This window comes from Pelodiscus sinensis, chromosome 21 (assembly GCF_052426305.1).
Source record: "Pelodiscus sinensis isolate ZL-2025 chromosome 21, ASM5242630v1, whole genome shotgun sequence".
Taxonomy (NCBI): Eukaryota; Metazoa; Chordata; order Testudines; family Trionychidae; genus Pelodiscus; species Pelodiscus sinensis.
Genome location: NC_143072.1, coordinates 10,745,409 through 10,815,750, shown reverse-complemented (window position 1 = coordinate 10,815,750; position 70,342 = coordinate 10,745,409). Strand labels below are relative to the sequence as shown.

The window sequence follows — 70,342 nt, the reverse complement described above, 5'->3', positions numbered from 1 at the left end:
GTGAGGGCAGGGGACTGGACTTGATCATTCTCGAGGTCGATTCTATACCTAGCCAGTGACCCGACACCAGAGGCCTGTGGTTCCCTGCCCTGCCCATGCTCTGTCAGCCACAGCATTAAGCAGGAAAACAAGCACCCAGGCTCGGGGAAAAGTGTGTCTTAGCAAAAGAGGGGAGCGTGTGCCCAGATGGACAGGGCACAACAGACATCTGGGCAGACCGAGCATGTCTTGCCTGGTTATTGGACTCTACTCCCAAACCAGTTCCCATCAGCTGTAGCGGACACCAGAGATATTTGCAAATAGATCCAATACTTGGCATGGGGCTTACAGGGTTCAGGCAGCCTGTGGTGAACATTGGAGCCTGCATAACACTGAAGGCGATCTGGAGTCCTGCTCCAATTTAAGCTTCCTGGAGAGATGAGGACAGCCGTTCGCTCAGCTAGCATGGGGGGTTCCATCTGCTCCCTCATCTCTGAGCACTTCCATGCACACAGCTGGGGTTTTCCCTCATGCCGAGAAAACCCTGTGCCACCAGGCTCACTGTCTAGCCACTCTAGTGGCAAGGGCCTGTGGGATTAGAGAGAGAGAGAGAGAGAGAGGGGTACAAATCCATGTAAAGAGCCGTTCTTTTGCACTGAGCTATGAACGAGTCTTCAGAACACCCCCAAGGTTCCCATTTAATTACTGGTTGCGGCTGATTTCACAGAGCAATTTCTGCTGAGCTGCTAGCAAGGCCTTGTGGCTGCTTTTCATCTCTCACCAGCTTAGTGGGGAAACCTGTATTAAACGTCTGCTCCTGCCTCAACGGCTCTTCCTTTCGCTCACATGTCCACTTTATACATACGTGTGTGTGCATGAGTGTGCACACCCTGGAACTCCTTTAAATCACACCTGTCAGGCAGGAGGTGGCTGGTCAGGAGGATCTTGTAGCTGAAATGTAAATACCACGATAGCTAGTGGCCAGCAGGCCAGAAATACTGTAGAGCCCCTGTAGAGGTTCCATCAGAAATGGATAATTGTTGAACAGTGCATGGTCTTCCTGTGCTCTGACAGCCATCAAGCTTGGGGGGGGGGGGCATTCTTTCCATACCCTCGATAACTATAGTAATAGAAATGTAGCCGTATTAGTCTGGTGTAGCTGAAGCAAAATGCAGGACTATTTCTTGCCATTTCAACCAGAAAGGACACTGTCTCAACGACTTAACCACCTGCGTTCTTCTACAAAGACCTTTTACATCTGCACTTGAAAGGGAATCCTCTGAACTGTCATTCATGTTAAAATTTGACACTCTCCGGGGGGGGGGGGGGGGGCGGATTGAACAAAGACCCCAACTATCTTACCCATTACCAGAATAGCTTCCCCAGTTATCACCTCTAATACCATTAGCTCACAGACATCTAACTTTCCCCACCTCTAATATCATCAATTCACAGACACTTACCTTCCTTCCTTCCCACCCCTGCATTCCCCTCCTGTTCTGAAATGTGATTTGTCCTTTTCATGTGTGTTCATTTTTTTTTAATTGTATTCTTTGGTATATATGGTTGTGACTATTTTCTTCCACTGTTTGATCTGAGGAAGTGGGTCTGGCCCACGAAAGCTCATCATCTAATAAACCATCTTGTTAGTCTGTAAAGTGCTACGTAGTCCTGCATTTCGATAACTATAGATTTTGGAAGGAAGCGAGGAGAGAAGTTTGCCATCCAGGAGAGTCCGACCCGCCGAGCAATGCCCCGAGAGCTGAGCAGCGCCGGGGACGGTAAGAAGTAGCCCAGAGGGGAGGATTGTCCTCCGAGAGCTCGGCGCGTTTTGGCAGGATTCCCTGCCGCCCTGTGCTTGCAGAGCTGTTCTGCTTATTTTGGAAACTCGGGGTCCCATGTATGCACGACTCAATGCCTGGCCTGTCGTGTGCTGTCGGGGCATGTGGAAGTGATTTGCCTGAAGTCTCAAAGCAGATCAGCAGGACAGCCAGGAACAGCAGAACCCGAGGCTCCTGGCTCCTACGTCCATGCCCTCAGCACGAGACCGTGCCTCGTGCTGCCCCGTGACGGGATGCCCCAGCCCCACTCTGAAGCCAAGGAATGGCCTTGACCCAGCTGGCCCTGCCCCCACAGCTCTGCTGGGCATGCTCTCCCTGGAGGCAACTGTACAAGCCTCTGCAGCAGCTCAGCTGGGGTGGACTGTTGGAGGGGCCTGCGCTTTGAACGAGGCTGGAAGGCCGTATATACCCTGCTAGAGGGGCCTGCGCTTTGAACGAGGCCGGAAGGCCGTATATACCCTGCTAGAGGGGCCTGCGCTCTGAACGAGGCTGGAAGGCCGTATATACCCTGCTGGAGGGGCCTGCGCTTTGAACGAGGCCGGAAGGCCGTATATACCCTGCTGGAGGGGCCTGCGCTTTGAACGAGGCCGGAAGGCCGTATATACCCTGCCAGAGGGGCCTGTGCTTTGAACGAGGCCGGAAGGCCGTATATACCCCGCTAGAGGGGCCTGCGCTTTGAACGAGGCCGGAAGGCCATATATACCCTGCCGGAGGGGCCTGCGCTTTGAACGAGGCCGGAAGGCCGTATATACCCTATTAGAGGGAAATTAGCTACAGAGTTTACAGGCTGGGTTGGGCCTGGGAAAAGGGAGCCCTAACCCATTGGGGACTATTAGACTGTCGAGGGGGTTTGCCCCTCGACACCCCCCAAGAATGTGGCCCTCTTTGGAAAGGCAGAGGATTATTATAATTAATTATTTGTATTAGGGTCCCCCCTGGGGTATTAGGGTAGCCCCAAGAGGATACAGTCAGAGATCAGAGCCTCAGTGTCCTTACCGCTGACATACCTAAGAAGAGCAAGTATGCTGCTCCTCCAGCAGCATCTTTCTCTGCGAGCGTTTTCCTGTGGAAGGATCCCAGAACACTTCCGCCTATTTCATTGCCATGGAAAAGCAGCTGATTTTGGGGTGGCACAGGACCAAATCCTGCCTTGCAGCTTTCAGGGGCCAGGTTTCCAAAAAGTGGCATGGGTTTGCAGCTCCCGCCATTGCACATGCAAGTGAGGCTGCCCACGCAGGTCATCCTGTCTGTCCTGGGTCTCTGAGTGCTCGGCCCAGAGGACGCTGGCTCTGCCCCCACCATTTCGAACAAAGCAGGCCCTCGACAACGAGGAGCAGCAGTCTCCCTGGCGTGGAGCAAGACAGCATTATGCAGCCAGGCTTCAATAACTAGACGCAGTCGGCAAGGTGGGTTCAACTCCTCCACGGGCAAGGTCAGAGGTGCTGGGGAGATCAATAAACAGAGGAATGTGCCGCTTTATGTAGGGGGTCCTGCTGGTGGGACCTTATCAATGGAGTCCCCATGGGGGCCGTGCAGACGCTAGGTTCCCAAGCAGCAGGTCTGGAAGTGCAGTAGCCAGCTACCGGCCCTCCTCCTGCCTCCTTTTGTGACGTGCTGGCCGCTGCTCCTTCCCCGGCCTACCGTTCCGGCTGGAAATGGCCCATGTATGCTGGAACGCCCAGGCAAAAAAGTAGCCTGTGTTCAGCAGATACTGGTGGGCCCCACCAGTTGGGGCTAGCTGTACAAGGAAAAGGCAGGATGGGGTCTTGGGGGAGGGAGTGGAGCGGGGGCAGGGCCTGGGGAGGAGCAGAGGGCAAGGCCTCTGCCTGTGTGCAGGGAAAGGGGTTGGAATTGCGTACCTGGGGCGTTAAAGGCCTGGTTGAGAGAACACGGTAGGGAAGGAGGCAGGTGAGACTGCAGCTCCGGCCAGTGCTGTGTCGCGAGAATCACAGGTCTGATGATGCATACCCAAGGGGGAAAGGACAGAACCAGGTGGACAGTTTTATCAAATAAAAAATATTTATTTATGACAGTGGTGAATTTATAGTATTTATTCTAAGATTTTTAATAGACCGTGTTAATAATGAATTTACAGTATTTATTATATTTATTCTACGATTTCTAGTTAAACATGTCAGAGATATAAGGATGGGAATGGCAAGGGGAATAGTCTCCATTCTAACAATATCCAGCTACCCTAATTAAATAACAGTGATAACTACAAACTCTATGTACTACCCAAAACAACTACAACACTAAGCTTACACAACAAGAAAAAAATCAAATCCTACATACCAACTTACACAGCACACGGAACATTTCACAGATATCGGTTCGGTTGCGAAGGCCTTGGTTACGCCCGAGAGTCGGGGGAGGTGGCTGGTTGGTTGATCAGGCCGGCAGCGCTTTGAAGTATACGGGAAGGAACACACACGGTGGTACGTGTGTTGTGAAGACCTCCTAGAGCGGACTGTGCGATGGGTATTTATCCCCAAATGTGCACATCGCTTTCCCGCGCTTGCATATTACCATATATGGCCCAATGGTCACCAAGTGAGGGGTCTGTGTCCCAGGGGTTGGGCTGAAACTGTGCAGGTTTCATGCAACCAGGTAAGCCCCGCAGTTCTCACGCCAAGGTGACGGGTGGGAGAGTCTGAGGCTATTTTCCCCTTTTCACACCTTCCCTTTTTCTAAAGGCAATGGTATGCAGGAAGGGTGCGGCCGGTTTCTCCCAAGGAGTACTGCAGCCCACTATAGCAAGAGTGGCCTGGCCAAACTTTTTTACTGGGGGAGGGGGGAGGGCAGTTTCTTTTCTCTAACATGCTGCTGCCCGTTGGCTGCCAGCAGCAGGTTTCATAATGCTGAAAGGCTGCATGGTGACTTCCCCCCCCCCCCCCCCGATCGAGCTCTACTGGTGGGCAGCGTCCCCTGGAAGCCGTGCATGTGTGCGGTTGCTCAGGAGAAATTCCAATGCTGCCCAGCTGATCAGAAGAGTGCCTCCAGCTAGGTTTTGTGCTAATATAGGTGGTGCACATTTGCACAGGCCTCAGTGCATAGAGCAAAATTAATTCTGCACATGGATGGAAAAGATTAAAGGGAATATTGCCAGTGTGTCTAACCTGCAATCAGAGAGGTGATTGCAGCCTGGCTAGGCATACCCGGCTAGGGTAGCTTTGATCTAGCACATTGATCTGAAACTCGAGGCAAGGGAGCCTGTATGTGCCCTGCTACTTTGGAAGGAGACTCATCTCCTGAGTCCCTTGTGTCATCCAAAGGCTCCATGTTTGCTGGACAGCCTGGCCCAGCGGCTGTTCCGAAAGCCCCCCCTCTCGGCAATCACTGCAGGGTTTGCACCAGGACTTCCAGAGCTAAAAGCAGGAGGTGCAGGCAAAGAAGAACCTATATACAGCTGGGCTGTGTGAGCCTGCGTCCCAGCCCCAGAAGGCAAGCCTGCATCGGAGCAAGCCCCCCTGGCCTGGAATAGACTCACGTTAGAGGCGCTTGAGCTAGGAAGCTAACAGGAGTGTTCCATTTGGCCTCCTTGGCTTGAGAACCTGACCACAAGGCCCACACCGCACTTTAAGTGCTCTACCTTGAGCCCTGCTGGTGTGAGCTGCTCCCTGGGCTAGGAGGCTCCCACACCCATACAGTCGCCAGGGGATGCACGAGCCCCTGGCAGCATGAGTCTTCCGGGCACGTGAGGGGGAGAAGAAGATGTAAAAATGACTCAAAACAGAGCAAAAGGGAGTAAACATGAGGAGAGACGCACCGGGGGCTATGACTACAATTGTCCAATTTGCTGCCAGAAGGGGGCAGTCTGCCAATAACAGTGGGGCAAACACAGGCAAGCGTCTCATTAAGAGAGAGAGGAGGCCAGCACTGTAATGGGACTCACAAGGACTCTGAACAAAGCAAACCACGTTCAAAAGTCTTGGCTGGAGGCTCCAGCTTTGGAAGGTCTGCCCGACCAGTGGGCCAGTGGTAGCCTAGGAGGAAGCATTTGTAATGTCTTAGCTGGACCACAACAGAACTATGGGCAGTTTTGTCCAGTCCCTGCTCGAGTTGGTCTGATTTATTTTGATGCAACATATTTTCCATCAGAAAATTTCATCAACACAGAAAAGTTCAGCAGGACCGAGCCCATTGCAGCCAAACTGTCAACAGAAAAGCCTCAACGAATCCCGTTTTCTCTATTTGTTCGATGATGCTACTCCCTTTCCTTTGGGCTTCCATTTAATTTCATTTTGCCTCATCGCTGCTATTCCAATTTGTGTTTGAAATATTTTTGATGTTTCCAAATAAAAATGTTTGGGAATTCTCATGCTGTGAGAAAGTTGGAAACGACGGGTTTTTGTTGTTCTGCTGCAGAATGGAAACAAATTTTCCGAAGTGTTGGAAATTCCAGCGATAGAGACGTGTTTTTCCAGCCACCTCTAATACCAGATAGAACACTGGGCTTGTTTACAGGCTCATTTAGTGTGCCACGCACGGGGGTAAATTCACAGCTATGTCACCTGCCGTGCACCAACAAATGTATGGCCACACTTTCAGCCTTTGGTGAGAATCCGAGCCGCCTAATGACCACTCAGAGCTATGCCCTGTGGCCCAAAAGGGGCAGGGAGGAACAGCAGCAGCAGAGTGTCATTTCTGAGTAGGGGGCAAAGAAGATCCAGGTGGCAAGACAAGAGCTTGGTGTGGGTAGAGGGTGGAAAGAGAAGACACCAGCAGGGCTCCTTCTGATGGGATTTATTATCCGCCCTGTCTTTTGTTAGATTTGTCTCTGCAGCGCCAGGAGAAGTGTCGGGTTTTTTTGAAGGGGGGGGGCTTGGAATGAAAGAGGCTTCAGCTCTGCAGCATGGTTACAGCCCCTCCCCTCAACAAGGCTTATAACCCCTCCCCCCGTCTATGCCAACATCTTGGCGTAGCAGGTTTATCTTCCCTAAGTTACTTGTGCTGCCACTTCGTTGCTTTGGTCAAGGTTCTTCTGTCTGCTGGCCCAGCACAAGCTCAGGCTGGTAAACTACAGCCAAGTGACATGTGATCCATTTTGATAACATTACTGTCTTCTTTTTCCTGAAAAGAGCTTGAAAAAGAAAAGAGGAAAACAAGCTGCAGTCTGTGGTAGCTGGCCCCTCCGTCAGGCCTGCAGATCCACACAGCCAGACCTTCGAGGACACAAAAATCAACCAATACTGGCGACTTAAAAAAAAAACAACCTTTATTATCAAAACAAAGCTACAGTTGCAAGCATAGTAAAGTGGCTGGATGGGAAGAGCCACCAATTGATCTAGACACTCAGTGGAAGCCCCTGGGCTAAAAGCTTAGTTACAAAAGAGAGAAAACACAATTAACAGCTCAGACATTATTTCCAAATCCCCAAACCAGAAAAACAATGAATCCTGATGGACTCTCTTTTCCCTCTCTACAAGAAGTCATCCATTTTTGGAGAGAGAAGTGTCTCCCCATCTCCCTCAGTCTTGGAAGAAACCGCTCTGCCTCTCTGACAAAGAACAGAGATAAAAACTCCTCTTTTCCAGTTTGAAATTCTTACCTGCATTGTTATTGGCTAACCACCTGATACCTGGCTAGCTACAGGGTTAACCCCTTAGTCAGCGGGTGCTGGTCAGCACTCCTGATTATGACAGAACTCCAGGGTCTCCGTCTGCCTCATCCGTGGCTGCAGGGGGTCTGGCTATGAAACAGGCCTCCATGGGCTTGCAGGGCTCTACATGGTGCCCTTATCCTACGTGAACACAGGTGTGTGGAAGAATCCTCTCTAAAGTAAAATACCGCAGTTCATGTTATAGCCCCAGTGCCCACACTCAGCTGGGTTCCCAGCATGTCGGAAGGCAAGACCGTCCTCTTGGCACCTCTTTTTGTTGGGTTACTCCAGCATAAAAGTGGTGAATCTGTAACACTTCACACATTTGGCTGTTGTAGGATCAGCTAAATTCCAGCTTCACAACATTTCGGATCTGACCCAAAGGAGGAGGCATTAGACATTTTATGAGATTCCGTTGTGAGATTTCTTAGGTGACAGACTGCTTATTTACAGCTGGCCCCCCAAAATATTGTCAAAGCAGTTTTCCCTCAGAAAATGCGGTTGGACTCAACTGTATTTTTGGGTCAAAATCCATTATATTGGGGGAAAAAATGGCACAATTGATTTTGAGACTGTTGAAATGTCCCAAATTGAGATTTGCGAAAAGGGAAAGTGTTGAGTTTTGTGTTTTGAAATGACTTTTCATTTAGAAATGGACTTTATTGCACATAGGGGAAAACAACAAACATGGTCATAACTGAAAGACAGATTGATCAAAATGTGATGCTTTGAGTGAACCAAAATTATTCTTTTACTAATTTTGTTGTGTGAACAATTCTGAAATGTTGGCTTTCGTGCCCAATTCAAGATGATTCCCCAACCCCAAAATCTAAGTTCTCTAGGATGGAAGAACCATTTGCCAACAAGTTATCGTCTGGATACATTCAGATATGCTTATAAATTGAATCTGGGAGCATTTAAACTGTGTTACTTTTATGTTGGTGAGTCGGCTGGTTTCCTGACAGCAGTAATCTGCCTGGTGGGCAAACCTTAATCTATTAACCATGCAGAGCGAGGGAAAGAAGTATTCTCAGGACAACCCTGGGTAGGATCTGCTACAGCATGAATTATTCAGGGTCAGTGGTGGAGACAGTGTCCCCATTACATTTACAAATATTCCACAAAGAGTTCAAGGCTGAACAGAAATAGATCAAACATCTAATGCCAAGCTTAGTGGCCTCTCATTGCAGATGCAATTTTGCATAGTAATTAATGCAGGATCTGAAATACAACTTTGAAAAGGCGATGGAACCTTTCCTCACAAACGTAATCATTGGCTGCCTTATCACATGATACAGGGGACTTGGAGCGTGGAACCTTTGGCATTAGTCCTCCGTGTGGTGGATGATTAAAGAGGGAATTGTTCCTGGAGGCTAGTTGGGACTGATGTTTTCTATTAAAAAAATGCATGCATTGGTGGTAAGGTTTTGTGAAATAGAGGGCGCTCCTTTGGTTGTGTGTAGCTTATTATGCAGATGCGATTAAGCTATCAAATAAACGATTGCCATAAACTGGCTGGGTAGCATAAACCAAGGGTAGATTTTTTTCCTCCTTCTAAGAGTCAGAGATACTGATTTACCAAGTCCACTGAGTGAGATGCCCAGACATTGTGAATCAAAGACTTTTCTGTCTGGAGTGGGCATGATGATGAAAGAGAAGAATACTGAATCTCATCAGAATCTCTCATTCCTATTACATTTTCTTGATTCTTTCCCTCTTTTACTGCCTTTTCTTCCGACTTCTGATCATACTGTTCCCTGAAACACTGCGCCCCGAGTCCGCCAGCCAGAGCCTGATGAAAATGTGTAAATAAATGCACACTGCAGTTTCTCCAATGAATCATAGAGCTGCAAGAGACCTCAGAAGGCCATCAAGTCCAGTCCCCTGCCCAAAGCAGGACCAATCCCAAATAAATCAACCCAGCCAGGGCCTTGTCAAGCCGAGACTTAAACACCTCTAGGGATGGAGACTCCACTACTTCCCTAGGGAACCCATTCCAGTGCTTCACTACCCTCCTAGGCTACGTCTACACTGGCACCCTTTTCCGGAAATGCTTAAAACGGAACAGTTTTCTGTTGAAAAAGTGTTTTTCTGGAAAAGCGTCCGTGCCAATGTAGACGCGCTTTTCCGCAAAAAAGCCCCGATCGTCATTTTCGCGATCGGGGCTTTTTTGCGGAAAAGAAATCTGTGCTGTCTACACTGGCCCTTTTCCAGAACAGTTTTCCGGAAAAGGGCTTTTGCCCGAACGGGAGCAGCATAGTTTTTCCGGAAAAGCACTGATGATTTTACAGTAGATCGTCAGTGCTTTTCCGGAAATTCAAGGGGCCAGTGTAGACAGCTGGCAAGTTATTCCGGAAAAGCGGCTGATTTTCCGGAATAAGTGGCCAGTATAGACAGCCCTAGTGAAATAGTTTTTCCTAATATCCAACCTGGACGTCTCCCACCACAAACTTGAGACCATTGCTCCTTGTTCTACCATCTGTCACTATTGAGAACAGCCTCTCTCCATCCTCTTTGGAACCTCCCTTCAGGAAGTAGAAGGCTGCTCTCAAATCCCCCCTCACTCTTCGCTTCTGCAGACTAAACAGACCCAAGTCCCTCAGCCTCTCCTCATAAGTCATATGCTCCAGCCCCCTAATCAATTTGGTTGCCCGCCGCTGGACCTTCTCCAATGCGTCCACATCCTTTTTGTAGTGGGGAGCCCAGAACTGGACACAATACTCCAGATGCGGCCTCACCAAAGCCGAATAAAGGGGAATAATCACATCTCTGGATCTGCTAGCAATGCTCCTCTTAATGCAACCTAATATGTCATTAGCCTTCTTGGCTACAAGGGCACATTGTTGACTCATATCCAGCTTCTCATCTTCTGTAACCCCCAGGTCCTTTTCTGCAGAACTACTACTTATCCACTGGGGAACTACTACTTGGTCCCCACCCTGTAACAATGCTTGGGATTCTTCCGTCCCAAGTGCAGGACTCTGCACTTGTCCTTGTTGAACCTCATCAGATTTCTTGCGGCCAAACCTCCAATTTGTCTAAGTCACTCTGGACCCTATCTCTGCCCTCAAGCGTATCTACCTCTCCCCCTAGCTTAGTGTCATTTGCAAACTTGCTGAGGGTGCAATCCATCCCCTCATCCAGGTCATTAATAAAGATGTTGAACAAAACCAGTCCTAGAACCGAACCTTGGGGCACTCTGCTAGAAACCGACCTCCATCCTGACATTGAGCCGTTGATCACTACCCGCTGGGCCCGGCCTTCTATCCATCTTTCTATCCATCTTACCATCCATTTATCCAATCTACATTCCCTTAACTTGCTGGCAAGAATATTGTGGGAGACCGTATCAAAAGCCTTGCTAAAGTCAAGGTATATCACATCCACTGACTTTCCCACGTCCACAGAGCCAGTTACCTCATCATAGAAGCTAATCAGATTGGTTAGGCATGACTTACCCTTCGTGAATCCATGCTGACTATTCCTAATCACTTTCCTCTCTTCCAAGTGCCTCAAAATGGATTCCTTAAGGATCCCTTCCATGATTTTTCAGGAACCAAGGTAAGACTGACCGGCCTATAGTTCCCTGGATTGTCCTTCTTTCTTTTTTTCAAGATGGACACTACTAGAGTGGATGAGAAGCTGGATATGAGTCAACAGTGTGCCCTTGTAGCCAAGAAGGCTAATGGCATATTAAGTTGCATTAAGAGGAACATTGGCAGCAGATCCAGAGATGTCATTATTCCCCTTTATTCGGCTTTGGTGAGGCCACATCTGGAGTATTGTGTCCTGTTCTGTGGTCCCCACTACAAAAAGGATGTGGATGCGTTGGAGAGGGTTCAGTGGAGGGCAACCAAAATGATTAGGGGTCTGGACTTATGAGGAGAGGCTGAGGGAGTTGAGTCTCTCTAGTCTGCAGAAGCGAAGAGTGAGGGGGGATTTGATAGCAGCCTTCAACTTCCTGAAGGGAGGTTCCAAAGAGGCTGGAAAAAGGATGTTCTCAGTAGTGACAGGTGGCAAAACAAGGAGCAATGGTCTCAAGTTGTGGTGGGAGAGGTCCAGGTTGGATATTAGGAAAAACTATTTCACTAGGAGGGTGGTGAAACACTGGAATGGGTTCCCTAGGGAAGTAGTGGAGTCTCCATCCCTAGAGGTGTTTAAGTCTCGGCTTGACAAAGCCCTGGCTGGGTAGATTTAGTTGGAATTGGTCCTGCCTAGAGCAGGGGACTGGACTTGATGACCTTCTGAACTCTCTTCCAGCTCTATGGTTCTATGATTCTAAGCCCCAGGTCCTTTTCTGCAGAACTGCTACTTAGCCAGTCGGTCCCCAGCCTGTAACAATGCTTGGGATTCTTCTGTCCCCAGTGCAGGATTCTACACTTGTTGTTATTGAACCTCAGATTTCTTGAGGCCCAATCCTCCAATTTGTCTAAGTCACTCTGGACTCTATCCTTGACCTTAACTCTGCCCTGCTAACAGTCAGGCAGTAGGAGACAGCCTCATCCATTCATCTCACAGTAGTCTAAAAAATGGCAATATTCCACTCACGCAATGGATGATCAGATTCCAGTCTTCTTTACAGCTCTACACACTCCACAGAGTTCAAAATAACCTGAGAGTTCTTGATTAACAAAAAATCATCCAAAGGGCAATCATTCCTCACCTCAATCATTTCCAGAGCTGGGCAACACAGCTAGTGTTTTGTTTGACACGTGCAAACTTCCTAAGCTGAAACTGTAACCCTTGCCTAATAAGAGCAAAGATTTAGTGAACAAAGCATAATGTTTATCAGTGAAGACTATAAAACCAGTGCTTCATATTTTTATTTCTTCATGCATAAAGGTTATAAGCACAGTATCTTTGCAGTTTGGAAGCAGAGGTGAGAGACGGGCAGAACTATGGGGGCAGAGTTAAGGTTATTTATATTATGTTACCTGTGCATTTGCTTGTTTTCAAATGTTTGGATTTTTTTGGAAAGTGGATCCTTTACACAGTATTTCCATACTTTCTAAAATTTGCAACTTTGAGTTTAGAAAACTTTCAAATTGATTTTGTTTTAATTGAAGTAAATCCTAAATTAAAACAGGATAACCCCCCCCTCCCATTCCCCAATTATTGCTAATTATTTCCATCATGACAACATTGAGAGAGCCCATTTTGCTAGGAGCTGCATACAAAAAAAAAAAAAAAGTTAATGGAGATTGCCTATCTCCTAGAACTGGAAGGGACCAGTCTCCTGCCTTCACCGCAGGACCAAGTAAGTTTTTGCCCCAAATCCCTTCTGCAAAGATTGAATTTACAACCCTGTGTTTAACAGGGCACTGCTCAAGCCACTGAGCTATCCCTCCCCCCATGAAACATGCAGTAAGAAATAGTCCTGCTGTGAAGATCTTATTGCCTAAATAGACAAGATAAGATGGAAGAATTTATTAGAGCTGGTTCAGATTCTGAAATTAGTGAGTTTCCTAAAAAACTAAATGAGAAGGGAAAACCTTGATTTTAGGGGGAGGGGAGGAGGGAATATAGTCCTTGTTTTACAACCAGTTTTAATAAATGATCTTCATTCAACAGACACAAAACTACTGAGTGACTTGTGTGATCTTGAGTTTTATAAAGGGGTTAATACTACCTCTTGTCCTCCTTACTCCCAGGGCTATTTTGTCTGGCCTAGAATTTTCCTTCAGAGCATGATCCTAAAGGAAATGCAGTTTCCACAAAATTGACATTTTTTGAGAATTTTGATTTCCCTGAAAACTTTTCACTTCTCATTGGGACAACTGAAATGAAACACTTCATTTCAGGTCCATTTGACCAGCAATGGACTAGTTTCGGTTTTTAATTGCCTCAAAATATTTTGTTGCTAATCAGTTTTTACAAAACATTAACTTTAGTTGCATTAAGCTATCACTTCATTGCCTCTTGGGAGTTTTTTCCCCAGCCCCTATTCTTTCACCTGGCTCACATTCCCCGAAGGACTACATTTCCCATAAGGCAATGTGTTCTCCTTCAACTAGAGCTGTGGTGGTGCATCATGGGAGCATCTGTAGTATGGCCATTCTGACTTTGCTTCAGCTTTGCCATTTAGATTGTAATCTCCTTGGTACAAGGTATTTTACTGTATGTTTGTACAGCGCCTTGAACAATGGGGCTTTGATCTCAGTTAGGGCCAACAGATACTACTCTGTAATCCTTCATTTCTATTATTACCATGGATTTAGAGTTAAAACAGTTTGTGCTCTGCCTGCAAATATATATTTTTTCTGGTCCCATTCTGCAAATAGTTCAGGATGCAATAGGAGGAGATCTGGGGATTTGAGCAAATTAACCTGACTCAGATAGCAGGACATAATTCCTTCCATGTACAAAGCACCTTTCGTCCTGACACATTAGTTCTACAGACAGTGGGAAAAACCCAACCAAACCCTCACTCAAGACTGAATAAAACACGGCAGTGACACTGCCCACTGTTATTGACTCCAGTGAAAAGTGCCATGGGATTTTTAATTATTGTAATCCTCAGTATGCGATATCAGCATGATCCGGAGCTAGCTGACGCTGAGGGATTATCACTTCAGATGAGGAATAAGCAACAGGTCCAGAGACATTCTGAAGCATTTAGGTGCTTTTCCTCACTCACGTGCCAATGCATTTAGAGCCATAACTGCTCTCCTTTCTCTGTCACTTGCCTCCATACAAAGTTTTCTGGGGCATCAGTTGCTTCCGAACCTTGCCAGCTAATGCTGAAGGACAAGGAAGGCTAGGCTGTCATGGAGGATATAAATATATTATGATTTATTTTTAATCTGTATTAACAGTGGTGAGATTACAAAGTCAAATCCAGTCATATCATAAGGCAGGGAGAACAAGAAATGATCAATGAAGTGTGAGCTGGGTTCTTACCTTTCTCTTTGTTTTTGTTCCTACAAAGCCTATAGATAATGTAATATAGATCATACAGACAAGATCCAAGAGAAAGATATTTGAGAAACTTCTGTTCAAAGAGTCTTGCTGGCATGCATAATCTTGGAAGGCAAGGAGGAGGTTGCCAACTGTTCCATCTGTTTGGAAGGGAGAACTTGGTTTTGTGTGTGGCTTTAAATCTGCTTTCATAGAAACATAATATGTGGGAACAACAAGGAGTCCTGTGGCACAATAAGGACTGACAGATTTATTGGGCATCAGCTTTTGGGGGCAAAGACCCACTTCTTTAAGGTGCCGCAGTACTGGATCGTGACCCATAATTTCGAAATCACTAAGATAGATGTCCTTGGTACTTGTGAAGACCCTGCCTCAGCGGATCTACACGGATTTCTTCTGTGAATGGCAAATTGTATTTCACATTATTCTTTTCGTACAAGTCAGTTTTTAAGGAACTGCAAGAATGCAAGATAGGTGTCCCACACAAAAAGGAAAATGGGTTTTAAGGATGTCAGTGAGCACTGTGCTACTATATTGGGTGTCTGCTTATTTCAGGGAAATTAGAAAGCCTCCATGTGTTCATAAGCACTCAACAGTGTGGCTAACTAACTCCACTTCTGGAAATTTGCTATTGCTTGTGTCAGTCATTTTTGTACCAGCTGGCAAGAGTCTATGTGGCAGACAAATTGTCTCAAGGGAATAGAAGTGCATGCACAGCATGATCATTCTGAAGAGCCAGTTGGACTCAAACTTGGATTTCTATCATGAAATCCCAAAGCACCCTGCCTACTACAGCACACTTCAGCTTGCGCCACATGAAATGCAGCTGCTTCAGGGTGGAGGATGGCGGCCAACTAGAACACAGCCCGCTGAATATTGTCATTCCATGCCTTTGTCCAAAGTGCCTTCCATGCAGGCAGGCAGCGCTCGTGAAAAATGCCACGAGCTCCGTACTGTCAATGCACGTGAGACAGGGCCTTTCCCTCGGGGTATGTCTACCCTGCAAGACTATTTCGAAATAACTAGCGCTATTAGTTAGTCCACATCTAAGCAACAGGCAGTTATTTTGAAATAATGTCAAAATACTATCAAGCTGGAGGACTTCTGACTCTGACTCCTGTAACCCTCAGTCGGAGGAAGAATGTTCTATTTTGAAATAAGTGCTGTATAGACACTCCCTATTTTGAAAAAAGATACTCAATTGACATAACTCAAAATAAGCTATGCAAATTGAACTAAGCCCTGCCGTGTAGACATACCCTAGAGTTCCTCAAATGGTACGTCTACACAGCAATGTTATTTCGGAATTACAGAGTGTGCATCGAGAAAGCCAATTATTTTGAAATAATTTTGAAATAATAGGCTTCTTGCTCCAACTTCTGTAACCCTCATTTTACGAGGAGTAAGGGAAGTGGAAGGAAGAACACTGTTCCTTCGATTTCCTGCTGGGTAGACAGCACCAAAAGTCACATTAAGCCATTTCAACTTCAGCAATGCAATTGACACAGCTGAAGTCACATGTCTTAATTTGACTTTTGCCCACAGTGTAGACATACCCCAAATGTGCACACCAAAAGCAGCATTCATCCATATTGGAAGGCTGAAGGCCAGAGTTGATGGTATTGGGATTTGAACCCATGCCTCTGAAATGAGGCTAGGTCTTTCTGAAAGACCACACCTTAAAGCAGTAATTCTACAGCCTGTCTGTGTGTCAAAGTTCCAGCCGCTCTTTATCCACTTCCTTCATGGGCCATGGGGGAACCCAATCACCTGCAGTTACTTCAGCCGCTTGCGTAAGGACAGTGATGACAATCAAGTCTGAGGGCTTCAGTTGGTCCCTCATAAGGTGTTAGGCAGGAATTCCTCTCCCCTGCCTTTTGAACAGCTATATTTTGGGTGGTTTGGCTTTTTCCCCTCTCATCTTCCTAAGAAGCATCCATGCTTGGGCGCAGCAGGAGACTGGACATGGGACAGGATGGGCACAGACTAAGGCTATGTCTACACTTGCGTCTTCTTGAGCAAGTATGGTCATTCTTGTGCAAGAATCTGCAGAGTGTCCACATTGTCCGCCCGCTCTTGCACAAGGAAATTTACAGTACAGCGTGGTAAGAGAGGTCTTCTTGCACAAGAGCTACGCTCTTTTTTAACAGGTGTAAGCCCTCTTGTGCAGGAGTTCTTGCGCAAGCGGGCAGTGTGGATGCTCGGCAGGGATTTCTTGTGCAAGAAAGCCCTATGTCTAAAGTGTCCACCTGAGCTTTCTTGCGCAAGAGAGTGTCCACACTGCCATGGGCGCTCTTGCACAAAAGCACAGTGCACACATGGCAGTGTGGGCATTTTCTTGCGCAAGACTTCTTGCACAAGAACCCTTGCACAAGATGTTCTTGCACAAGAAGCCGCGAGTGTAGACATAGCCTAAAAGCGGTGACAAGGAAGTCCTACAAGAACTCTCTGCCTCTCAGCTGGTACTTGTAAACAAATGTACAGCTTGGCTCAGCAGACAAAGCACCATAGATCTAGACTGCACGTGGAAGGGGAAAACAGGTGAGGCCCATCACCTGTGGCATTGGTGACTAAATGCCAAGACACCTATGCTTTAAAAGATATTGCTAGCTATGTTCCATTAGCAATGCTACATACTCACCCACATGCTGTCAGGCAACCGGCAACAGAAACACAGAACTTGACGGACACACTGAGGGATGACATTGCAGTGTTTGGTAACACTTGGAGGTCGCATAACCAGAGCCCTCCTGGCACCCGACAATGTCTCTACAGTTCCTGCTCTCCTGCAGCATCTCTTCTTCCAGCCACTCCTGACATACCACTAAACTGACTAAATGGGAGGCTTTTAAACAGGGCCAGTCAGTCCTTGACTGACGCCAGGTGTGGCCAATCAATCCTAACTGTCACAACTAGCTCTAGCAGGTTCTTGATTGACTCCAGGTGTCTTAATTAACCTGGGGTAGACCTTGGTTGGTTACCAGGGAAACAGGGACTTGTTTAACATGGGGCTAATCTACCTGATTTTGATTACTTTCTTGTGGACATCTGGCCCAACCCCGTCACACCACAAAAACAGATTTTCCATATTGTTAACAGCATGTTTGTGGAACTATGCCTGATGGCATGTCTACTGTCATCTGTGTTGTTCTTCTCATCCTGTGTCAATTGAGCCAGCGACTGTCTCTTGCCATACAGCACTTAGTAGCTTGCTTGAGGCCTCTGCACCACATCATCCCAGTAAGAGTTCATGGTTGAGCTGCATTTCCTGATGCTGGGTCTGAATTTGATTCCACGTTTCTGATGACGAGGAAAATGAGCTGAGTTATGAAGAATAAGCTTGGGGTGTTCTTCTGCCCCCCTCTAGTGTGGCCAACTAGGGCTCAATGAGCCCATGGGGAGGGGAGGGGGGGAGCGCAGCTAAGAGAAAAGTGTCTTTTTGCTCTGACAGTGGCAGCTTGTGCATTCAGATCCAGTGGTCTCCAGTTCAGTCCCTGCTGCTAACAACCCACCCAGGAGTGACCATGTTACCTGAGTTATAACAAGCATAGTCCCCAGGTTCCAAGGTCCTACTGATCTGTACAACACACCCATCACAAGGAAAGCACCTCAGTCTACAGGGCAGCTCCCCCTGGGGAGTTTTCCTTTGGAATAAGGGTGTTTTGTTTTTTACAGGGACAGAAAATTGGAGGCAGGGGGACTGGCTGCCACCAGAGAACTGGGCACTGGCAAGAGAGCCTCTCACCAAACCAGCCTAGGTCAACCAAGGAAATTCTTACTGTCCAGTGGTCAAGAGGCACTGCATGTGGTTTCCAGTGAACACCACAAAACCCGTCCCTGCAGCGGCTGTTAATTGACAATCTTAGCAGCTACTTCGTTACATGAGAGCTACTAGAACTCTTATGAGCTTCAGACTAGATGTGGAGAAAGCAGTGAAAGGAAGGACTGGCCATCGATCTTGCTCAACACAGGTATTCATCAAGCCCCCGCCTCATCCTGCCGTGGCTCACTGTGTCTGAGGGAGAAGGATTTTTAGAGTTTTTCACATGGGAGAAGGCATCTGAAATGGCAAATGCAGAAAGCGTCAGGCTAATCCCAGGTAATGAGGAATGAGCAACCTTTTCACAGTTCAACCCGAGGCTCTGGGCCAAATGCAGCGGTGATGTAAGGGGGAGTGTAAGCTTCATGCAGGGTGTAAACAGCATCGTCATGCCCTTTGGCATTTACCCGGTGTGTTCCAGATCAGGAATTTACCAGCCAAAGAGCAAAATGAGGAGGCTGGCTGAAAAGACCAGAGGTGTGCGGTGTAAGAAACTAACTAGACTAGACTAGACTAGAATGTATCAAGTTAAAAGGTGGATGAGGGAAGTGTATTGCACTACCTGTTGGTTAATTGCTTCTCATAGTATTGCCCTCCTCCCCGCCAAAACCCTATACCAACTGGGCACTCTGAGTGCGTCTACAGTGCACCAGGAGCTCAAAATAAGCTATGCAATGTGAGCTACACAAATTGCGTACTTATTTCGAGTCAATTTCGAAATAGCTTATTTTGAAATGTGGTGCTGTCTACACAGCACATTTCAAAACAGAGCACAGTTCTGAAATGTCCCTTACTCCTCTTGGAATGAGGTTTACAGGGATGTCAGAATAGCGTGCCCATTACATTTCAAAATAACAGGTGTGCTCAAAAGATGCAGAATAGCTATTTTGGATACCTCCAGTATCCTGAAATAGTGCTGCAGTGTAGACATAGCCTGTGTGGGTCATAGATGGTGGGGGAATCCTGACTTGCAAAGGCTAGCCCTCCAGCCCCCTTTCACTTGAAGCCCCACTCCTATGACCTCAGCTAGAGTGTGTGACAGGATCCCCAGCCTGCCTGGCCCAGCCTGTGACAGAGAACAGTAAGCAGGAGCATGCTTATCCAGAAATATAATTTATGCCATCATGTTCCGAAAGTGTCTGTCTGCTATGTACATTGGACAGACGTCTCAGACACTTCGCCAAAGAGTCAATGCCCACAAAACAGATATTAGACAGGATCACACAGAAAACACAGTTCCTTGCCATTTCAACCAGAAAGGACATTGTCTCAATGACTTGATTACCTGCATCCTGCTTCAAAGACCTTTTCAGACCACACTTGAAAGAGAATCCTCTGAACTGTCATTCATACTTAAATTCGGCACTTTACGCCTAAGTTTAAACAAAGACATTAATTATCTTACCCATTACAAAGATAGCTTCCTCAATTATCACCTCTAATATCATTAGCTCACAGACATTTACCTTCCCCCCCATCCCCCTTCTGTTCTGAAATTTGATTTGTCCTTTTCATATGTGTTCATTTTTTTTAATTGTATCCTTTGGTATATATGGTTGTGAAAAATTTTTTCCACTATTTGATTTGAGGAAGTGGGTCTGGTCCACAAAAGCTCATCATCTACTAAACCATCTTGTTAGTCTTTAAAGTGCTACATAGTCCTGTATTTTGTTTTTTACTAATACCAAGTCTGAATTTGGCCCCTTTTCTACCTGCAGTCCCAGGGTGATGGAGGCTGCTGAGGGTTTCAGTGTTTCCTTCACTGGGCTCCTTCCACTGAAATCCCATCAGAGTTATGGTGTGGAACACGTCAAACAGAAAACTCCTTCTGTGCGTGTCAGCAGCATCGAAGCGACGGGCTCTGCTGGCACAGCTAAGCCAACACAGGCTCTGGAGTGTAGACGTAGCCTCGGCTTTCATGAAAAAAGTGTTTCAGGTCCTCAGATTTGCAGAGAAAAGGCTGAAAACACAACCCAAGTGAGTCCCTAAAGCTCAGAAAGCAAAGGCCCATGAAAACCCCAAATGAATTATTTGTTTATTTCTCTTTAATCTCATTATTTTAAGCAGTCTCATGACTTTTTTATTTGGCTCCTGATGTAGGTCCTCCTGAGCTTGGCTGTGCTCCCAGGATGAAGAACTTTGCATTGACTTAGCATCTCTCGGAGGCCAAGTTTCCTTTTTGCTATTCCAGGAAAGTAAGGAGGAGGCAGTGTGCAGCAGGAGGCTACAGAGTTAGCAGAAGTTGTATCAATTCTGGCTCTTACAAGTGTCTGTAGACACAATATTTTTGTTCCTGGGTCAGTAACAGGTTTCTTTGTACAAGGAAGACCACTTAATGCCAGGAATGCTGATGTTTGACAGGCACACCGTGTGCCTGGGTTTTCCTGGCCAGGGCCTCCTTTTTAGTTCTCCAGTCTCCATCCAGACAGAGATTAGAAATATGAAAAGCTTCCCTGAGAATCTACAACCATTTCTGTGGAAGTTGTGGGAAGGGGTCTGCCAGGACCTGCTGGCTGCGTTGGATCTTGGGGAGGTAGAGGAATCTCCTAGTGCAGTGTTTTTCACACTGGGGGTCCCACCCCAAAAGCGAGTGCATGAGGGCCACTAATAGGGTCACCGTGGCTGTGTCTACACTGGCATGAATTTCCGGAACTGCTTAAAACGGAATACTATTCCGTTTTCAGTTTTTCCGGAAAAGGAGCGTCTACATTGGCAGGCTGCTTTTCCGGAAAAGCTGGCTTCATTTGCAAGTGCGGTATGCCTACATTACTCCACTAGTTCGAACTAGCGGGGTAATGTAGACATACCCTCTCTTACTATTCATGATTAGATAATGTTACTCTAAGACCTTGCTCCCAGTCAGCATTGCAAATTAAGTTGTACCTCATATCTGCATCACAAACTAAGCTGTGTCTTCTAGTAACTGTTGATCTTGTCTGAAGCTCTGTATAATTGTGTGGTGTGAGAGAATGCCATCACAGGTGTGAGGAGGTGTGAGGAGGTGTGAGTGAATGCCATCACAGGTGTGAGGAGGTGTGAGTGAACGCCATCACAGGTGTGAGGAGTTGTGAGGAGGTGTGAGTGAACACCATCACAGGTGTGAGGAGGTGTGAGTGAACGCCATCACAGGTGTGAGGAGGTGTGAGGAGGTGTGAGTGAACACCATCACAGGTGTGAGGAGGTGTGAGGAGGTGTGAGTGAACGCCATCACAGGTGTGAGGAGGTGTGAGTGAACGCCATCACAGGTGTGAGGAGGTGTGAGTGAACACCATCACAGATGCCCAGGTGATCAAGAAGAAGTGGAAACTTTGAAGATAAGGAGGAAACAGCCTTTGTGTCTTGAGGCTGAATTAAATTGGCAGCATTGACAACCTTGGAGACACTCTCCCCAAGAGTGAGAGACACCGATGGGCAGCCTGACAATCCCCATCAAAGGAGAACTCTGAAAACAGATTAACACCTCCTAAGGGTTGATGAGGGCAGCATGACACTGTCTCCACAGACACCAATGGGAACTGACATGTATAAGAAGGGGGGGCTCTGGCCATGGGACGCTGGGTTCAATCCTGCAAACCGAGCCTCAGAGGAGTCTCAGAGGAACCCGACACCTCGTTCAGTCAGCCAGGCCTGACCAGTGAGTCTGACTTGAGCCACCATGGACTGGTAACTATGCACCATCTGCAGGACCTGTGTGTGTGTGTGTGTGTGTGTGTGTGTGTGTGCAAGTGTCTTTATGAAGCGCATGCTAACTGCTTCTCTACTGTATTCTCAATAAACACAATGTATTGGCCTTTTCCCCTGAAAAAGAACACCGTCAGGGATTTGGTTTGTTGGCTTCTGCACCCCTTGCTGGGACTGTCCCTGGGAGACAGCCCATAGTCTCCTATAGACAACCACCTAACCTCAGGATGATTCTTAACTACAACCACAGGACATACCACACTAATACCAACCCTGGCACTTCCCTTGCAACAAACCCTGGTGCCAGCTTTGTCCACATATTTACTCTGCTGACACCATTATCGGACCTAACCATGCCTATTAGAAGATCAAGAACACATATTCCTGTTCATCCAGAAATATAATGTATGCCATCATGTGCCTAAAGTGTCCGTCTGTATGTACCTTGGACAAACTTCAGACACTTCGCCAAAGAATCAATGCCCACAAAACAGACATAAGACTCTCTCACAGAGAGAAAGCTGTTGCCTGCCATTTCAGCCAGACTGACCTTTCCCCCAATGACCTTAAAACATGCATATTGCTTCAGAGAGACTTTAACTCCAGACTTCAACGAGAAGCTTCAGAATTATCATTCATGCTTAAATGTGACACTTTATGTATGGGTCTCAACAAAGTGTGTGCGTGGGGTGCTGAGACGCTCTGATCGGGCATGGGCTCAGCCACCCGCGTATGTCCTCTCCCCGGTTGTTGCCTCAGTTTCTCGTCCCGCTCGCTGTTCCCCTTCCTGATGCCTGCGGCCCCGTTCCGTGCCTGACACCAGAGTGCGGGGTAGGGGGGCCCGGGCCCACCCTCTCTCACGGGCCCCAGCCCAGGACCCTAAGGACAGGTTCGGTCGCCCCTGTCCAGCCAGCGGGGCTAGCGCCCGAAACTTGCCGGCTCACTGGCTCCACGCCCTGTCCTGGGCTGCTTCCTACTCCGCAATCCTCACCCCGTTTGGTCGCAGCCCTGACTGGCTCGCTTCTCTGCCCCTCCTCCCCTCCGGCTGCTGCCGCCTCCCTTTCAAACGCCGCACTGGTGCTTTGCCAGCGTGACATCACTGGCCGCCCCGTCACGCCCTCCGGCGTTCGCTCTGCCCGCCCCTCCCACACCACTCAGCTGTGCGGCAGTAGCCGTACAGGGGCTGCACGCCGCTCGCGTCTCCTGGTGAGCTCCCAGGAGCGAGAGCACGACCGCTGGCTCGGCGCGGGGCAGATCTGTTCCCGCGGGGCGGGGGCAGTCTGCCCCGTCACACAAAGACTCTAAGTCTCTCACCCATTACAAAGATAGCTTCCCCAATTATCACCCCTCACAGACACTTCCCCTATTATCACCCCTATGTCATTACCTCACAGACACTAACCTTCCCCCCTCACCCCCACTCTGTTCTAAAATTTGATTTGTCAATTTCACATGCGTTCATTTTTTTGATTGTATCCCTTTGGTATATATGGTTGTGACAATTTTCTTCCACTATTTGATCTGAGGAAGTCGGACTGGCCCACGAAAGCTCATCATCTAATAAACCATCTTGTTAGTCTTTAAAGTGCTGCATAGTCCTGTCTTTTGTCTGGATGACACTCTACCAGTCTGCTGACCAGGGTTCCTTTCTCCTGCCTGGGAGCGGGATCATTTCTGCTCTTTGGTCACCTGCCAGGCTGCTACCCAGCCCTTGGATCCTCCCCACTGGAGCAGGTTCTGCAGGCGCCGTGGGGCGGGATCCCAGTGGCCCAAGCCGGATTTCTAACCCCTCCTGGCCCAGTGGGGGTTCTACATCCCATCAAAGGTGCAGCCCTGCTGAGCCTTGGGCACCTGGCGACAGGATCAGATGGAGTGGAGCTGGCGCGTGACCCTGACCATGATGTCCTCCTGCCTCAAGAGGACAAGGGTGTGTCAGAGACTTGGCTGCCTGCATGAATCAGGGGGTCTGTCTACACTGCCACCCTAGTTCGAACTAGGGTGGCTAATGTAGGCATATGAAGTTGCAAATGAAGCCCGGGATTTAAATATCCCAGGCTTCATTTGCATCTTGCCGGGCGCCACCATTTTTAAATCCCCATTAGTGCGGACTCCGTGCCCGCGGCTACATGCGGCACGGAGTAAGTAGTTCGAATTAGGCTCTCTAATTCGCACTACTGGTACACCTCATTCCACGAGGAATAACGGTAGTTCGAATTAGAGAGCCTAATTCAAACGACCTTCTCCGTATCGTGTGTAGCCGCGGGCACGGAGTCCGCACTAACAGGGATTTAAAAATGGCGGCGCCCGGAAAGATGCAAATGAAGCCCGGGATATTTAAATCCTGGGCTTCATTTGCAACTTCAAATGCCTACATTAGCCTCCCTAATTCGAACTAGGGTGGCAGTGTAGACAGACCCAGGGATGGTTAATGGCAACTGGCACCTTGCGGTGGATTCATCTTCCTCTCTAATGATTTCCAGTGTCAGACCCCTCCCATTATAGGAGGAGCTCCTACCTCCACCCCCTCCGCCTCCCTACGACAGCTGCTCCTTACCAGCTTCTCGTTTTCAGATTTCTCTATCTGGTTTGGAGGCCGTGTTTTTCCATTCCCAGTGGGTTGCATCTCTGGCACCATAGAATAGCTGGACTCCCTGTGGTGGGTGGAGTATCCTGGGAAGGGGGCGGGGGTTGACCCTAAATGGAGAAGTGAGATAAACTCATCCCCAGCTGGGGTCAGTCTCAGAGGCTTTGGCGAGTTTCGACAGGGCTCCCATTACCCCATGGGGGGACCATATCAGGTGGGAGGAGGATCATTTCTGCAGCGGTCCAGTTGCCTGGCTTCTGGCAGTATCACTTTTCTATTGGGTCCCGTTTCCCAGCTGGGTTTCCTTTTCTCTGGCATAGCGGCAGCTTGTGGAGATGGGAAATCCCCTCCCTGGCCAACCGGCTGATGCCCATGGCTGGGACACTGATGGACAGTTGCAGGGAAGCCCCCAAGTTCTCCAGTTTAAGGACTTGTGCTCTCCAGTGGAAGGAAGACGAGGGGGCTCCATTCTGCTGTCAGCTCCCAACTTTCCTGGGCTAGGAGTCTTTCTCCTTCATGTCCCTCTGCTGGAGACACTGGGGGACAGGAGCTAGAGCCAGCCCCTCAGACAAGGTCCCCTCTAAGCTGCGCGGCAGCACGGCCCTGCAGCTGCTTAATGAGCCCTGACCAGGTGCTCAAGGCTGCTGCACATGGAGCTGCCTGGCTGGGGAAGGGGGCACTTCTCCCTTAGCTACAGCAGCAGCTCCCTGCCGAGGACAGAGCAGCGAGGTAGGGACACGTCCCCTCCCTACTGGCTGGGAGAGGCTCGCTGCTCTCTCTTCAGCAGGTTGATGCTGCTACAGCTGAGAGAGAAGTGCCCCCTCCCCCAGCCAGGCAGCCCCATGCGTGGCAGCCCTGAGCCCCTGGGCAGGGCTCACTAAGCAGCTGAGGGTAGTGTCATTGTGCAGCTTAGAGGGAACCTTGCTTGCCCTTGGCTCCTTCTGCCCCAAAGGGATGTGAGCAGGGCCTTCCATGAGGACTTGCACCCCCAGCTGCTCCAGGAGAACAAGGAGGGACCCAAGGCCAAGCATGAACCTGGCTGGAGCAGGGGTTGGGACATGATCCCCTAAAAATCCCAGGATGGCCACTGAGCGAGGAAAGGAGGAACTTGACACAAGTCCATCTCATGCCCTGCTCTGACTCTGCCTTGCCAAGGGGGACACTCCCACCCCACAGCCCCTGGAGCTGCAGGTCCCACAGCCTGTTGGAGCCGGCCTGCCTATGCCTGGGGTCCGGGGTCACTTAACTATAAGGGGTGTGGGGGGGAGGGGGGAGAACGGGAGGGAAGGAATATGTGAAGTTGCCCCTGCCTGGCATCTCTGTCCTGACTGGCTGATGTCAGGGTCTCTCTGTGAGGTCACCACCTCCCCACCACTGTCCTCCAATAGGCTGTGATCCTGCAACAGGCCTTTGTGATGTCACTGCCATGCCCACCCCACACCTGCATGGATAATGCCCCTTGGGACAGGTTGACTGATCAGAATGCAGGGCTCTCAAGTGGGCTACAGACCAGCAATGGCTCATTGGCATCACTCAGCAATTATCTGAGAAGAACTGGCACACGAAAGAGAATCGGGAGCTGCACAGAGACAGTAACTGCAGAGAAGCAGCGCGATCCACCCAACGCAGGCTGGTTTGTGACTTGTTTGATCTTAAAAGAGAACAAAAGGACCTGAGTCTCCCAGCAGCTCGGCCAATCAGCATCAAGACTCTCAGAGCTGGGAGGCAGAGGAGTCTCAGCAGAAGTTCAAAAGGACGGCTCTCTTCCAGCCCCACCTCTCTGGGAGGGCCTCCCATAGTGACAGCCACCCCCGACTCCTTGGTGGAAGCAGGGCGGAATGAAAAAGGAGAAAAGAAGAGAAGAAAAGAAAGGGAAGGAGGGAAAGGGAAATCTAAAACGACAAACACTGACGGCCCCTGTGATTCTACGACAGGTACGTCCTTGGTAGGAAATCAAACCACCTTAACCTAACGATTTCTGAGCCTAGATTTCAGGGGGTACCAGGTGGATCAGACCGATCAGGTTCCAAGCCTTTCTGAGGCTCTTACTTTCTCAGCAGGGACTGCAAAATCAACAGTAGGGAAGGAGAAAACTCCCAGCAGGTTCCTCCTTGTGCCCACATACATTGATCCCAATTCTCTCTCGGTGCCCCAGGAGAGACCTTGAGAAGGAGCCATGCTGCTGCAGAGCCACAGGAGTCTCTGAGGTTGTCCCTACACTGACCCTCTGTCCTGATTGGCTGATGTCAGGGCCTCTCTGTGAGGTCACCACCTCCTCTCCGCCGTCCCCCAATAGGCTGAGGTCCTGCAACAGGCCTTTGTGAGGTCACTGCCACATCCACCCCATCCCCTGCACGGCCAGCCTCTTTGGATGTGTGAGGGGGTTCCCCTGGATCAGTAGTGATGGCTGAACCTGGGGACTGAGCTGGGTGCACGGTGACGCCCCAGAGGCTGCTCCCTCAGCTGCACTCAACTGTCATTAATTAGTAGACTTGACGCCCGGAAGGGACCATAAGAGCATCGAATCTGACCCCTGCATCTGACCATTGCAACACATTTGTTTAAACAACTTAATCATAGCCAGGCAGGCGATGAAATTTTTGGGTAGAAAAAGTACAAAAATAATAAAACACTGTAAAACTTAATTCAGTTTTCTCCAAATTTCAGTTGTGTTGACGTACCCCCCCCCACTTCTCTCAAGTACCCTTAAGGATACTCAGACCACTGGTTGAGAAACACTGATCTAGACGTCATCAGTCATCTAGAAATGGAGACGCCCTCACTTGCTTTGATAGTTTGTTCCCACGGTGAGTCATCCACACCGTGAAATATTTGTGCCTCATTTCTAATATAAATTTGTCTCTTTTCACCTTCCAGCCACTGGTCATCTTCTGCCTTTTTCTGTGGCATTAAATAGCCCTTTAATCCCGGACATTTTCTCTCCAGGAAGGCACTTAGACACTTCAATGAAGTCACCTCTCAGCTTTCCCTTGCAGAAGCTAAACACGTCGGGCTCCTTTCAATAGTTCATAAAAAGGTATTTTTCTCCAGCCCTCAGACACTCTGCAGATCCATCTCTGGTTTTCCAACATCTTTTTAAAATGTGGCCCCTACACCAGGCTGCCATCTCCAGCCTCAGTCTCAGGGATGCTGTGTCACCTGCTGGCCCTGCTCACTCCTCTGCTCATGTGTCCAGTGATGGTTGTAGCCATATTCACCTCACCCCTGCCCTGGGAGCCATGGTGAGCGGCTTGCCAGGCATGACCCCTAAATCCTTCTCAGAGTCCCTGCTTGCCTGGGCACAGTTCCCCATTCCAGGGGTGTGGCCTGCAAGCTTTGGGGCTAAGGTAGGATCTTGCATTTGGCTCTGTGAAAACCTGCTGTGTTTGCATGGGTCCAGCTTCCCAAGGGATCCAGATCTCTGTGTCACTGCCCCGGCCTCTGCCTTATTTACCTCTCGGTTCGTATTTTGTCACCCACCCACATTACCCACAGTGATTTCCTATTTTCCTCTGGCTCACTGATAACAATCATTTAAATAGCTTGTTCCTGAGAGCCTCTTTAGACCCTAGCAGAGTACCTGCCCTTCTCCGAATCTTCGCCGCCTGCTTCTTGCGGTGTGTCACTCCAAACTGGGCAGGGGTTTGGAGTGACTCACAGCAGGCTGAGTGACTCGGTGGGAGGAACACAGGTACACGCACTGGGCTAGCGGGAGATGAGTGCCACCCCATTACAAGTAAAAACCACACCCAATCCATTGGACAGGCTTAACGATCACAACCCTGAATTTGGCTTGGAAGCACGTGCCGTGATGCATACAGTTTCTTTACAGGAGCCGTCGAGAGCCCAGCGGAATACTATGAAAAGTTGAAACCGATTTATTAATTGTGTTTTTATTTGTTAATGTTGTTGTTTTGGATGTCATCTTGGCACATTGCATCCCATTAGTTAATCTTTCATTAGCGTTTGTTAGCGAGCGGTTCCCTTGCTAATGTTCAGCTCAGATTCACATCAGGTTACTGGCACTTAAAAAGAAAGGAAAATCCTGCAGGAAGCCTTCCTGTCTCTGTAATTATTTCCCTTGCTTCCACACTACTCCTGTTGATGCCTTTGGATTTAATTAGTTCAAAGAAGAATTAGAGACATTCCTGGAGGATGGATCCTCCAATGGTTAGAGCCAAGATGGTCAGGGCTGCCATCCCATTCACTTGGAGGTCTCTAATCATCTGACTGCCGGAGGCCAGGAGTGGAAGGCCAGGCTGGAGAGACCCATCCCTGTTGTGTACACTCTTCCTGAATCTCTGGTCCTGGGTTCTGTTGGATCAGGACATTGGGGTGGATGGACCAGAGGCCTGGCCCGGTATGGCAGCTCTGACATAATCTGTGCTGGTGGTTCCTGGGGTACAAGGTCCATACTGCAGTGACGCTGACTGTGTGATGAATACGTTTCATTTGATAGTTACACCTAAAGGCCCTGAGTTCTCAGCCCGATAGTTCTCAGCCCTATTGTGCTAGGTGCTGTACAAACAGGGCTGAGACACTGCAGTGTGATTGTGGCATGGGTTGCATGCCTCTCCAAGAGAGCAAAGTGAATATGGATCCAGGGGGATGGGATAGCCTGTACTGCTGCATCTTCACTGCTGTTCTTCGCTGGACTAGCTAGGTCATGCACACCTCTGATTGGTGTGTCTCCTTAACCGTCTCAGTGAGGGTGGGGAAAATGGGCCCAGAGAAGGTAAGTGACTTGTCCAGCAGGTCACAGCTGGGAACAGAACCTAGGTCTGCGGTGTCTCTGGGCCTCTGCGTTCCTTCACCTTGACACCTGGCTGTGCACTGTGGCCTTATGCACCCTGCCCCTAATTTCCCCTGGCTTTGCAGCTGGCTCAGCCATTTACTCCTGTGCAAAGTGTCTAGGAAACTCTACCCCCAGGGTGAGGGCCTGGAGATGTCTAGCTGGCAGCCTTTGCAAGCCCTTGGCACAAGTGTGAATGACACCATGGACAAAGCTGTGGGATTTTGCACTGCAGGGTAGAGCTGGGGGAGGCAGGGTTTGTGGCAGACTGTAAATGGGCTGGTGAAAACGTGCGTTTTTCAGAGCTCGGAAAGGTGGGGGTTGGCAAAGAGCTTTGGTGGAAAGAAAGAAAATCAGAAATGCCAAACTATTTCATTTAGCAGCTGTCGTTCCAATTGGCCATGAGCCAACGCTTCGGTCAGCCTGGACCGGTTAGTTTGGTTTGGTTTGGATTTTGCAAGGAAAACAAAATGAGCAGTTAATTGTAACTTAAAATGGGGGGTGAAGATCCATTTCCAATCACAACTCTTTCCCAAGGACTTGCTCAGCCCCACTACGTCAGGTCAGGCTGGGCTTGATCCGGGTTGACTCAGCTGCAGAGAGGCCGGGGATGGCCAGCTCCCTGGGAAGGAACGTGATGCCTTGTGGGGCTTGGCTGAAAACATGCCTTGTTCCAGGGTCACATGTGCACAGCCTTTGGTCTGGGTGTGAAATCCCTGGGCAGGTGAGTCTCCGAGCTCATGGGGGATCTTAACGCCTTGGGTGTCCCCCTTCCTGTTTGCAAAGGGCCATCAGAGTGTCTCCAGGCCAGTGGTTTTCAAATGGCAAGTCATGGCTCAGTACAGGTGGGAGAATGTCGGGCACTGGGTCTTGTGGCTGCAGGGGATCAGGTGAGCAGTGGGGGGCTAAGGCAGCTCCTGCCTGTCCTGGCACCACAGACTGCTGCGCCCAGAAGTGCCTGGCAGCAGGTGGTGCCAGGACAGGCAGGAGCTCTGATGGCCCTTTGCAAACGGAGAGGGGGCCACCCAAGGCGCTAAGATCCCCCCATGAGTATGTTTTCAGCTGAGCCCTACAAGGCATCATAGAATCATAGAGCTGGAAGAGACCTCAGAAGGCCATCGAGTCCAGCCCCCTGCCCAAGGCAGGACCAATCCCAACTAAATCCACCCGGCCAAGACTTACCAACAGGAGCTGATCCTCACTGGCCTCTCTTTCTAGCGCCACATGCCTAGATGTCCTGGTTTGCTGCCCCCAAGTGTGTCGGAAAAGCTAACTCAGAGGACATAGCGTAGGAGCTCAGGGTAGGAGCTCAGTTTTAACAGGCCATTTCAATCTCTCCCTTTTTGATCAGAAAGATGTGATGAACCAGGTCTAGGGCAAAGCCTCTGTGGGATTTCCCATGCTTTAACATTTTATTCCGTCTGGGGAACACGCTTTCATAGCATGGCTGGTGTTCCTTTCTGGAGTGGCTCTCAGAAGTTGAGCGAACCCTTTCCAAACTTGGAAATGCTTTGCTTCAAGTGCTGGGCAAAAGTTTGGGTCCGTTTTTATTTACTTATAACATTTTGTCAAGCTCCTTTTCTAAAGCCTCTGTGGCCAGATTTCCACAACAGCTCAGCACCCCTCTTCATCTGATGTGCTTAAGCTCTCGTGAAATCCGGCCTCGTTACAGGCGTAATTGGATATAAACCCCCGCCCTGGATTCTGCTGGAGGTCACACTTTGATAATTTAACCGGCCCCTCTGGCTGTGCACTCTCTGAATTAGTTGCTTACATGGGTGTTTCAGAGAGTGCCAGTTCCCTTCCCCCGTTCTGCATTTTACTGTAAATATCGAGAAGTTGAAGCAAATTTTAACGGCTGGTGGAACAACCGAAAACCTTTGGCGCACGCTCCAAGCAGCCTTGCAAAGAACAAGATTGGGGTTGATTAGAAGAGAAAGCCGAAGCAGTTTTAGGGGAAGGAAAACCAGTAAGGTTAGAAAAGAAAAAGTAATTATGGGCTTAAAAGGAATAAGAAGCGCCAATTAGTGCTGAGTATCTCAGTCAACAAAGAAAGGATTTTTCAAGTGCACACACGGCGGACCAGGGAGAGAAAACACAGCCCCGTCAATGAATTCCAGCAGGGACTCTGAGATAAAGGGGAGCAGAAGCAATGAAGATATTAAACAATTACTGAGCATCAGCTTTTAGCAATTAAAAGGAAGGCGGGTACCCGTCGTCGGGGAGATTTCCAAAGGGAGGCGACAAGGAGGAGGAAACGGATAATACTGAACACTTGGTTTTCTTCTTTCAGGCACTCCAACTTTGGCCAGACGCCAGCTTCCGACGTCCCAAAGCCAGGGAGCTAATGGTAGCGGGTCGTATGAGAGGAGATTGACAGAACTTCCACTCGGTACCAGGATGGTAACGGGACAGTCTCTCCCGTGAAGGACCAGAGACCAGTGTTCATGGATGGATCAGGCATAGCAGAGGAGAGGCAGGGGTTCCCTACAAGGTGCTGGACTGTCAGTAAGAAAGAGGGATCCCCAGTGATGGGGTGGGAGAGAGAAAGCCCTGGCAGATGAAGCTCAGCTGAAAGAGCAAGGACAAGTTGTGCTATAGGCAGGAGGGAGTGAGGGAGGCAAAGGGGAAATCCCCTGGAGGCTGTAGTCTCTGGTTGAGCTGAGGATTTGAAAATAAATCTATGCTTGCCAGGACGCTGGTATGGCAGAAGGGTCTCCGTGGGCTGGTGATCCAGAGCATGTGGCTGGTTTGAGCTCTGTAGCCAGAAGGTGGGCAATCCCAGCTTAGTTTAAATGGGGAAACTGAGGCACAGAGAAGCAACCTGCTCAAGGTCACCCTGTAGGCCTGTGGCCCAGCCAGGTATGGAACTCAGCTCTTCCCAGCACCCAGTCCTATGCGCTAACCACTAGGCAACACTGCTGTTCATGCCCCTTTATGCTCTACTCCACATGGCTAATCACGTCCGAGCCATAATGGGGCCATAATGATAAATGCGGAGTGGTGCTAGAGTCTGCTACCCTCTTGGCCTCACTTGATGAGCTGCAAAGAAGAGACCCCACCATAAGCCCAGCAACATTCCCAGCTTGGGATGAGGTTGGCTCAGTCAACTGCACATTTGGGCTGCATCTCGGGCTTGTTGTGTAGATAGTTCCTGAGTTGAGGGAAGGGGTTTTTTGTTGCTCTAGGCAGCCAGCTCTCCCCCATGTGGCAGCACTCTGGATGGAAGAATCCTTCTGTCAGGGTCTGTCTACACTACAAAGTTAATTCCAACTAACAGCCGTTAGTTCGAATTAACTTTGATAGGGGCTACACATACAAACCGCTAGATCGAACTTAATTCGAACTAGCGGAGCGCTTAATTCGAACTAGGTAAACCTCATTCTGCGAGGACTAAGCCTAGTTCGAATTAAGTAGTTCGAATTAAGGGCTGTGTAGCCACTTAATTCGAACTAGTGGGAGGCTAGCCCTCCCCAGCGTGCCCTGGTGGCCACTCTGGGCACCACCAGGGAAACTTCTGCCCCCCCTTCCGGCCCCGGAGCCCTTAAAGGGGCACGGGCTGGCTACGGTGCCCATGCCAGGTGCAAGCCTGCCAGCACCCAGCCAGCAGACCCTGCACCTGGCACCCAGCCAGCAGACCCTGCACCTCGCTGCCACCCAGCCCTCCACCTCTTCCCGGGACCAGGCTGGCAGCTCCCAGGAGCCTGCCTGGGGCCGCAAGAGGTGGGCTCCCGCCTGGTCTAGTGCGGACATCGTGGACCTCATTGAGGTTTGGGGGGAAGCCTCCAAGGTCCACAATCTCTGCATTAGGCAAAGGAATGCAGCCGTCTACAGCCACATGGCTGCCAGCCTGGCCGCCAGAGGGCACATGCGGACCCGGGAGCAGGTCCGCTGCAAGAACAAGGACCTGCGGCAGTCCTACTCCCAGGCCTCCCAGCCAGGGGCCTACCTGGAGGCCTGCCCCCACTTTGAGGCCCTGGACTGCATCCTGGGGGCTCACGCCATCCATGCCTCCCAGGTGGTGATTGACCCAGGAGCAGAGGGACCCGTCCTGGACATGGAGGAGGAGGAGGAGGATGCCGAGAGCCAGGAGCCTGCAGGGAGCCTGCCCAGGACCCAGGACCCCCAAGACACCCACAGAGCACATCGGCTGTGTTGTCCGAGGCCAGGGACGGCTCCACATGTGAGTGCCATCATGCTCCCCTTATGTGCATGGGGCGGGTGGGGGGAGAGGGAGCCCAGGGACCGTGTGCCTGGGCCTTGCCCACCATGGAGCAGCAGCTGGGTGTCATGCAGGGTCCCTGAACCATTCTCCACACACCGACCTCGCCTTGCAGAGGGGGGCTGGGTTTCACCCACCGTGTCCCCAGGGAGAACTGACCACTGCGCTTGTTTCACCACAGCCACAGCACCTGGTACTGTAGGGCGCACCACCCCACCTGCAACAGCCACCCGCACATGGGCCAGCAGGCGCACCAGGAACCTGGAGGACTACCAGCAGCGGCACCTGTGGCTACTGGAGCACCAGATCCACATCCAGGAGCACTGGGTCCGGGAGGACCTGTGGCTGCGGCAGTGGAGCTTGGAGGCGCTGGAGGAGCAGGGCCGTGCCCTCAGAGGTCACCTCCAGACCCTGGTTCAGGTTCCTGCCTCCTTCTGCTCCAGCCCCTGCGGCCGCCCCAGCTCTCACTCCTCCTCCCACCCCTGCTCCCCCTCCCGCTTCCTCCGCACCCCCGTCCCTCCTGCCCCACCCTCCACACCCACTCACACAGTGCTGCGAGACAGGAGAGCCAGAAGGACCCCCAACCCTGAGCTTTCCCTTCCCTTCCTCCCCTTCCACCCCCTTCCAGCTCCTTTCTCCCAGGTTTCCCCCTCCCCTCTCCCATCCCAGTTATATAAAATAAAAAGAGATTTTTGTTGTTAAAACAGGTGTCTTTATTTGACATTAGGAAGGGGGGCTAGGGACGAGAAAGGGGAAAGGGGGGAGGGTGGAAGAAGGCCCCAGTGCGGCATGCAGGGAGAGTTCAGTCCTCCTCCTCCACCTGGAAGCTCTCCCGCAGGGCTTCCCGGATCTGGACAGCCCCCTGCTGGGCCTCCCGGATGGTGGCGGTGCGGGGCTGAGCGTACTGGCCAGCCATGCGCTCAGCCTCAGCCGTCCAGGCTGGCAGGAAAGCCTCCCCCTTCCGCTCGGACAAATTGTGCAGCACACAACATGCTGCCACCATGGGAGGGATATTGTGTTCGGAGAGGTTGAGGCGGGTGAGGAGGCACCTAAATCTGGCTTTCAGGCATCTGAAGGCCCCCTCGACCACGATGTGGGCCCTGGTCAACCTGGCATTGAAGGCCTGGCGGGAGAGGTTGAGATGCCCCGTGTAGGGCTTCATGAGCCAGGGCTGCAGTGGGTAGGCCGCATCCCCCACCAGGCACACGGGCATGTCCACGTCCCCGACCCTGATGTGGGGTCAGGGAAGAAGGTCCCGGCCTGCAGCCGCTGGCACACGGAGGAGTTCCGGTACAGCCGTGCGTCATGTGCCTTGCCGGACCAGCCCACATTAATGTCCATGAACTGGCCCCGGTGGTCACACACGGCCTGCAGGAGGACGGAGAAGTAGCCCTTGCAGTTGATGTACTGGGAGGCTTGGTGTTCCGGGGCACGGATGAGGATGTGTGTCCCATCGGCCCCCCCCCCCTCGCAGTTGGGGAAGCCGAGGGCGCCAAACTACTGGATAATGGCGTCTGGGTCAGTTGCTGGCCTTGACCACCTGTAGAGGGACACAGCAAACAGCGAATCACTGGGGTGCCCGGGTGGCTGGGAGTGTTCGTGCCCTGGCAGTGCCCCGCGCCCCACTCCCAGAAGCAACCCCCACGGGTGGCGTGTAGTACGGCTGGGACAGACCGAACCCTCCTGTGCGGGGCACTTTCGCTTCCTCCTTCCCCCCTCCCATTTTCCCTGGGGCGGCCCATACCCTCCTTGCAGCTCCCCTTCCGCTCAGCCCAGTGCATGAGCACTGCTCCGACGGTGGATCTCCCCACGTCGAACTGGTTCCCGACGGATCGGTAGCTGTCCAGCGTGGAGATCTTCCACAGAGCGATGGCCACACGCTTCTGGAGGGGGATGGCAGGCCTCATGTGAGTGTCCCGTTGCTGCAGAGCAGGGGTGAGCCACTCGCAGAGCTCCAGGAAGGTGTCCTTCTTCATCCTGAAGTTCTGGGTCCACTGTCTGTCTCCCCAGCACTCCAGGACGATGCGGTCCCACCAGTCAATGCTGGTGTCCAGATGCCAGATGCGGCGGGGCACGCGGGCGTCCGGGCGCTGCTGCCGCTCCTCCATGACCCCCGGGGAGGCCAGGGGGAGAGGCAGGGGGCTGATGTGCACCAGGTGGTGCAAGGCAGCTTCCACCCATTGCTGACAGGCTTGCAGCAGCAAGTCCAAAAACTGGAGCATGCCCAGGGTGAGCTCTGGCTCCATGTTGCCAACTGCGGCGGCATCCCCAATGGGAAGCACCGACACAGGCAGGCGGAGAGAAAAATACTTTGCTGTCCCTCTGCGAGGTAGGCAAGCAAGCGGAAAAGCTGAGAACCGGCTGTGTAGGGGGGTCCCTTTAAGCATGAGCCTCAGATAGCCTCAGACAGCATCCACACAAAGCAACTACTAATCTGATGCCCTGCCGGAACCAGTTTCAGCTGCCCTTAAATGAGACCCAGCGTCCAATCAGTGTGGAAACGCTAGTTCGAATTAGCAAAACGCTAATTCGAATTAGTTTTTAAGTCTAGATGCCCTAATTCGAATTAGCTTAGTTCAAATTAACTAATTCAAATTAAGTTAGTTCGAATTAGTGCTGTAGTGTAGACATACCCTCACACTGGCCGCAATGTGAGGCAGGTTGACCTACCTATACCTCAGAGGGTGCAAATTATTTCGCAGCCCCAAGTTATGTAACGACATCAGACTAATTCTTAGGTGTAGACCAGGCCTGAGTTTCTCTCTCATTCATGACCCCACCTCCTCTTTCTTCAGTGTAGCCTGAAGCTGAAATACCCCTGGCTTGTCCTGTTGCGGAGCAGTCAGCATTTCAGGGCAGGCGAATGAATGGTGAGCAGTAACTGGATTAATACACTCGTTAATGCACTTTGATTTCCAAACAGCCATCTTCCCTCCAGAGAGTTCAGCAGCAGTGGCTGCCTTGCACGAATTCAGGGGAGCAAACTAAGCCATTCCGAGCCCTGTCTGCTTTTCGCCAGGCCTTCTAGGCAGCAGCAGAAAAAGCGAGAGGGTCAGATTCTGGCTTGTTTCCCTGGGTATGTCTACACTACAGAGTTTTGAGGAACTTGAGTTACGTGCACACTGCAAGCGCATCCTTTCACAAGGAAATGGAAAGCACAGAGGGCTTTCTCCGACTGCGGCAATCCTCATTCCACGAGGAAGACGCCTTTTTGCAAAAGCCCCGGGGACCTGAAGGCGTGCCAGGGTGCATGAGGACCTTATGCAGCAGCAAATCAGTGTCCTTCGCAACATCCACCAGATCCTGGCACACAAGGTCTGTGCAGACTGGGAGTGGCAGGACCGCGCCTGGGCCCAGTTGATGCAGCAGTGTGACAACGTGTGCTATCATGTCCCGTGTGACGGCACACCCGCCTGATGCTGCTGCTCCTGACTTCCACCCTCTTGCCCCCCCGTCATACCCCTTCCCCATCCGCCTGCCCCCCTGCTATGCCTCTGCTCCCTCCCCATGCCATACCTCTGCTCCCCCACCTTGCAATGCCCATGACCCCCCTAAAAATGCCCGAGCCCCTTCCCCAACGATGCCTATGCTCCCTCCCCCTACCCCACCTGCCAACCCTGACCCTGCTTCAGCCCCCCTCCTGTCCACCCCTCTGTGCTCCCCGGACCCACCCGACTGCAACTCCTTGAGGGGGCACTTCAAGCTGCCTCCTCCCTCTCCCAGTTAGGAGCCCTCCCCCCCTTTCCCACCTTTTCAGAATCTTTCATCCATACAGACTGGCATTTTTTGGAAAAGCAAATGGGTGTGTTTCTGGGGAGGTCAGGGAAAGGGCGAAGGGGGATTGTGGTGGGGAAGGACCGCAAGGCAGAGGCCCCTAGAGAGGAGGCCCTGGGGAGAGTGACTGGGGTCCCTGAGAGAACCTCTTCTTCAGGGCTTCCCAGATTTGCACTCTGGCCTGACGGGCCTGTCAGATGGCAGCTGTCTGTGGGTGCTGGAAGACTCACCCCTCTTGGTCAGCATCTGCCCCCCACCCTTGGGGGGAAGGCCTCCCCCTTTCTCTCCACAATGTTATGGAGGACACGGCATGCTGCCGCCACCTCAGGGATGTTGTGCTTCCCCATGTCCAGGTGGGTGAGGAGGCACCAAAAATGTGCCTTGAAGTGGCCAAAGGCGCACTCCTCCTGCATCCAGGTCCATTGAATTGGTCCCTGCTGGGATCCAGGTGGCCAGTGTACGGCTTCATAAGCCATGGCATCAGGAGATAGGCCACATCCCCCACAATGCATAGTGGCATCTGCACATCCCCAACAGTAAGTTCATGGTGGGGGAAGAATGCGCCCACCTCCAGCTCGTGGTACAGGCTTGAGTTCCTGAACACGCGGGCACCGTGTGCCCTGCCCGACCACCTGACACAAATGTCTGTGAAGTGTTCCCGGTGGTCGACCGGGGCCTGCAGCACCTTGGGGTATGTCTACACTAGCTCGTTAGGGTAATTAGGGCAAGCGGCTACACGCGGCACGGAGTAGGTAGTTCGAATTAAAGATCCTAATTCAAACTACCATCACTCCTCATTCCATTCCATGAGGAGTAACAGTAGTTTGAATTAGGATCTTTAATTCGAACTACCTATTCTGTGCCGCGTGTAGCCGCGTGGAGCCGCGGGCACGGAGTTCGGACTAAGGAGGATTTAAAAATGGCAGCGCCCGGGAACATGCAAATGAAGCCCGGGATAGTTAAATCCCAGGCTTCATTTGCAACTACGTTTGCCCTAATTACCCTACCTAGCTCGAACTAACGAGCTAGTGTAGACATAACCTTGGAGAAGTAGCCCTTCCTATTAATATACTGGGCCGCTTGATGGTGCAGTGTGCGGATGGGGATGTGGGTCCCATCGATTGCTCCCCCCGCAGCTCGGGAACCCCAGGGCAGCAAATCCAGCCATGGCTGCATCCAGGTCTCCCAGATGGACGACCCTCCGCAGCAGGAGGAGTCGATGGCCCTCACCACCTGCAGGAGGAGACAGAGAAACACACAACACAGAGAATGAGAGAGGGTGCCTGAGCCCTTGGGAGGTGGCCACCCTGCTCCCCTCCCCTGCTCCCCCAACACCCTACGAGCCACCTCGTATGAGGCTGCCTCCCCCCAGCAGCAGGGTTGTGTGAGGGTAGGCTGGCACAAACTCTTGGGCACAGGGCTTCCCTCCCACCACTCCACCCCCCACAGCCAACAGTCCCCCTTTCCCGAGGGTGCCCCTTATGCAACACTCTCCCCTCTTGCAGGGACTGCACCCAAGAGCTCCTTACCTCCATGAGGAGGGACCCGACGGTGGACTTCCCCACGCCAAACTGGTTGCCCCCCAACCGGGTAGCTGTGGGAGGTGTCCAGCTTCCAGAGGGCGATGGCGACTCGCTTCTCCAGGGGGATGGCGGCCGCAGGTGGGTGGCGCATTTCTGGAGGGCGGGGCCGGGCCAGGCACACAGCCCCAGCCAGGTGGCCTGCTGCATACGGACATTTTGGAGCCACTGCTGGTTGTCCCACCACTCCATGACCAGCCAGTCCCACCAGTTCAAACTGGTGTCAAGCCTCCAAAGACGCCTCTCCACAATGGGGTGTGGTTGCCAGAGTGGAGCAGCCGCAGCCCCGGAGAGGGTCCCCAGAAGGAGCTTGGGGTCCAGGTCCTGCAGGACCAGCAAGGCAGCTGGCACTAAGTGCTGCAGGAACTGCAGCATGGCCGTGTGGGACCGTCACATGCCCAGGGGCAGCTCTGCTCCATGGCACCAAGAACAAAGCTACAGTGTCCGAAAAGAACAGGGCAACCACAGCAGGCACTGTGAGAGCTTCGCTGCCCCTCGAAGAGGCAGCAGCAGCAGAGGAACGGCTGTCCGGGGGTCCCTTTAAGCGCCTGTCTCTGCAGGGCTCCGGCACCAGCCCTCGGAAGCAACTGGAGACCGAAAGCCCTGGCTGAAGTGGTTCCGGGTGGCCTTTCATGCATGAGAGCGTCCAATCCGTCTGGCCACTCTCTTGCGCAAACGCGCCCCCTGTGTGTGGACGCGCTCTGGAGCAAGAATCTCTTCCAAAAAGCTTCTTGCGCAGGAAGCCTGCAGTCTAGACGTAGCCCCTGTGGCGTAACGTGGAATAGCTCAGTCCAAGCCAATGGGGTTGCTCCAGCCTTGGACAGGGATGGGAATTTGGCCTTTATTTGGTCTGCAGCTCCTGGTGGTCAGTGCTGTGGATGTTTCAAGGGGGTGTTTGCGGTCGGGTGTTGCCCCTAGGGAGCCTTTCTGGGGTTCCTTGGTTGTCTGGCTTGCGGCTCTTTCCAGGGAGATACTTTTAATGGAGGAGTCTGCTCTTTGCAGGGGGAAGGAGGAGAGGTGAAAATCAAAGCACACTGCAGAATCTTAAAGGGGTATTTTTTTCACCCTCCAATAACTCAAAAAAGGATGGTGGGGATTTGTCTGAAACACTCAAGGATCACAGCAAATCCTCTAAAGACCAATCAGAGGAGATTTGATTCCTAAGGGAGAATTTCTCAGGAAGCCATGAAAAACGGGGCTTTTCATGACAGTCCTCAGACGATGCAAGAGTTTTGCAATCACTGGACAATTTGAGATGGGCTCAAGGTAAAACCCTGCTTCTCAATCCCGAGTCGCTGCTGGGGTCCAAGATCTCACACCTGCAAACCAAGCTGAGCTCATCGGGGCTTCATGCAGATGCAGGGCCTGATTATGGACCTGGGTGCTTGGGGTAGCCCCGGTGAAATCAATGAAATCACATCCGTTTGCATTCACTGAGGACTGACAATGGTAATGGGTGGCAGCCAAACAACAAATCAAATGCCATGGGTGAAATCTTGACCCCACTGGGGCATTTTGCCATTCACTTCAGTGGCTGTGGGATTCCACATCTCAGGGGAAGCTGAGAACTGATTTCCAGTTCCCCCTCTTTGCAATTCAGGAGACTTTGCTCACGACTGGGCTTTATAAAGAGACAAACATTCTGATGGAGGGTTTTAACAGGGGCCCATTTCTCATGATGTCAGAGAAGCTGTTTGTAACAGAGAAGAACTTAGGGTTGGTCTGCATGTGGAAACTGACCAGAATGGGTCCTGTGGAATACGCAGCCTGCTATATCAATGGCAGATTAATCAGGGAGGGTATGTCTACACTAGAAAGTTAGTTCGAACTAACGGACGTTAGTTCGAACTAACTTTCCTATGCGCTACACTAGCGCTCCGCTAGTTCGAATTTGAATCGAACTAGCGGAGCGCTTAGTTCGAACTAGGAAAACCTCATTTTACGAGGACTAACGCCTAGTTCGAACTAGCTAGTTCGAACTAAGGGCTGTGTAGCCCTTTAGTTCGAACTAGTGGGAGGCTAGCCCTCCCCAGGTTTCCCTGGTGGCCACTCTGGCCAACACCAGGGAAACTCTATGCCCCCCTCCCGGCCCCGGACCCCTTAAAGGGGCACGGGCTGGCTACGGTGCCCGTGCCAGGTGCAAGCCTGCCAGCACCCAGCTAGCAGACCCTGCACCTGGCACGGCACAGAGCCACCCACCCGATGCCCCCCAGCCCACCCCCTCTTGCCGGGACCAGGCTGGCGGCTCCCGGGAGCTTGCCCTGGACCGCAAGAGGCGGGCACCTTCCTGGGCTAGTGCGGACATCGTGGACCTCGTCCACGATCTCCTCACTAGGCACAGGAAAGTGGCCGTCTAGGGCAGGAGAGCTGCCAGCCTGGCCACCCAGGACCAGGTGTGCATGAAAATCAAGGGGGTCCACTGAGACCCCCGACCCTGAGCCCTGAGCTTACAATGGCCGTACTGGGTCAGACCAAAGGTCCATCTAGCCCAGTAGCCTGTCTGCCAACAGCGGCCAACCCTAGGGACCCTGGAGGGGATGGACCGAAGACAATGACCAAGCCATTTGTCTCGTGCCATCCCTCTCCAGCCTTCCACAAACTTTGGGCAGGGACACCACTCCTACCCTCTGGCTAATAGGACTCCATGGACCCAACCTCCATCACTTTATCTCACTTCCCTTTAAACTCTGTTCTAGTTGTAGCCTTCACAGCCTCCTGCAGCAAGGAGTTCCACAGGTTAACTATTTGCTTTGTCAACAACAACAACAACTTTCTCTTACTAGTTTCAAGCCTGCTACCCATTCCTTTCCTTTGGTGTCCTCTAGTCCTTCTTTATGGGAACTAATGAAGAGCTTTTCTGTATGCACCCTCTCCACCCAACTCCTGCTTTTAGAGCCCTCTATCCTGTCCCCCCTCCGTCTCCTCTTTTCTAAGCTGAGAAGTCCCAGTCTCTGTAGCCTCTCTTCATATGGGACCTGTTCCCAACCCCTGATCATGTTAGTTGCCCTCCCCTCTCCCAGCCTTTCTCTTCCCCTCTCCCACCTCCTTTTCCCAGTCTCCCCCAGTTTTTTTTCAATAAAGACAGAGTCAATGTTGGAAGAAACGTTATCTTTATTTTGTACATCAATAAGAAGGGGGGCTAAGGAAGGGTAAGTGGAAGGAGGTGAGGGAGGAATGGGGTACGAGCCCCCGATGGGGAGGACTGGGCTGGCTCTGCGGGCTTCTGGGGGTGGAAGCTCTCCTGCAGCCCCCCAATTACTCCCTCTCCGCAGATGGCAGCCTGCGGCAAGTGCAGCCGGGCTGATGGCCGAGTGGTGTGATGTGCCCAGTGTGGGCACTCAGGGCACTCCAAGCCAGAACTTCTTTGCAAGCGGGGCACCCCTTAGAACTGTGTGTCCGGGGTGGGGGTCGGGACCCTTTAAGCGCAGCCCTCGGCTAGCCTGAGACAGCATCTCCATGCTCTAAGTCCTCCTTTTATGCCCTGCCGGCACTGCTTCCGGCCATCCTTAAGCCCTGTTCAGAGTCCACTCAATGTGGACTTACTAGTTCGAACTAGCAAAACGCTAGTTCGAACTAGTTTTTAGTTCTAGATGCGTTAGTTCGAACTAGCTTAGTTCGAATTAACTAATTCGAACTAAGTTAGTTCGAACTAGCGCTGTAGTGTAGACGTACCCGGAGTTATTCCCGAATCACAGTAGCACTTTCAATTCACACCCTGTCTTGTTCCACATGAGCCTTTCTTTACCAGCTCTTGTTCAGAGCGTTAGATCCCCTGATGCCTCTTTGCAGTGAGAGTGTTGAATTAAGGAAACCCCAGTAATAAGTCAAATGCGGAATGCATCTTATTTCCTGATGCAAAGGTTTGCAAAACGCCCCCCCGCCCCCACACACGAAGGTTTGAAGGGATTCAGTTTGGGGTGGGGTTCTCGTTAGGGGCAGGGAAGTGGAAACATTTCCAGTGACCTAATTCAGGGCTGCTTTTTAATTACAAAAAGAGAGCGAGATAAAATTCAAAGACAAGGAAAATATGCTTAAGGCTGGGCAGGCTATCACGCCAATAAAGGATTGAAGTGGAAAATTGAAGAAATTAGCAGTCACAAGGAGAGGAATGGAAGAGTAGCCAGTGCAAAAAAAGTAAATCTCTGAGTCAGCTCAATAATGAGTTCAGGAGAGTTTTCTTTCTTTCTGGCCAAAAAAAAAAAAAAAAAAAAAAAAAAAAGACTTTAATTATAAATAATAAATGAAACAAGACCCAAAGCCATAAAACCCCTATCTGTTATTCTTTAAAGTGACTGAGTTATTAGAAGTATGTCTCCAAAAATATATTTGCAAAGGGTCTTTTAAATGGCACAATCCACACCTACTTTATGTCCATGTGTAAACCTCAGCATTTGCCGCAGCCACCTCTGGGGTGGAAGGTGACTGCCATTTAGCACACAAGGAGCAGGCATCTTTGGCACGCTGTGCTCCTTCAGAATGGTGCTGCTGGAAGGTAGCATTTTAAGGTGGACATTTCGAAAGCTCTCCCTGTTGTCCTGATTGCTGTACAATGTACATAGAGAGTAATGCAATACTGGGCTAGATGAGGAGATGATTTGGACAGGGACTTTTTGTTTTGTGTTTGTACAGCACCTAGCACCATGGGATTCGTCCCATGGAGCTGGTAGGTGCTACAGTAAAACAGCGAATAAATCTTAAGCACAGCTGCCCAACTGACCATGCCCAGAGTGCCACCCGCCCCATAACTGACCAGGTAGGACGGTGCACTCTGCAGTGTGCCTCACAGAACAGGTCTGGCCTTGACAGATCAAGGGAGTAGTCAGTCCCAGACATCAGAATGCCTCTTAGAGAACATCCTGCCATCAGCAGCCTTTCTACCAGGGATCTATCGGGGACAGAATCATAGAATCCTAGGGTGGGAAGAGACCTCGAGAGGTCATCAAGTCCAGCCCCTGCCCTAGGCAGGACCAATCCCAACTAATAATGAAGATGGTTCTTGGTCCTGCCGTGAGGGCAGGGGACTGGACTCGATGACTCTCGAGGTCCCTCCCAGTTCTAGTGTTCTAGGATTCTCTTTTAAAATAGGGGGCTATTTGCAGGGCTGATCCTCTGACCACAGCTGTGGGGGGCTGGGGCTTCTCGTCACGTGACGATCTTTGACAGACAGATCTTTGACCTTCACAATAAGTCTGTGGCAGGAGCTAACTATGAAAACAGCCATAATCCCCTGAGAAGCATCACTAAGAACCGTCCCCACTCAGCAGCTGAAAGTGTCTGGGAGCAGCCTCGCGTCCATGCAGCTCACTGTGCTGGCAGGAGCCCTGAAGCAAACAGCCCTGCCATCTGCCAGACCCTGCCTCTCCGCACTGCCTGGGCGTCTCTCCCGCCAGACCCGGGGAGGGAACTGGCAGTCTCCTGAGCTGGAAAGATGCGCTATGGAAGTGGGCCAGCTGGGGGCTGCAAGGGGCTCTCTGGAGGAGGTGCAGAGTGGAGATGTGTGGGACACACTTGCCTGTGGGTTGTGCTTGCAGCCGCCTTCACTACCCTCTCAGCACTTGATTTTGCAAAGTGTTGAGGGCTCCGTGATGGTTCTGCCCTGAGAGAATGGGAGCAAAAAGCACCCAGCATCTCCGGGAATTGTGCAGCACCCTTCACATGCATTCTGGGCACCCCTGGGTAGCACGTGTCTATGGGGATGCCATGACCACGTCTTAAGGCCAGACAAATGACAGGGAGAGCACACAGCGCAGTATTGTCCAGGGGTTAAGGCAGCAAGCTGGCAGGCAGGACTATGGGGCTGGACCCTCCTCTCTCTCTCTCTGCCTCAGTTTATCAGTCTGAATATTGGGTCTAGCATGTCTGTATCTTAATGGTGCCAGTGCCTGAATTGCTTGGCATGGCAGGGGATGCAGAAGGGAAGCGCTGACTTAGCAGAGTTAATATAATTCCCATACATAGACACAGAAGGGAGCATATGCTCCACCTCCAGGCAGGGGCATGGCTGGATCAGACAGGTTGGCTCTTTTGCGCTGCCCCCATCCCATGCACTAGTGGGAATCAAAACCCAGCTTTGGTAAAATGCACTTTGGGGGTTTTCTGATGAAAAAATTAACCCCTCCCAGAAAACGATTGGTTTTCAATGAAAAACCTAAACATCTTTGGTTTACCAAATCCCTACAGTTTTCCAGTGAAATGACACTCACTTTCCATTAAAAAAAACTGAAAAATGTTCATCAAGGTGAAGTATGAGTCACAGGGCAAAGCAAGTCCCACTGTGACTGGCCGTTTTCGACCTTCCCTCCTGACTTGGGTAACTTTGGGTATGTCTACACAGCAGCGTTATTTCAGAACTGACGTTATTCTACAATAACAAAGAGCATGTCGACACAGCAAGCCATTCTTTTGAAATAACGTCGAGCTGGAGGACTCGTGGTAACCCTCATTTCCCGAGGAGTAAGGGAAGTTGGGAGCTTGCTTTTCCGTTGACTTCCTGCTGTGTAGACAGTGCCAAACGTCGAAATGAGGTACGGTGATGGTTTGGTGTTTGAGGCAACACAGTGGTGTCATGACAGGGGTACATGGGACTTTGTCAGGTATTAAGGTAACATGGCTGTAGAAGTACTTTAGACAAATCTGATTTCCAGACTGGACCATTACATTGTCATCTCAAGGTGGTGAGCACAGATGAAATCCTGTCCCTCTTGAAGAGTGTTTTTCAGTCCTTAAGTGAGGTCAAGACTTCACCTCCCTCCCTCCATCTTAAAATCGCTATAAACAACCTCATTGCACTGGTGCTTTCTTTATATTCACTGCCAAGAGCAATAGAAAGTTATTATTTTTAATTCCACTGGAACTGCAAGCCTACTACAAGTAAGCAAGGAAGTTCCCCTTTGCAGACACTATAAAACTGGCCTCAGACCAATAGCCTACTACCAAATGACTTCACAGTTATTAGGCCATTTGGTTTTAGTGGTGTTAACCTCAGCATGAAAGTGTCTGTGTTGATAAAGCCCTGGGTGTTGTTTTGTGCAAGCCAAAGAGCAAAGACCAAGAACAGAAGCCACAGACAGAGAGGCAGGCACGGTGAAAGCTTAATGAAGCGAGCTGCAGTGTGAAAGGAAAGTGTGTCAGGTCAGAGACCCTGAAGGGAGAGACGGAGACGTTCCCTGCGAAGAATCAGCTAGTCAAGTCCAAGACCTGAGAATTCAGTAATCGAGCAAGTGAAGTTCAGAGCATCAGGAGAGGCAAGTGTGAATTTAGGACTAGAAATGACCCCTCCGCCCTCCCACACAGCAGGGGAAGGGGAAGAAATCAGGCTTGATGTTGAGTGGCTGCTGAGAGGACAGTACTGGCTGGAGCTGTAGCAAAGAGGAGATTTCTAGAGCTGTGGATTCCATTATGATCACTTACTCAGCTCTCTTGCATGCCTTGCCCAGGCTGTTGAATGCCAGCCAGCAATCCCTGCAGAAACTTTTGGCAGGAGACTCTCTGGAAGATGTTCCCATGGTTAGGCATTGATAGATGGTTGGCAACATGTGTGTGTGTAGGGTTAAGTAAGGGGTCTGAGTAACCGTGACCCTGGTAACTGCTCCTATTGGTTTACAGTTCGAACTAGCGGGGTAGTGTAGACATACCCAGACAGTGTTTGATACCCCCTTTCCTGCTTGTTTGGGATAGATAAGGATGTAGCTGTACCAAGGACGTAACAGCGAATGAATGCTCTGTGTGTTCAGCAATGGTACCTTCCTTCCCTTGGGTCCATTCCCATTCACTCTGACATAGACAGTCAGGGTCACATCTGCTTCCTCTCCTGTATACTGCTGATTCCAGAACTCGGTGATGTGAGAACTGCAGGCTTCAGCTAAAACTGCTGTGAACAAGGGCGGGAGGATCATATTCAACACATGGCTATGACTGTGCATTGTATGGGTGCTCACATTACACACACCCAAAAGGGAGTTCCAAGAAGGAGGGAGAGAAATTGTTCTCCTTGGCTTCTGAGGACAGGACAAGAAGCAATGGGCTTACATTGTAGCCAGGGAGGTTTAGGTTGGACAGTAGGAAAAACTTCCTACCTGTCAGGGTGGTCAAACACTGGAATAAATTGCCTAGGGAGGTTGTGGAATCTCCAGCAATGGAGATATTTAAGAGCAGGTTGGACAGACACCTGTCAGGGATGATCTAGATCAGTGTTTCATAGAATAATACATTCATAGAACCATAGAGCTGGAAGAGACCTCAGAAGGTCATCAAGTCCAGCCCCCTGCTCTAGGCAGGACCAATCCCAACTAAATCAACCCGGCCAGGGCTTTGTCAAGCCGAGACTTAAACACCTCTAGGGATGGAGACTCCACTACTTCCCTAGGGAACCCATTCCAGTACTTCAACACCCTCCTAGGGAACTAGTTTTTCCTAATATCCAACCTGGACCTCTCCCACCACAACTTGAGCCCATTGCTCCTTGTTCTGCCATCTGTCACTACTGAGAACAGCCTCTCTCCATCCTCTTTGGAACCTCTCTTCAGGAAGTTGAAGGCTGCTATCAAATCCCCCCTCACTCTTTGCATCTACAGACTAAACAGACCCAAGTCCCTCAGCCTCTCCTCATAAGTCAAATGCTCCAGCCCCCTAATCATTTTGGTTGCCCTCCGCTGGACCCTCTCCAATGCGTCCACATCCTTTTTGTAGTGGGGGACCCAGAGCTGGACACAACACTCCAGATGTGGACTCACCAAAGCCGAATAAAGGGAAATAATGACATCTCTGGATCTGCTGGCACTGCTCCTCTTAATGCAACTTAATATGCCATTAGCCTTCTTGGCTACAAGGACACACTGCTGACTCATATCCAGCGCCTCATCCACTGTAACCCCAAAGTCCTTTTCTGCAGAACTACTACTTAAACTAGTTGGTCCCCAGCTTGTAGCTATGCTTGGGATTCTTCCGTCCCAAGTGCAGGACTCTGCACTTGTCCTTGTTGAACTTCATCAGATTTCTTGTGGCCCAATCCTCCAATTTGTCTAAGTCACTCTGGACCCTATCTCTGCCCTCAAACGTATCTACCTCTCCTCCTAGCTTAGTGTTATTTGCAAAATTGCTGAGGGTGCAATCCATCCCCTCAGCCAGGTCATTAATAAAGATATTGAACAAAACCGGTCCTAGTACCAAACCTTGGGGCACTCCACTAGAAACCGACGGCCATCCTGTCATCGAGCTGTTGATCACTACCTGCTGGGCCCGGCCTTCTAGCCATCTTTCTATCCATCTTACTGTCCAATCCACATTCCCTTAACTTGCTGGCAAGAATATTGTGGGAGACCGTATCAAAAGCCTTGCTAAAGTCAAGGTATATCACATCCACTGACTTTCCCATGTCCACAGAGCCAGTTACCTCATCATAGAAGCTAATCAGATTGGTCAGGCACGACTTGCCCTTGGTGAATCTATGCTGAGTATTCTTGATCACTTTCCTCTCTTCCGAGTGCCTCAAAATGGATTCCTTAAGGATCCCTTCCATGATTTTTCCAGGGACCGAGGTAAGACTGAGCGGCCTATAGTTCCCTGGATCGTCCTTCTTCCCTTTTTTGAATATGGGCACTACATTTGCCTTTTTCCAATCATCCGGGATTTCTCCCGATCTCCACGACTTTTCAAAGATAATGGCCAAAGGCTCCTCAATGACATTTGCCAACTCCCTCAGTACCCTCGGATGCACTAAGTCCGGACCCATGGATTTATGTACGTTTAGCTTTTCTAAATAGTTCCTAACCTGTTCTTTACCCACCATGGGCTGTCCATCTTCATCCCATCTTGAGTCACTTAGCGCAGAAGTCCAGGAGCCGACCTTGTCCGTGAATACAGAGGCAAAGAAAGCATTGAGTACCTCAGCTTTCCCCACATCATCTGTCACTAGGGGTATGTCTACACTACAAAGTTAGTTCGAACTAACGGACGTTAGTTCGAATTAACTTTCATAGGTGCTACACTAGCGCTCCGTTAGTTCGAACGTAATTCGAACGAACGGAGCGCTTAGTTTGAACTAGGTAACCCTCATTCCACGAGGATTAAGCCTAGTTCGAACTAGCTAGTTCGAATTAAGGGATGTGTAGCCCCTTAATTCGAACTAGTAGGAGGCTAGCCCTCCCCAGGTTTCCCTGGTGGCCACTCTGGCCAACACCAGGGAAACTCTACTGCCCCGCTCCCGGCCCCGGACCCTTTAAAGGGGCACGGGCTGGCTACGGTGCCCGTGCCAGGTGCAAGCCTGCCACCACCCCGCCAGCAGACCCTGCACCTGGCACGGATCGAGCTACCCACCCGATGCCCCCCAGCCCTCCCCCTCTTCCCGGGATCAGGCTGGCGGCTCCCGGGAGCTTGCCCGGGACCGCAAGAGGCAGGCACCCGCCTGGGCTAGTGCGGACATCGTGGACCTCATCCACGATCTCCGCACTAGGCACAAGAAAGTGGCCAGCTTGGGCAGGAGAGCTGCCAGGCTGGCCACCCAGGAGCAGGTGTGCAAGAGAATCAAGGGGGTCCACTGAGACCCCCGACCCTGAGCCCTGAGCTTACAATGGCCGTACTGGGTCAGACCAAAGGTCCATGTAGCCCAGTAGCCTGTCTGCCGACAGCGGCCAATCCTAGGGACCCTGGAGGGTATGGACCGAAGACAGTGACCAAGCCATTTGTCTCGTGCCATCCCTCTCCAGCCTTCCACAAACCTTGGGCAGGGACACCACTCCTACCCCCTGGCTAATACCACTCCATGGACCCAACCTCCATGACTTGTTGTAGCCTTCACAGCCTCCTGCAGCAAGGAGTTCCGCAGGTTAACTATTTGCTTTGGGAAGAACAACTTTCTCTTACTAGTTTGAAGCCTGCTACCCATTCCTTTCCTTTGGTGTCCTCTAGTCCTTCTTTATGGGAACTCAGGAAGAACTTTTCTGTATGCACCCTCTCCACCCAACTCCTGCTTTTAGAGACCTCTATCCTGTCCCCCTCCGTCTCCTCTTTTCTAAGCTGAAAAGTCCCAGTCTCTTTAGCCTCTCTTCATATGGGACCTGTTCCCAACCCCTGATCATGTTAGTTGCCCTCCCCTCTCCCAGCCTCTCTCTTCCCCTCTCCCACCTCCTTTTCCCAGTCTCCCCTGGTTTTGTTCAATAAAGACAGATTCCATTTTGAAAGACACGTTATCTTTATTTTGTACATCAAGAAGAGGGGCTAGGGAAGGGTAAGTGGAAGGAGGTGAGGGAGGAATGGGGCACGAGCCCCCGATGGGGAGGACTGGGCTGGCTCTGCGGGCTTCTGGGGGTGGAAGCTCTCCTGCAGCCCCCCAATTGCCCCCTCTCCCCAGATGGCAGCCTGCGGCAAGTGCAGCCGGTCTGATGGCGGAGTGCTGTGATGTGCCCAGTGTGGGCACTCAGGGCACTCCAAGCCAGGACTGCTTTGCAAGTGGGGCACCCCTGAGAACTGTCTGTCCGGGGTGGGGGTCGGGACCCTTTAAGCACAGCCCTCGGCTAGCCTGAGACAGCATCTCCATGCTCTAAGTCCTCCTCTGATGCCCTGCCGGCACTGCTTCCGGCCATCCTTAAGCCCGGTTCAGGGTCCACTTAATGTGGACATGCCAGTTCGAATTAGCAAAACGCTAATTCAAACTAGTTTTTTAGTCTGGATCCGTTAGTTTGAATTAGCTTAGTTCGAATTAACTAATTCGAACTAAGTTAGTTCGAATTAACGTTGTAGTGTAGACGTACCCTAGGTTACCTCCTTCATCCATTAGGGGCCGCACACCCTCTCTGATCACCTTCTTCTTGTTAACATGCCTGTAGAAACCTTTCTTGTTATCCTTCACATCCTTAGCCAGTCGCAAGTCCATTTGCACTTTCGCCTTCCTGATAACCCCCCGGCATTCTTGCGCTATACATTTAAACCCCTCCCCGGTCATTTGTCCAAGTTTCCACTTTTTGTAAGCTTCCTTTTTGTGCTTAAGTTCACCAAAGATTGCCTCTGTAAGCCAATCTGGTTTCCTACCATGTTTGCCTCTCTTACTACATGTTGGGATGGTTTCTTTCTGTGCCTTCAATAAGGCTTCTTTAAAATACTGCCAGCTGTCCTGGACTCCTCTCCCCTTCATGTTAGCATCCCAGGGGATTCTGCCCATCAGATCTCTGAGGGAGTCAAAATCTACTTTTTTGAAGTCCAAGGTGTGTATTTTACTACTCTCTTTTCTTCCTTTGGTCAGGATCCTGAAATCTACCATCTTATGATCACTGCTTCCCAGGTTGTCACCCACCTCCACTTCCCCTATTAGTTCCTCCCTGTTTGTGAGCAGAAGGTCAAGCTGCGCATGGCCCCTAGTCGGATCCTTCAGCACAAGAAGTTATCCCCAACATTCTCCAAAAACTTCCTGGATTGCCTGTGTACTGCCGTATTGGTTTCCCAACAGATGTCAGGGTGATTAAAAGTCCCCTACGAGAACCAGGGCCTGTGATCTGGAAGCGTCTCTCAGCTGTCCGAAGAAAGCCTCATCTACCTCATCCACCTGATTTGGTGCCTGTAGCAGACACCAACCGCAACATCACTGCTGTTATTTGCTCCTTTAAACTTAACCCATAGACTCTCAACAGGTTTTTCTCCCTCTTTATACTGGAGTTCAGAGCAACTGTAGTGCTCTCTTACATATAGTGCAACTCCTCCTCCTTTTCTTCCCTGCCTGTTCTTCCTGAACAGTCTATACCCTTCCATGACAGCGCTCCAGTCATGTGAGTCATCCCACCAAGTCTCTGTTATCCCAATTAAATCATATTTCTTGGACTGGGCCAGGGTCTCCAGTTCTTCCTGTTTGTTTCCCAGGCTTCTTGCATTAGTGTACAAACACCTCAGGTAACCAGTTGATCGCCCTATCTTCTCCATTCGGAAAGGGGTCCTCCTTTCTTGCTCATTCCTCTCTGCATTTCTTCCCGGTATCCGACTTTCCCACTCCCCTCAGGGTTTTGGTCACTGCCCCCCGACGCACCTAGTTTAAAGCCCTCCTCACTTGGTTTGCAAGCCTGTCCGCAAAGATGCTCCTTCCTCTCTTCGTTAGGTGGATCCCATCTCTTCATAACAATCCTTGTACCCAGAACAGAGTCCCATGGTCAAAGAAACCAAAGCCCTCTCTGCGACACCATTTGCATTTACATCCTCAATTCAACGATCCCTGCCCAGTCCTTTCCCTTCAACAGGGAGGATGGACGAGAACACCACTTGCGCACCGAATTCTTGAATCCTTCTTTCCAATGCCACAATATCCGCAATATCCCGCTCGACGTCATTCTTGGCCGTATCGTTAGTTCCCACATGGAGAAGCAGGAAGGGGTAGCGATCTGAAGGTTTGATCAGCTTGGTAAGCCTCTCAGTCACATCAGTTTCTGTAAATGTACCACGGAAACACTTTCAGAAACTCTTTAACTGGCCATCCCAGTTTGTTTATATACTGGTGCCGCGGCCATGGAGCCTCGCAGCTCCCATTGGCTCCGGTTCATAGTTTGCAGGCAAGGGGAGCCGCGGGAAGCAGTGGCCCAGCCCCTTGGCTGCAAAGGATGAAAGCTTGGCTGCCCATGAAAGCTCATGATCCCATCTACATGTTTTGTTAGTCTCTAAGGTGCTGCTAGATTACGCATTGTTTTTTATGGTTTTCCAGTTACAGACTAACCCAGCTCCCCCACTGGAGCATCACACAGCGCACAGTCAATCTGTGGAACTCCTTGCCTGGGGAGATTGTGAAGGCTAGGATTATAAAAGGGTTTAGAAGAGAACTAGATAAATTCATGGGGGCTAAGTCCATTAATGGCTATTAGCCAGGGTGGGTAAGGAATGGTGTCCCTAGCCTCTGTTTGTCAGAGGGTGGAGATGGATGACAGGAGAGAGATCGCTTGATCATTACCTGTTCGGTTCACTCCCTCTGGGACACCTGGCATTGGCCACTGTTGGCAGACAGGGTACTGGGCTGGATGGACCTTTGGCCTGACCCAGTCTGGCCATTCTTATGTTCTTATGCTACATGAGGATTCCCAGGTTTTCCGGTCTCTCCTTAGTGCTCATTTGGAGCTGCAGCTGGGTTTGTTTACACGTGATTGCTTAACGGTGTTTTAATTGGCTTTGAAATGCTGGTTCACAGCTTTGGTTGAAAGCTAGGTAACGCGGTGTGGCTGGTGACCCTGCCCGGCATGGCGGCTCTGGGCCCTAGCCATTGAGCAGTACTATGGGTTGTGCTGAGTCGTGCCGTGGGTTTTACTACAGGTAAAGTCACAGGGAGTTTCCTTCTCACCAGAGTTCTTTTTGAGGGGCAGCAGTGAGAGCCAGGCAATTTGTCCCTGGGCTTAACCACCCTGAAGTTTTCCCTGGTGACTGTCCTAAGCCTCCCTTGCTGCAATGTAAGCCCAGTGCGCCTTGCCAGCTGCCCAGAACAATTCTCTCACTTCTCCTCGTAACAGCCTTTCACACCCTGGGAAGCGGTTAGCAGCTCCCATCTCAGGCCTTGGTGCATTTGCTGTTTTTAATAATTCAACCGACCTTTTACGTCATAGCTTCCAATTGGTCACCATTACTTTTTACTAGCTTTCCAGTAGGGTCTTGAGGCCGGATCGGGGCTTTCTAGGTGCTGAACAAAATACATCACTAAGGCCCTGCCCCTAACAATTCAACTGGATTATTTGCAACTTCTGGTATGTAACCGGTCACCTAAGTCACATGGTATTGTTATCTGCTTCCTGACGGGCTGACTGAAATGTTACGAACACAAGGAGTGCAAATAACAAACAGGTACGCACACACACGCGTGTACGCTTCTGAGTCGAAGATCAGTATTGGCCTGTAAATAACCACAGATAAATGCTGGTACAGATAGAAACCTGCTTGCACCAATGTTGGTGTAATGCTGGTGAAAAGTGTGCAAGCAAACCAAGCAGGCACTTGTGACAGGAAGCAATGGTCACTAACCCTGTTTACCTAACTCAGTATATGGCAGTACTATGGGGCAGGAGTGAGGAGTGACGTAAGCACTCAAGAGGCCAGATAAAGGCCCTAAATCCAAAAGTGGGCTGTGCCCCCGAAAGCTCATGATCCCATCTACAGGTTTTATTTGTCTTTAAAGTGCTACCAGACTATTTGTTGTGTTTTAAGTTTATCCTGTACAGACTAACTCAGCTACCCCTGAAGCATAATAAAAAGGACACCTTGGCACGAAGGCCCATAGGACTTTATATTTTGTATAGCGCTGGGCACAGGCTGGTGTGCAATACAGAACTAAACATAAGCTTCCCCACAAATCAGGATTTAGATGGCAAACATCCCCCTTCCCTCCCCAGAGGGGTGTGCATGACATTCGGAACTGGAAAGTACAAGGGAAGTGCGAGGCACGAGTCAGTGTGAGCCAGAAGGGGTCACTGTTTGTATTGTCTTTTCATCACCCATCCAAACAGGGATGCATTGACTCCCAAGTGTGGGGCTCAGCAGAAGAATTGAAAGAGGAGCTGATTTTTCCAACACCTTCTTGAAAAGGAGTAAATGTATTCGTAATGTGGGAGTCTAGACATGTACTGCGGGACTGATTTGGGATCTGAGCTAGCATTCTTTCTTTCTTTCATTTTTGCTTTTACTAAAGGCTTTGTAGTACCTCTTCAAAGAACTACCCAACGCAGATTGAAAGGCAAAATGGGGACACGGGGGAAAAAGAAGACTAGAAGTGAAAAGACTTTTTTTTAAACTGATTCCTCTCTCCGCCCCCAATTTTCTCTCCACGATTCATTGTTAAGCCTATTTGCATTAAAACAATCTCCCTTGCTCATGCAGCAAACTTGTCCCTTAGCGACAGACTAAATCTCTAGGGGCCCAGATCAGTCTGGGCTTTGAAGAGGGACCTAAAAGGCCTCTGTAGTTTGGATGCAAAACAGGTCGCAACTCACCATGAGCCTTATTGTCTTCAGGACAAAGTGCTGCTGTAAATCAAGATGGCTCCATGGGGAACAGGCACTTGACAAAGCAGCCCTACTGATTTATAGAGCTGGTCGGAGGATTTTTGACAAAATGTATGTTCATTGAAGTGGGCCGTTTGTCACAGCTGAAACGCTTTGCGGAGACGTATCGATCGGGGCGGTGCTTAAGGTCTCTGGTAGCCAGGGTGGCCCCTTTACATGCTTCTGAGGGGGGGAACCCGACACTTCTGATCTGCAAATGGATGTTTGGACGTAATGCTCTTTCATGAAAATGTTCGGCATTTTCTGACAAAAAGAAAATTCTGGTGGAAAAATGTTGATAGCTGTAATGGAGACTTCTTGTGTCCAGTTCTGGGCACCACATTTCAAGAAAGATGTGAGGGAAATTGGAGAAGGTCCAGAGAAGAGCAACACAAATGATTAAAGGTCTAGAAACCATGAGCTACGCGGGAAGACTGAAAGAATGGGGCTTGTTTATTTTGGAAAAGAGAAGACTGAGAGGGGACATGGTAGCGGTTTTCAAGTACCTAAAAGGGTGTCACAAGGAGGCGGGAGAGAAATTATTCTCCTTGGCCTCTGATGAGAGGACAAGAAGCGATGGGCTTAAACTGCAGCCAGGGAGATTTAGGTTGGATATTAGGAAAAACACTTCCTGCCTGTCAGGGTGGTCAAACACTGAGATAAGTTGCCTAGGGATGTTGTGGAATCTCCATCATTGGAGATATTTAAGAGCAGGTTAGAGAAACATCAGGGATGGTCTAGAGTGCTTGGCCCTGCCGTGCAGGGACTGGACTTATGACCTCTTGAGGCCCCTTCTAGTTCTAGTGTTCTATGATTCCATGATTCTGTGCACTGGGTAGCCATCGAGGGATTGGCTTGTATTTGTCAAAAGCTTGGTTGATCTTTTCTTTAGTCTTCCTAGTTTGCTTATCCCTTCCTGTGCCCTTTTCATAATTCACAGGCAGGAAAACCCATCCCTTGAGTTATTCCCTGCCGGTCGGACAACACACTGGACAAGTTACCAGAGGCTTCTTCTAGACTACAGGCTTCTTCTGGAAGAAGCTTTTTTTGGAAGAGATCTTTTGAAAAAACTTCGTCCGAAAGAGAGCGTCCACACTGCCAAAGCGCATCAGAAAAGCAATGTGCTTTTTCGAAAGAGGGTGTCCACACTGAATGGATGCTCTCTCACATGTAACCTGTGATTGCTATGGACGGAGCGGCCACCAGGGCACCTGTGATTTTTCCTCTTCCCTCTTCTTCCAAAAAAACTCCCTCTTCCCTCCCACACACGCCTTTTGGCAAGAGAGCTCTTTCGCAAAAAGGCTTCTTCCTCCTAGAATGAGGATTATCAATGCTAGAGGCCCCCTGGCCCCCGTTCTTTTGATTTTCTTGCAGAAAAACGCAATTGCAGTGTGGACCTTCCTCAAGTTTTGTAAGAAAAACAGTCATTTTCCCAACAAAACCCTGTAGTGTAGACATACCCTGTGTGGGGGAGAGATGGGAAAAGCGGATTTTGGAACAGGGCCCCTCCCTTCTGTAGTGTCTAACATACTCTCTGCTGTCACCAGCCACGCTGTCCCCCTCAGAGCTCCTTGTCTTCAAGTGAGGAACAAACACGAGGAGCAGAAGGATTCCTAGGCAGCAAAGAGCCCATTTCATGCAAATGTTTCTCTGTGACAGAGAGCAATGGGACATGGAGCTGTTTCTCTCAGCTTCTTGGAGGTGCTGGCGGGTCTCTGACAGGTGCACAGCAGAACTGGGCTGTTGTTAATTCAACAGGATTTTTTTATATGCTGCAGAGGTCCCCGGGAACAAAGAGGTGAGGTTTATAGCGGCTTCCCATGAAATGCAAATGCGCCACCGTTATCAGCCATACTTTAACCAGCTTGCCCTCCCTCACAGGGGGGAAGCACCAACATTTGCATATAGATAAGGTCAGCTCGCGCTCCTCAATAGGAACTGAGACGGGTTTATTATCCATGTTTGTTCTTCAAAGAGAGGGTCGCCCCCCCAACCCACCCTGTCAAGCTCACACCAACCTTTTTGCACTTTCAATCCTTCATTTGGAAATCAAGAAACTTTAATCAACCATCTGCCTGACTTTATCCTACGTATGTTCTCCCTGGCCCTTGGGAGAGATGAAGGAAAACCCCTCTGAGAAACTGGCTGTTGTCTGGAGTGCTCCTGACCTGAAGAGTGGTTCATAAGAACATAAGAACGGCCGCACTGGGTCAGACCAAAGGTCCATCTAGCCCAGTAGCCTGTCTACCGACATCGGCCAACACTAGGTACCCTGGAGGGGATGGACCAAAGACAATGATCAAGCCATTTGTCTCGTGCCATCCATCTCCAGCCTTTGACAAACAGAGGCCAAGGACACCATTTCTATCCCCTGGCTATTAGCTTTTTATGGACCTAACCTCCATGAGATTATCTAGCTTCTCTTTAAACTCTGCTATAGTCCCAGCCTTCACAGCCTCCTCTGGCAAGGAGTTCCACAGGTTGACAACACGCTGTGTGAAGAAGAACTTTCTTTTATTAGTTTTAAACCTGCTACCCATTAATTTCATTTGGAGTCCTCTAGTTCTTCTGTTATGGGAACTAATAAATAACTTTTCTTTATTCACCTTCTCCACACCACTCATCATATCCCCGCTCAGTCTCCTCTTTTCTAAACTGAAAAGTCCCAGTTGCTTTAGCCTCTCTTCATATGGGACCCGTTCCAAACCCCTAATCATTTTAGTTGCCCTTTTCTGAACCCTTTCCAAGGCCAAAATATCTTTTTTGAGGTGAGGAGACCACACCTGTACACAGAATTCAAGATGTGGGCGAACCATAGTTTTATAAAGAGGAAGGAAGATATTCTGTCTTATTTTCTATCCCTTTCTTAATAACTAGCCAATTAGCCCACCATAAGACAGGATTTTCAGGTCTCTCCTCCACCTTGGTCTTCTCTCCTGAGCCTCCGGTCTCTCGTGCCGCCTCTCTCTCTCTTTCTCCTCCTACTGCCTCCCCCTCTCTGTCTCAGCTCTCCTCCACCTCCTGCCTCTCTCGCCTTCTGCCTCTCTCTCCCTCTCTCTTCTCCTCCTCCTCCTGCCTCTCCCTCCCCTCCATCTCTCCCCGCCCCCCTTCCCTTTCTGCTGTGGCGCTCGGCTGAGCGCTGCCTGCTCAGCTGGGCCATCGCGAGGGAGAGGGGTGGGGCGGTGTCGTACACAGCCAGGAGGCAGGGCTGTGTATGTCACCGCCCTGCCCCCCCTTCTCCTCCCGCCATGGGAGAGCCCAAATGGCCCCTTGTGCCGCTGGCTCCCCCGTGGCAGCCCGGCTGAGGGGTGCAGCACTCAGCTGAGCGCCACAGCGGGAGGGAAAGGGGGGGCAGTGATGTTCACGGCCCCGCCCCCTGGCTGTGTACGTCACCGCCCTGCCCCCTTCCCCGCTCTCCGTGGTGGCTCGGCTGAGTGTTGCGCGCTCAGCCGGGCCGCCGCGGGGGAGGAGGGGCGGGTAGGGTTGCCAGGTGGCTGGTATTGTACCGGTATTTGCGTTCTCTGTCTGGTTAAAAAAATCAGAAAATACTGGACAGGTGCAATTCTCTGATTTTTCCGGCTGCGCACTGGACGGAAGCCTGGCGGGGGCGGGGGAGCGGCTGGGAGTCCCAGCTGTGAGTCGGGGCTGCGATTGCCGCCGGGAGCCTGCACGGGACAGGCAGCAAGTGCCCAGGTGAATCCCGCTCCCCGCCGGTCCATTTGCTCACTTGCCCCTTCCTGGCTGGCCGGTTCTCCCCCACTTCCCCTCCTGATCTTCCCCGGCCAGCCCCCCTGCACCCGCCCAGCTCTGCTTCCTGCCGGCCCGTTCCTCTTCCTGATCTCCCTGGCCAGCGCTGCTGCACCTCTCCCCACCCCCGCCAGCTCTGCTTCCCACCCCCCTTCCTCCCAGCTACCCTTGTGGCCCCTGAACTCCCCCAGCTGTGCTTCCTGCTCCCCCTTACTCCCAGCCAGCCCCGCCCCCTCCCGGCTGGTGGTCCCCCCCCCGATATCCCGTGGCCTTCCCCGTTCTGCCTGACCCCCCTCCATTACCAGCCCTGCTTTCCATTGGCCCCCCCATCTCCCCCGAACAGCCCCATTGCCCCCCCCATTAGCTGTTTCCAGGCCCCCACCTTCCCGGCCAGCACCGCTCCCTTCCTGGCTGGTCCCACCCCCAATGAAGCGGGCCGCTGTGGGGGAGGAGAAGAGGGCAGGGTGCTGACATACACGGCCAGGGGGCGGGGCCGTGTATGTTACTGCCCCGCCTCTCCTTCCCCTCCCGCCGTGGCGCCCGGCTGAGCGCAGACCCCAAATGGCCGCTTGCTGCTGCTTGCTCCCCCACTGCGGCCCAGCTGAGCCGCCACAGAGGGAGGGGAAGGGGGTGCGGGGTGCTGACGTACACGGCCAGGGAGTGTGGCCGTGTACATCAGCGTTACAGACTCACAGACACTGGGCTAGTATATATTTGATTCCTAACATCCTATTTGCCTTTTTGACCGCCGCTGCACACTGTGTGGAAGTTTTCAGAGAACTATCCATGATAACTCCAAGATCTCTTCCTGATCTGTCATAGCCAAATTAGCCCCCATCACACTGTACGTATAGTTGGGGTTATTTTTCCCGACGTGCATTACTTTACACTTATCCACATTAAATTTCATTTGCCATTTTGTTGCCCAATCACTCAGTTTGGTGAGATCTTTCTGAAGTTCTTCACAGTCTGCTTCTGTCTTGACTATCTCAAACAGTTTAGTATCATCCGCAAACTTTACCACCTCTCTGCTTACCCCTTTCTCCAGATCATTTATGAATAAGTTGAAAAGGACTGGTCCCAGGACTGACCCTTGGGGGACACCACTAGTTACCCCTCTCCATTCTGAAAATTTACCATTTATTCCTACCCTTTGTTTCCTGTCTTTTAACCAGTTCTCAATCTGGTTAGAGGACCTTCCCTCTTATCCCATGACAATGTAATTTATACAAGAGCCTTTGGTGAGGGGCCTTGTCAAAGGCTTTCTGAAAATCCAAGTATACTATATCTAGTGGATCCCCCTTGTCCGCATGTTTGTTAACCCCTTCAAAGAACTCTAAGGATACGTCTACACTAGCCCCCTAGTTCAAACTAGGGAGGCTAATGAGGGCAACTGAAATTGCTAATGAAATGCTGTTACTCCTCGTGGAATGAGGTTTAACAGTTAATTCAAACTTAGGGGTTTATCTCGGAATCCTGCTTCTCTTCTGTGTGTAGACGCAGGCAGTTACTTCAAGCTAGTCAGTTTCCAAGATATTTAAATCCTGCACTTCATTAGCAATTTCAGTCGCCCTCATTAGCCTTCCTAGTTCAAACTAGGGGGCTAGTGTAGACATACCCTAATAGATTTGTAAGCAGGGGCTGAACTGCTGCTTGCTATGAGCCAGCTAAAAGGAGAGGTGGGTGTGCCCACTACAATTGTTTAGCTCTGCAAGGTGCTAACTGTTATGTAAATACAGCTCAGGAGAGAATCTGAGGTGTGACCTTTGGATGAATGCCATCCGGTCCTGGTGATTTGTTAACATTAAGTTTCTCTATTTGTTCCAAAACCTCCTCTAATGACACCAATCCAGGACAGTTCCTCAGATTCATCACCCACAAAAGACGGTGCAGATTTGGGAATCTCCCTAACATCCTCAGCTGTGAAGACTGAAGCAAAGAAATCATTTAGTTTCTTCGCAATGGCTTTATCGTCCTTGATTGCTCCTTTTGCATCTCTATCGTTTAGGGGACCCACTGGTTTTTTAGCAGGCTTCCTGCTTCTAATGTACTTAAAAAACATTTTGCTATTGCTTTTTGAGTTTTTGTCTAGTTGTTCCTCAAAATCTTTTTTTGCTTTTCTTATTACATTTTTACACTTGATTTGACAGTGTTTATGTTCCTTTCTATTTATCTCATTAAGATTAGACTTCCACTTCTTGAAAGATGCCTTTTTGTCCCTCACTGCTTCTTTTATATGGTGGTTAAGCCACGGTGACTTTTTTTTAGGTCTCTTACTATGTTTTTTAATTTGTGGTATACATTTAAGTTGGGCCTCTTTAATGGTGTATTTAAAATGTTTCCATGCAGCTTGCAGGGATTTGGCTCTAGTCATTGTGCCTTTTAATTTCTGTTTAACTAACCTCCTCATTTTTGCATAATTCCCCTTTTTGAAATTAAATGCCAGGGTGCTGGACTGCTGAGGTGTTCTTCCCACCACAGGAATGTTGAATGTTATTATATTATGGTCACTATTCCCAGCGGTCCTGTAACGGTTATCTCCTGGACCTGATCCTGCGCTCCACTCAGGACTAAATTGAGAATTGCCTCTCCGCTTGTGGGTTCTTGTACCAGCTGCTCCAAGAAGCAATCATTTAAGCCATTGAGAAATTTTATCTCTGCTTCTCTTCCTGAGGTGACATGTATCCAGTCAATATGGGGATAATTAAAATCCCCCATTATTATAGAGTTTTTTATTTTGGTAGCTTCTCTAACCTCCCTTAGCCTTTCAATGTCAGTATCACTGTCCAGGTCAGGTGGTCGATAATATATCCCTACTGCTAAATTCTTATTATTGGAGCATTGAATCCATAGTGATTCTATTGAATATGTTGATTCATTTAAGATTTTTATTTCATTTGATTCTATGTCATCTCTCACATATAGTGCCACTCTGCCACCCACATGGCCTGCTCTATCCTTCCGATATATTTTATGGTATGATTGTGTCCCACAGATTTTCCTCATTCCACCAGGTTTCAGTGATGCTTATTATGTCAACCTCCTCCATTAATACGAGGTACTCTAGTTCACCCATCTTATCAGTCAGACTCCTAGCATTTGTGTACAAGCACTTTACAAATTGCCACTGTTTATTTGTCTGTCCTTCCCTGATGCATTGGATTCCTTTGTATGTGGTTGTTTGTCTGCTCTGGCCATGGTTTGTCCTCTCCCCTCCTTTCTTTCTGACTACAGCCTCAAGAATCTCTATCAATGGATTCTCCTCTAAGAGAAGTCTCCATCCGATATAAGTGCTTCTCCGCACCAATCGGCTTTCCCCATCTCTTAGTTTAAAAACTGCTCTACGGCCTTTTTAAATATTTAGTGCCAGCAGCCTAGTTCTACCCTGGTTTAGGTGGAGCCCATCCCTCCTGCATAGGCTCCCCCTCTCCCAAAAGTGTCCCCAGTTCCTAATAAATCTAAACCCCTCTTCCCTACACCATCGTCTCATCCACGCATTGAGACTCTGAAGTTCTGCCTGCCTACCTGGCCCTGTGCGTGAAACTGGAAGCATTTCCGAGAAGGCCACCATAGAGGTCCTGGATTTCAGTCTCTTTCCTAGCAGCCTAAATTTGGCCTCCAGGACATCTCTCCTACCCTTCCCTATGTCATTGGTACCTTCGTGCAGATCGCCCGAACCCGGCTCTTCCGGGTTGCAGTCTACTTGCCATGGGCGAGTAGATTGTATTATTTGTCGAGCCCTGCTCATCAACATAGCTTTCTGCCTCCCTTAGCTCCTCCAGTTCAGCCACCCCGTCCTCCAAAGCCCGAACTCGGTCTCTGAGGATCAGGAGCTCCTTGCAACGGGTGCACACAGACGCCACCCGCCCACAGGGCAGGTAATCATACATGTTACACTCGACGCAATAAACAGGATAGCCCCCACTCTGCTGCTGGGCTTCTGTCTGCATCTTTTCCTGTGTATGAGTTTGATTGATAAGGTTTCTAGTTAAAACAGGAAGTTTTTCATTAAAACCTTTAAACTAAACTATAAAGACTGGCAAGAAAACCTGGCCCCTTTCCAACTCCCTCTCAGAACTCCCTTTTTGCTGCTCCTGGTCGCAAAGCTCCCTGATCGTTGACTCACAGCTTTATAAAGCCCTGGTCTGCCTGGTAGCCCTGCTTCCTGACTAAGGCTCAGCCAATTAACAGAGGCTTCTAGATGTCAAATCTTTAGATTTGAAAACTTCCAGCTGCCGGCCACAGCACACGCTCCTTCAAACAAAGAAACCAAAGAGACAAACACAAGTTCAGCACACAGCAAGTAACTCCCCCCTCCACAAACACACACTCCAGACAGCCACTTACCTCGAGGGTCCCGGATTTACTCCTCCTTTACCTGGAGAACTCCCTTTCAAAACTCCCTGCTTGCTGTTCCTGTTCACAAAGCCTGTTCATTGTTGCCATTCTACAGATGGGGAAACTGAGGCACAGAGCAGGGTCATACCCTGGGTTGCCAGCAGAGCTGGGGTTAGACCTGAGGTCTCCTGATTGTACCGGGTTGCTTCATCCTAGGTCTCTCCCTGACCCGGCACCCTGGAGCTCCAGGCCCTGTTCTGCAGGCCCAGAGGCCTAATCACAGTTCCACAGGCCCAGAGGCTGAATCACAGTTCCATAGTAAAGGGTGGGATAAGGGGACCCGGGTCCTCCCTCTCCTCCGGGCCCCAGCCCAGGGGTTCCCACCACTGGTTCGGCAGGGAGCTTTCCCCGAAACATGCCAAGTCCGCCCTGTCCCTGCCGGTGCCCCGCCCTGGGCTTCTTTCTACCCCATCCCCCTGGCTACCGTGGACCCTACCATCATGTCCAGATCCCACGTCAGTGGCTGGGTTGGTGTGTCCTACGGCAATTGCGCGTGCGGTGATAGTGGCGAGTCTAGCTGCAAGGCGGGGCTGGCAAGGCGGATGAGATTGTCTCAAGGGTGGTGTCAGCAGCATCGGTGGCACTGGTGGCAGTAGCCATGGCTCTGGTGCTCTGGCAGGAGCTCCTTCCCCTCCCGAGGTCTAGGCCAACTGAGCTGCGCTCTAGGCTTTTATACTCGGGCTTCACTGGGAGCATGCCCAGCAGGGTTGTGGGGGAGGGGCGTATTCCCTCCCATAGGCGTGCTCTACTTCCCCTTGTTCAGTGCGGGGCTGGCCTGCCCCGTCCCTCCCCCCCACTTCAGAGGGTCCCCTTGGCAGGCTTCTTGTCTCCTTTCTTTCTATACGGGAAAAGAAATCCACATTTGCGTGGGCTTTCCCTGGCCTGCGTACTACCTGAAACGAATACGGCTGTAGGGACAAATACCAGCGCATAATTCGGGCATTGGTGTCTTCATAGAGTCCAGGCACCTCAGTGGGGTATGGTCTGTCACTAACAAGAAGAGGCTGCACAGCAAATAATACGTAAGGGCCTCAATGGCCCATTTCATCGCCAGCACCTCTCTTTCTATAGTGGAGTACTTGGTCTCTCGAGGGCATAGCTTTCAGCTAAGGTATAGAATAGGGTAGTGGTCCCCAGCGTGGTGCCTGCAGACACCATGGCGCCTGCAGGGGCATTTATGTGCGTCCACCGAATGATCTGGGCCGGCCCCGCCCCTGGCACGCAGCGCAGGCGCGGTGCTGGCCCCGGGTGCACGGCGCATGGGCGGCCCCTGCCTTGGTCACATGGCACATGCGCAGTGCTGGCCCTCAGTGTGTGGCACATGGGTGGCCCCGCCCATGGGCGCATGGCTCATGCGCGGCCTCGCCCCCGGACACGTGGCACATGAGCAGCCCCGCCCCCAGACATGCGGTGTGTGAGTGTCCCTGCCCCCGGATGTGCAGCATGTGAGTGTCTCCACCCCCGGACACGCAGCATGTGTGGCCCCGCCCCTGGATGTGCGACGTGTGAGTGGCCTCACCCCCGGGCGCCCGGCAGCCCCAAAAGGTTAGGGACCACTGGAATAGGGTGTTCCGCTCCCTCTACCTCCTGAGCTAACACAGGGCTGCAGTCTGCATCAAAGGCGTCCGTTTGCAGGACAAATGGCTTGGAAAAGTCCAGTTGGGCCAATACCAGCCCCTGGGTAAGCTGGTCCTGTGAGGTCCGAAATGCCCTCTCGCATTCTGGTGACCATTCCACCTGCCGGGAATGTTGGTTTTTGGTCAGGTCCGTCAGGGAGGCTGCTATGGCTGAAAAATTGGGAATAAATTGCCGATAATACCCCACAAATCCTAAGAATTGCCTCGCCTGCTGTTTTGTAGTAGGGGTGGGGTATTCCCGGAGGGCTTGCATCTTGTCAATCAAGGGTTTCACCCGTCCATTCCCTACCGTATACCCCAAGTATGTCACCTCTCTTTTCCCTAAGTGACACTTGGCCGGATTTGCTGTTAATCGGGCCTCCCCGAAGGCTCTTAGTACCTTCTCCCAGTGGTTTAGGTGATCCTCCCAACCCTCACTATTCACGACAATGTCATCGATTTATGCCGCAGCGTACTCTTCATAAGGTGCCAAGACCTGATTCAGAAGACACTGGAATGTAGCAGTGGTCCCATGTAGTCTGAAAGGCATCATCGTGAATTGGTATAGCCCAAAAGGGGTTGGGAATGCCGTTTTTGTCTTGGCTGCCGGGGTCAATGGGATCTGCCAGTATCCGTTTGTGAGATCCAATGTCAAAACATACTTGGCCCTCCCTAGGCATTCAAGTAGCACTTCTACCTGGGGCATCAAACCGGGAGATGGTGTTCACTTTACGGAAGGCAACGCAAAACCTCACTGAGCCATTAGGGTTGGAGACCAGCACGATGGGGCTTCGCTATTCGCTCCTGGACTCCTCCACTATGCCTAGGGCCAGCATTTCTTTCAGTTCCTTGCGCACAGTGTCCCACATTTTCCAGGGCAGAGATCAGTGGTTATCCCGTACTTTCTGACCTGGCAATGTGGCGATGTGATGACTTGTTAACGGGGTCCTCCCTGGTTTATCTGACAGTACATGTGGGAATCGTGCAATGAGGTACTGAAGCTGTCGCTGTTGTTCCCCTTCTAGGTCTTGCCTGAGCTCCACCTGCAGGCATTCGGGTGTGGACCTCCTTCCCCTCCTGAGGTCCGGGCCAACTGAGCTGCACTCCAGGCTTTTATACCCAGGCTGCACTGGGAGCATGCCCAGCAGGGTTGCGGGAGAGGAGCGTATTCCCCGCCTCCATAGGCGTGCTCTACTTCCCCTTGTTCAGTGTGGGGCTGGCCTGCCCCATCACACTGATGCTCAACCCTGTGCTCTACCCACGGAAGGGAAAGCCATTCTGGCCGCACCAAGACATTTGCTCTGGGTGTAGGGGAATCCAGAATAGAGTATGATCCTGATTATTGTTCAGAGGTTCCAGAAATTACAAAAATACACCCTTGTTGGGTCCTAATTACACTATATGCTGGGAGATTCCCAAAGTGGTAGGTAGTCAAAATTCAGGCCAGATATTTGGCAGTCTGAATGGGAGCAGAGCAACTTTGGATAAGGGGCTATAGTCTCGCAAGAGCTCAGCAAACGGAGAGTTGGAAAAATCTGGTCACCAGCAGTGTTCCCTGTAAGTTGAGTGCTTGGGTGGCCACCCAGGAAGTCAGGTGCCACCCAGCTGATTGGTAGGGTGCCCACAGCTGCCCATAGCCGGCAGCATGTGTTTCTATGGATGGAGCACATCCACACCTGCCTTGGTGCGCATAACAAAATTTAATCTGCACATGAGTGGAAATATTTAGAGGGAACATTAGTCACCCATGTTCCTTTGGGAGCTGTAGGATGCTAAACATTACTTAAAATCTGGCCTTTTATTTATTCGCCTAAATGGAACTGAGATTTTGGGAAGATTTGGCCCTATAAGTGTAGTTATCTAAATCTTAGGTTGGTTGCCTTCATCTGGAGCAAATGGAAGGGGAGAATGGAACATAGCTGTGAACCCTCTGTGCTCTAGGCATGATAAGTGAGGGGCAAGATATGCCTAAAGGGGACATGACAGAGGTCTCTAAAATCATGGCTGGTGTGGCTCAGGTAAACAAGGAAGTGTTATTTACTCCTTATGAAACAAGAACAAGGAGTCACCCCATTCAAGTAATAGGCATCAGGGTTAAAACAAATAAAAGAAAGCATGTCTTCACATAAGGCACTGGCAACTTGTGGAACTCCTTGCCTGAGGATGTTGTGAAGGCCAAGACTAGAACAGAGTTCAAATAAGAACATGATAAGTTCCTGGAGGATAGGCCTTCGATGACCAGTAGCCAAAATGGGCAGCGACGGTGTCCCTAGTTTGCCCAAATCTGGGAATGGATTCCAGGGGATGGATCACTTAATGATTATCTATTCTATTAATTCCCTCTGGGGCACCTGGCATTGAACGCTGTCAGAAGAAAGAGTACTGAGCTCGATAGAACTTTGCTCTCTCCCAGAATGGCAGCTTTTGTGCTCTTATGAGGGGGAAAGCGAATTTATAGATCACGCAGCCAGACCATCTCATCTGACCTCTTGCATCAAACTGACCAGTTTGTGTCAGGACACAACTTGTAGCCAAATGTCCAGTCTGGATTTAAAAAGTGTCAAGTCTTGCAGTGAATTCTCCACCACTGGCAAGCTGCTCTAATAGTTCATTAACTTCACTCATCAAGAATCACCCCTTATTTCCGGTCGGAATGCATCTATCTTCAAGAAGCCATTCATTAGGCCTAGCAGGGGCAAAACTGATACATGGTTGCTCCTGTTCGGCTGACCTCACAAAGCTACTTCGTCCATCCCAGAACCACTGTGAGGTCCACCTCGCCCCCAAGAACCACTGTGAGGTCCACCTACCAGCTGGTGATGTGTGCTGAGTGGCTATAAATGGTCTGTGATGTGTGGGCACCCATCAGTGTGCGGCAACGGGCGGCAGGTGTGGGTTGGAAACATCTGTTCTCAGGGCAAGCCCCAGTATTGGAACCATGCGTGTCTCCGTGTGAGCGCAGCAGCAGGGAGCAGCCCTGGTCGCTCGGCGAAGCAGCTGGTCTGCCGTGGCTGCAGCTTATGGTGCTGATTGCGAGCATCTCCTGGGGACAGCTGGGCGCTCCCCATTTCAGTGTTGTAGCCGCTGGTCATCTTGCCCAGACTGTAAGCTCCTGGAGGGCAGGGATTGTCTCTGGGCTGAGTGTTTATGGCACAGTGGGAGCCAGGTTCCTAATAGGGGTAGTTTTTCAAAGACACAAAGGGGATCTCAGGTGCTAGCAGCCTCTTGCACCTTTGAAAGTCTCCGCCCACACCTCTTGCCAAGAGATCTTAGGTTTGTCTTTCTCTATCCATCAGGAATGTTCAGCTTGACACGTGTCTTTGTCAAACTTGCCTCAGCTTTCTGGCCCCTCTTTGACAGTGTTTTCATGGGGCTGTGTGACGGGGTGAAGTGGGACCGAAACTCCCTGCTGGAGGCTGGTGGCCTTGCTGCACCCCCCCCCCCCCAGGGAAAAGAGCAGAAGAGAGATCCTCTGGGCAAACTAGAGTGGTTGCTTCTGCTGCAGCCAATCAGGATCCAGCAAGCTGGTATAAAGGAAGCTACTAGGCCAGGACATGGCAGTTTCTTGCTGGCGCTCAACCCAGGCAGACCCAGCGAAAGGGTGGAAGGACAGCGGCACCACGAACAGCTCTGAGTGTGAGCTGGGCTTCGGGCCTGGCTGAAGACCAGCTGTGGTTAGACAGCGGCAAATTGCAGAACCCTGGACAGGGTGCTTTGAGAGACGGGGCTGGACAGAGCAGATTCTTGGGGAGGAAGCCCAGGGAGTGAGGTAGCCGTGGCCAGCAGAAACATTTAGTGGGCAACTGCTACTTACAGGGTCCCTGGGCCAGAGGAGTGGGCGGGTCTGGGTCACCCCCAAATTTTCCAGCAGTTACACAAAGGGGGCAAGAAGAAGGTTGGTCCCAGGTGACCGACCAGAAAGGCCATGTGAGACATTTCCCCTCCCAGAGCCAGTCAGAGTGGAGGGGCTGGGGTGCTTGTGAGGGGGAGAGCCCCTTTACAGGCTGACACAATGAAATGCAGGGAGGTGAGTGGCCCACAATGCTTGGCAACCATCGCTCTGGGATACTTGCCCAGTGGGGTCTGCTGGACATGCTGGAGTCACTCGCCACATGGGAGGCGTGGACTGGAGACATGCCCTTGGTGAAGGCTGGGGCAGCGAAGTGCCTAAAGCAGCGCCAGATGAGTGCAATGTGCTTAATTCTCACCCTCGTGTCAGTGGGAAGCCACCTGCCCCTCTTTCAGTAAATAGCAAGTTCTTACATAACCACGATGTTGCATCTCGTCCCACAACAATGACAAATGGGACATCTTTGTGCAGCCGGGCTGAACAGAGAGGGGGCGGAGAGGAGGAGGGGTGCTCCAGAGGCTACATCACATACAATTTACACTTCGTAGGGTCCATGACAATGCAAAACCATCATGTATTATAAATGCATCTGGTATTAAAAACCGGCAAAGGGCAGAATCAAATCCCAGCACTTACCACGGCCCTTTGTTCCCCACACAGGCCTTAAAACACCTGCTTACTGTCATGGGGTGGGGTGGGGAGAGGAAACCCACTGGCTGAGCTGACTCCAATTCCCCATGGCTCTCAGAGTCTGCTGGGAGTGGAGGGGTCTCGCTGAATGTCGATATAAGCCGACCCAGCTCATTCCATGAGTTCAGAGTGGAGGAGAGGAAATCCCCAAGGAGACCGGATTTAATGGGAGAAACATAGTTCTAGGAAGGCAAAGGTCACCTTAGGGGAAATGATTTGGGCACTATAAAGGGCTTGACTCCCCTGGGAAACACTGGATTTGCCTAAGTGGCAAGAGAACTTGTGGGAGAACTGAGCAAAAGGCTTTTGGGGATTCCTTATAAAGCTGAATATTGATAAACTCTCTTCCAAATACTGCTTCAGTCTCTCTGACATCCTTAACCCAAGCAGGCTGGACACTGAGGGCTGGGTCTCGGGAGTTAACTACAGTACTGAGAGATGTTAGTTAACTGCAGGGCTGGATTGCCTGGAAAACGGTACTCCCCTGCCCCCAGCTCCAATCATCACCCCTACTTAATCACTATTTGTTAACAATCAGCCAAGCCAGAGCGCACACTCACCACGCCCAGTCAGACACTTGAACTTTTCTGGACGGCTAGTCAGGATCAGGGGATTTCAGTTTTAGCGTGCTGTGATTGGCACAGGGTTGAGGTCTGTGGCAGCTCTGATCTTGGAGCTGTGTCCTGGAGCTGGTGCCCAAAGAATTCCTTTGGAGTCCCAGTTTACACAGTGAAACCTGAATCCTGCTTAGCTCGACCGTCATCAATTATTTTACTAACAGTTTTCTAACCAGACATAACACGTCACAGAACTCTGGTTCCTCTCTTTCTAATGGCCAAGTCTCAGCACCCACAAGTGCTGGTGGGCTGGAAATGGAAGGCCTGGCTTTCATGCACTGAATAGAGAATGAGTTGATCCTTTTGCTTGCCAAGTCCCATGTCCGATTCATAGACAAAGACAATCTCTTGTGATCATGTTACACAAACTACCAGACTGGGACAGACTGGAAATCTTCCCAGTCCGGTGTCCTGGCTCTGACAGTTGCTTCTGAGAAACTTGTGAGAACTTCTCAGAAAGTTCTGAGTGGCTGTTGTGGGTTGATCTGCCTCTGTATCAGGTCCCACCCCAACCTCTAATAGCTTCAAATCACATTAAACATTGTGGAGCAGATATTAAACCACCTGCTCCGAGGCTGATAAAGATCATGAGTCCGGGTTTTCTTGTCTGCCCGCCTGCATGACACAAGTACGCAGTGACTC

At 50.6% G+C, this 70,342-nt stretch overlaps 1 protein-coding gene and 3 long non-coding RNA genes across 5 annotated transcripts; 1 reads left to right on the top strand and 3 right to left on the bottom strand.

Moving 5' to 3' along the window:
* Nucleotides 1-17,352: 17,352 nt before the first annotated feature.
* LOC112547200 (uncharacterized) lies at nt 17,353-25,061 on the bottom strand. Its single transcript, XR_003090955.3, has 4 exons — nt 24,396-25,061; nt 19,446-19,533; nt 18,120-18,400; nt 17,353-17,640 (listed from the first exon to the last, which is right to left on the bottom strand). It is a non-coding gene; the product is annotated as an uncharacterized LOC112547200 (long non-coding RNA).
* Nucleotides 25,062-25,906: 845 nt separating this feature from the next.
* On the top strand, nt 25,907-34,102 carry LOC112547199 (uncharacterized). 2 transcript variants are annotated; one of them, XR_012897123.2, is made up of 4 exons: nt 25,907-26,359; nt 31,511-31,711; nt 33,236-33,400; nt 33,621-34,102. It is a non-coding gene; the product is annotated as an uncharacterized LOC112547199 (long non-coding RNA). The 2 variants fall into 2 exon arrangements; XR_012897125.2 differs by lacking the exon at nt 25,907-26,359 and adding an exon at nt 31,052-31,191.
* Nucleotides 34,103-34,120: 18 nt separating this feature from the next.
* LOC142819281 (uncharacterized) lies at nt 34,121-36,937 on the bottom strand. The gene is made up of 2 exons (XM_075905013.2): nt 35,184-36,937; nt 34,121-34,979 (listed from the first exon to the last, which is right to left on the bottom strand). Exons 1-2 carry the CDS (start codon nt 35,824-35,826, stop codon nt 34,489-34,491), a joined length of 1,134 nt encoding a protein of 377 aa, XP_075761128.2. The 5' UTR covers nt 35,827-36,937; the 3' UTR covers nt 34,121-34,488.
* A 6,052-nt stretch (nt 36,938-42,989) lies between these two features.
* Nucleotides 42,990-63,631, bottom strand: LOC142819282 (uncharacterized). The gene is made up of 2 exons (XR_016347650.1): nt 62,877-63,631; nt 42,990-46,663 (listed from the first exon to the last, which is right to left on the bottom strand). It is a non-coding gene; the product is annotated as an uncharacterized LOC142819282 (long non-coding RNA).
* Between the last annotated feature and the right edge of the window lie 6,711 nt (nt 63,632-70,342).

Excerpts from the sequence above, each read along its gene's own strand:
- LOC142819281 (XM_075905013.2), bottom strand. The coding sequence starts at position 35,826 with ATGCTTAAAGGGACCCCCCTACACAGCCGGTTCTCAGCTTTTCCGCTT. Across the intron at positions 34,980-35,183 it reads GAAGGGGAGCTGCAAGGAGG|GTGGTCAAGGCCAGCAACTG; the intron begins GTATGGGCCGCC and ends GTCCCTCTACAG.